Source organism: Protopterus annectens, chromosome 4.part0, assembly GCF_019279795.1.
Source record: "Protopterus annectens isolate FY-2018-M chromosome 4.part0, PAN1.0, whole genome shotgun sequence".
Classification (NCBI taxonomy): domain Eukaryota; kingdom Metazoa; phylum Chordata; order Ceratodontiformes; family Protopteridae; genus Protopterus; species Protopterus annectens.
The window spans coordinates 714,431,273-714,503,361 of record NC_056733.1 but is presented as its reverse complement, the minus strand read 5'-3'; the positions used below and the strand labels follow the sequence as shown (position 1 = coordinate 714,503,361).

At 38.8% G+C, this 72,089-nt stretch overlaps 1 pseudogene; it reads right to left on the bottom strand.

Annotated features, from left to right (window-relative positions):
• Positions 1–48,983: 48,983 nt before the first annotated feature.
• On the bottom strand, positions 48,984–50,267 carry LOC122800137 (annotated as a pseudogene).
• Positions 50,268–72,089: the final 21,822 nt, after the last annotated feature.

Below are 72,089 nucleotides of genomic sequence, written 5' to 3'. Positions count from 1 at the left end.
ACACACACACACACACACACACACACACACACACACACTTTTTATATAAACAATTACTACTGAATGATCGCAGTCTGTTGTTACTGTTCCTGAATACTGTATACTGTGACAGATACATTGTTTCTTACACTCGCATGCTCACATCTTTGGTGTCAGCCTTGCTCTCCTGTAGCCACATCACCACCATGTGGATGTGCTGATGACCGTGTCCTGCCCTTTGCACCTTTCTTTGTGACTTTGGATTGCCTATGAGTGATGCAGAGTGGATTGCCAATGCTTGCTTAGTCAGCTGCTTGTTTTCATCAAAAGTATTGCAAAAAATGTTTAATTGATAATTATATTTTCTTGCTCATTTGGAAATGATTTGTTATGTAATTTTTGACCCTCGTTGTATTTGTTGTATTATTATTTTTAATGCAGTCATAATAGATATTTACTAATTGCTTGCTGCTATGATGCTAGCACTGACCCGCTCATTGTTGTTTTACGTACACTGGTCAACTGAAATGCGTGCTGCACAGTATTGGGCAGAATTATATATGTATATTGCTTAAATCAGTCATGAGTTAATGCTGACATTATTGTAAGGTTGAGACACATATCATCTTAATTTGGAATTATTTGTTATGTATATATAGTAATAAGAGAAATAATTTCTATATATCTCTTTTTTAAAGATTCCACATTTATTGTTCATACTTATAGCTACAAGATGTGACTTTGGGGTTGACTCTGTCGAATACTGGCAGAACATAACCATTATAAGGTTAAGTAAAGGCTGAGGACTTTGGCAGGCATAAGCTTTATTATTTATATGTGCTTGTTTCTAGAATTTAAAGAATCCATGTGGCAATTTAGAGTGGATGCCACTAACCCGACCGGACTAAATGATGTAGTTTTCCTCTCCAGCTATTTAAAACTAAAAGCTGAACTTTATTTTTTGGGTGGGGGGGCACACATGCATATCTCTGTGGCAATACAGTACCATTTGCTTATTTTAAGTACATGATTTATTTTTGTGGAAATGTAATTTGGATTGCACTTTATTTTAATTTTGAGATGGGCGCTGATGGGCTATATGCAATATGTAAATAAAGAGGGTTCCTATCAGCATTTTGAATGTTGAAAAATGCCAAATTTAATTTAATCGAACTGAAATGTTCAAAATCTCAGAAGAGCGAACTGACGGAACATCGATTTCTTTCTCAGGGAAAGAAATCGGTGGGCCGTCATCGGAGTTTGCTATTTCCTCCACTGTGGTGTGGTCTTGGAGTTGGTATATTTAAGTAGGGAGGTGTGGTGGGCACAGCTCCCCACATTGGGGGGTGTGGGCGGCAAAGCCCCCCACTTCTGTCAGTGTTTAAAGTACTGAAAAATTTTTTTTCATGTAACACAGATTTCTTGTCCTGGGAAAGAAATCGATATTCCGTCAGTTCGTTCTTTTGAGATTTCGAACATTTCAGTTCGATTAAATTGCATTTGGCATTTTCAGCATTCGATATGCTGATACAGACCCAATAAAGACACATGATTTTAATGCATTTTATAAGGTAAAATTTAACTATGTATAATAACAACTAAAACAACAATGATTTTTAGGTGCATTTTGCTTTAATGACATGTGACTTAGCCTGGCTATAATAGTTAGTTATGTATGAATAATTCCTGTTGTTTTAATCTGAATACGTCAAGTGTAACAACAGGCGAAAGGGCTAATTAAACTTTGTATTCAGTTTCACAGGCCAGTGTTGATTTTCTTTACATTAATGGTTTTATCTGTGGTTGTTGGCTGAGTTTGTTGATGGAGAATGGTACACAAGTGAACAGAGATGCTGGGGGTTCCATTACAGAGCTGGTTAATGTCATTGGGAATCTTTCCGCCCTTATCGGAGGGCTGACACAACAACTAGTAGGGTTTGGTGCCAAACTAAACTCTACAACTGTGAACACTTTCAGGAGTGATGGTGATAATATTTCAGCTGAGGGGTCCCAACTATCACCCTCTTTAATCACCCCTAGACAATGGAGTCTTATTTTGAATAGCCAGGTGTCCATTAATCCAGAAGCAAGGCTCGGAAACAGTGGAAGGAATTGCCACAAGGATTCAACCAACCAGGTGCGTGAAACAAGGGTCACATGACTCATGGATTGGTTGAATAAGGTAAATGAACGGTTGTTTAATAGTACTGAACCATGCCATACATATAGCATGCTTGATCAACAACTTAAAGTTTTATAGGGTGAACTGTTCAAATTAAAAAAGTTACAAGTGGAAAACGCATATTTAAGGGAGTGCTTGGTGAGGGAACAAATACTCAAGAGTTTGCATTGCTGGAAGTTCCCCAATGGTTTAACAGAGGGCTCAGAGTTACACCAGGAGCTGGTTTCCATGTTCAACCACCACAGGTGCGAATTAATGGAAGCACTGGTAAGGGACAACAAAAGAAAGCTATGCCAGTGTAAAAAAACAGTTAATGGATTAAATGAACATATTTTGAGTGACTTGTGTTTCACTGCTAAGGAAAACAAATACCAAACGGTGTTTGTCAACGTGGATAGGCAAACTAATGCTGTGAGAGAGAGAAAGACCAAAAAATTGCAAGGGACAAAAATGAATACAAAACAGGTAGTGTTTTTCCGCTTCCCAATGTTTTTGCAGATAATAAGACTGAACCGTATGCAGATAGGGTAGGAAATGGCGAGCAAGTGCATAATTAAAATAATCTCAGTATTTGAGTGCTGAACAAGAAGAGGAGGCTGTCCTTTTAGAGGAACCCCCTAGGAGGTCCGAGAGGATCTGAAACCAAAGGCAACAGGTGTCCAACAGGGATTGGAACAACACCAGGAATGGTGGGAATCATTATGGACAGAGAACTGTGTATTCAGGGAGGGGGAGGATGCAGAGGAGGGAGAATGTATCAGTAAATGTTTTAAATCATAATGACAATGCAAAAGATGCTGTTTGCATTACTAACACCGATGATGCTGCTTGTACTATCATTGAAAATTACTACAAAGACTTTAGTATATACAATTACAGGAGTCAGGCTGTCACTAATGAATGGGCAACATTATTTAAAAAGGGTATTAATTATGTACCTATAACTAATGACAAGATTGGCAGATGCCTACTTGATTTGAAATTGTATACAAGAAAATTAAACCTAAGTTGTTATTTTGAAGGTAATGAATTACCTAACCTCCCCACGGAGCTGCAAAAGATGCAGTGTGTTTAACCCCCCCCCACCCCACCCCGCAGTTCAACTATTTGAAAATGTATGTAGTAATGACATCAGGTCAGTGTTATTAAAGACAAAAAGAACTAATATATTCAATTTAACAGAAGCAGAGACAAAGCTTTTGCACAGTATAACAACAAACAGGGCTATAAGGGTTATGAAACCCGACAAAGGTGGGGGGCTGGTGGTAGTGGACCAACGCATGTATATTGAGAAGATGCTGGGGATTCTATATGGTGATGGTTATGAAGAAGTGTCATTAAATGAGCTACATATAGCATACAAGAATGCTGATGTTATATTAAATGATTTAATATTTAATGTTTAAATAACAAGGGAGGAATATAATTATTTAATTCAGATGTATCCTAAAGTTCCAACCATATTTGGAATCCCCAAAATACACAAAAGCACCAGCAACCCACCTTTGAGACCTATTGTAGATGCAAAGGCATCAGAAACAACTACTTTTGCTAAGCTTATTGATTTTCACTTGAACACAATTTTATTAGAAGTTAAACATATATTGAAAGATTCCTGGAACTGTTTAAAGAAAATAAAACAAGATTTATATATGGAAAATTTGACTATGGCAACTATAGACGTTAAAGATTTGTATAGCGTTATACCGCATGAAGAAGGACTTGATATATTCTATTACTTTCCATGTAAACAAACCAACTTTAGTCATAGTAGAATATTTATGTTTAAGACACTTATGGAAACAGTGCACAATAACAACTTTATTTGTTGTTGTGTCTTTCGGCTTTTCCTGGTTAGGGGTCGCCACAGTGGAATTCCAGTCTGCTAATCATTGGCAGTAGATTTTTACGTGCCAAGTTGCCAGCCCTGACACACAACCTTCAACAAAGGTACGCCCATTCATGCATGTCTCCACACAGAAGACACTCTAGCTGGGAATTGAACCTGACAGCGTCTTACTGTGAAGCGATAACGCTACCGCAGCACCAGCACTGCGGCATTTTTGTGAATCAGATTTTTAAGCAAACTACAGGTGTAGTGATGGGGAACCTGTTTGCAAATATTGTACTTGCTCAATTGGAGCTGATGCAAGTGTTTACTTGACAATGGTTTAAAGAATGTTTGTTTTATGGAAGATTTCTTGATGACATACTTATTTTTGGGGAGGAAATGAGTTAGAGCTGAAGCAGTGTTTTTGAATATCTATATAGGAACACTTATTTTTTGAGCTTTACTATGGAACACCACAGTAATAGAATGGATTTTTTCGAAATCCTTATTACCAAAGATGATTCACTGAAAAAGTTTACTACCACCATTTACAGAAAGCCCACATATTCTAACACTCTCCTATATTTTGAAAGTGGTCACCCTGACTTTCAAAAAAGATCTTTGGTTAAGGGCCAATGTGTGCAGTTAGCATGGATGGTCAGTGACCTAGAAATGTACATCGAAGAAAGGGAAAAGTTAAGGGGCATGTTATTAAGGAGGGGATACCCAAATAGTTTAATTAAACCAGTTTTGTGTGAAGTTACAGAAAAGAGAGTTAAAGGACACTTTTTCCACTATTAGGCTCAGAGGAAAGGGACAACAGCAGTAATAAAAAGGTTGATGTGGGGTCAAGGAACACAAACAGGTTTAACAGGGCCTTTATTCTGACATACAACTTGCAGTTTTGTGACATAAAAGATATTTTAAAAATAATTGGTTTATATTTAAAAGTGACAGAGAGGTCCTTAAAAATGTTGGTGACAGACCATGTGTCATATACAAGAAACATGCATGTGTCAAAGATTTGTTGGAAAGAAATAAAGAGGAATAAAAACTATAAGAAAGGTAAGATGTTAAAATGTGGACACTGCAACCAATGTACCAATGTATTAGAAACAGAAGAAGGTTTTATTCCAAGGTATGGTAGAGTTCAGCTAAATTTCAGGTTGAACTGTAACAGTACCCACGTTGTATATGTCACCCTATGTCAAAGCTGTGAAAGTTTTTACATAGGGAAGACTAAGAAAGCATTTAAAGTTCATATTTACCAACATATCTATGACATCAGGAAGGGTAATTAAAAGAATGTATTGGCTGTACATACTATCTTGAACCCAGATCACAAGTTTAAATTTGTAGCCATTGATCAACTAGTACCTGATAGATAGTAGGGGGAGAACCGAAGGAATTGTTTCTAGAATTTAAAGAATTCATGTGGCAACTTAGAGTGGATGCCACTAAACTGCCCAGACTAAATGATGTAGTTTCCCTCTCCAGCTATTTAGAACTAAAAGCGGAACTTTATTTTTTTGGGGGGGGCACACGTATATTCCTGTGGCAACACAGTAACATTTGCTTATTTTAAGTACATGATTTACCTTTGTGGAAATGTATTTTGGATTGCACTTTATTTTAATTTTGAGATGGGGCTGATGGGCTATGTAAATAAAGAAGTATGGTTTTAATGCATTTTATAAGGTGAAATTTAGCTATGTATAATAACAACTAAAACAACAGTGATTTTTAGGTGCATTTTGCTTTAATGACATGTGACTTAGCCTGGCTATAAAAGGAAGTGATGCATGAATAATTCCTGTTTTAATCTGAAGAAGTCAAGTGTAACAACAGACGGAAATGCTAATTAAACTTTGTATCCAGTTTCACTGGCCAGTGTTCATTTTCTTTACATTACTGGTTTTATCTGTGGTTGTTGACACATTTCATCTTAGTTAGGAATTATTTATGTAAATAGTAATAAGAGAAATAATTTCTATATATCTCTTTTTTAAAGATTCCACACTTACCTTCTTCATACTTATAGCTACAAGATGTGACTTGGGGGTTGACACTGTCTGATACTGGCAGAACATAACCATTATATGGTTAAGTAAAGGCTGAGGACTTTGGCAGGCATAAGCTTTATTATTTATATGTGCTTAGAAGATTAGTTTTTCATTTAGGTAGCAATTTGTTGTGCTGTCCTTTGCCTTGTAGTCAGAGCCATGACATACTATGCATGCCTACATCTGCCAGCAACATTTGCAGCTGGTGGCGCTTCTTATCATCTGTATTTGCTGGATCTCTTGTCCTACCTGTGGTCCTAAGAAATGTAGTCCTGGGCATCGTCCTTGTTGAAGTTGTTTCCTGAGATTTATATTGTACAACATGTCACAGACTGTGTATGTTTTTGAGAGAGGTGGCTGGGTTGTACAGCAGGGCACCTCCTGATGTGTTTAGACACCTGAAAATTGATTTGAGCAATCAGAATATGCATTCTATTATTTTCCCAGTTTGAGCATAGAAATTATTGTATCCTTGCTCAGCGGGGTTGTGTGAGTTTCTCATGGGTGTCATGAGCCAAGGGTCCAGTCCATAATCTGCATCCACCCACTACATGCCTCTGTGGAAAGTCAGTCCTGGCAAATCCTGTGCACAGATCACAGGTGTGCCTTATGTGGGAATTGTGAAAACTGCCAGGATTATCTGCATATACATTGTAGATGATCCCTGACAGTTTATAGAGTGTATCCTTTTCTGCTGATGTACCTCCTTTCCTGTTCACCTGATGGGGCATTTATTTCTATGTGTGTGCAATCTGTGGCCCACAGAACTTCAGGTAAGTGTACTGTGGAATAGGATTGTTGCATGGTTGTTGCTTTCTCCTTTGGGGTGTGTGCGAACCAGATATGATCCCTTACATCTTGTAGCATTGCATTTAGAAATTGATGTAAGATTTTAGAAGCTGGGGCCTGTCACACCCCTAATATATATCCTGTGGGTCTCCCAAAGTACCTGTAGCTATGATATGTAATGTTACACATACCTTTTTTTCACTTGGATGAGTTCTCCGCAATTTTCCTGGGACCTCAGCTGAGGGCGATAGAGGTATCAAATTTCCTCCAGTTCATCCCTGTCTGCCATGTGTCACCCTACAATTTCTGTATCATGCAGTCCATGATATGTAAAATGTCTCCTTGACCAAGGTCTGCAGAAGCAGCAGCACCTTGTATTACAGCCTCTTGCACATACAGGTTAATGATGGCAGCTGCACCTTGCATTAAAGCCTGTTGTACATTCAGGTTAATGATGACAGAAGCTATCCCTAACATTTTTTCTAAGTATCTTTGTGGCTGTTTTCCAAAGAGTTTAGGATTTCATGGCAAAAGGGAGCACTAAGTAAACACTTTATACATTCCTAAATAGCTCCACCATGTGAGATTTGTTAATTAGCATGCACTTCAGTTACTTATGCCTTCATTAGCATATTATGTAACTCACTCTTGTTTAGAGGGCAGGAAAAAATACAAAGCTTATTAATGAATACCAAATAGTGTAGAGTTTACAGCTCTGGGTATACAGTTTGCACTCAGAAACTCCCAAAGTCTGAACTGGCATAGTATCAAACTCATATTCTTGTTCTAATAGCTGTTTGTAATACCCCCCTAATTGCACTGTCTGTGCTGGCACTATACCAAATTCATATTCTTGTACTAATGTCCGTATGTAATAACCACCTATTTGCACTGTAAATTTTTGTATAACAGCTATATCGACTATAAGGTTCTCACCTCAATTTGTATACATATTATATTAACCATATTGCATTTTTTCAAATGAGCTAGTAAAGTAATGTATTACACTGTTTCTAAATGTGCTATTTGGCTCTTAATGGAGCTTTTTCTCTCCTCAGTTTTTTAACATACTGCATTAATCATATTGGAGTATTTCAGATGAGGTAATAATGTAATGTATTGTACTGTTTCTAAATGTACTGTTTTGTAACTTAGTGGAGCTTTTCTTCCTTGGCCTCTGCTGAAAATGGGCTTCTTGCCCAGTCAGACTGTCCTGGTTAACAAATGTAAACTAAATAAATAAATAAATATATAAAATAACACTATATCACTCATGCAATAGCAGCACTTAGGGCAGACGTTCATGACTCTGCCCCCAAAGGCTTTTAAAGATACTTGGAAAAAACATATACTTGCTACAGATCAATTGGCTTGTTACACAGTCTTATGTACAGAGAAATTTTGAAGAGAGAATTAACAGTAAATACAAAGTTGTTTACAATGTTTACAGTGTATATACAAAAAGTCCAGTTCGAAATTTGAATTTCAACATTTCAGGGAGCAAAGAGAACAACATATAGGATAACACGTGAGGAAAGACTGTCATGCTGAATGTAACAGGCTTTTAGAATTCAGCATTTTATGATGAGTGTCTTGCAGGAGGTAGCTGGCTACCTGATAGCAAATGGTGATGTTAACCATTGTCCCTAAAGTACATACACTCAGTTTCCTTGTGCAGGTGTTCAGAGAAGGCCTTTCTGAACTCATTGAGAGATTCCAGGTCCCTTAATTCGGGTGAAAGTCAGTTCCATAGTGTAAAAGTGTGTGCTAATCAAAATAATCATAAAAAACAATTAAACAGACTATTCTTAGTTACATGTCAGCATATACAATATGTAGCTGACAAAATGCAGGCATAACATCTTAAAATCAGTACTCCTCTGGGTTCAACGTTTAAGGCACTGGGTTTGAATACAGCTGTATTTAATACTTTAATAACTTTCCTTTACCGTTGGTGTGTGTTGGTGCACGATGGTAATGCAGTAAAGAAAATAAATGGGGAAGATAAGACAATGGTGAAATGGGGATGCTAAAATCTAACAGTTAGTACTGAGTCTCTGGAAAACACCTGCTACTTAACTGGCTCTGTGGTGGCACCTGTTAATGCAGTAATACATTCCTTTTTGGAGTCAGATGGTACTGGGTCCTAATACAACTGAATCAAACACTTTTAAGTACTTTCATATCACCATTGCTGCACATGCAATAATGCATTAAAGAAAAGAAATGGGAAGACAGGACAGTGGTGAAATGGGGAGCAAGCAGAGGGAGGAACAAATGGGAAGCAATTCAAAAATGTGTGGGACAGAGGTAGGAAAGAACCATAGGTATCCGTTTCTACAACAGTAAAAACTAATAATATATGCAGAATATTAGCTGAATTTGGACTACCACCTCCAGAGAGAGGGGTGACCACAGCACAATCATGTTGTATAGCCAATTGGACCAAATCAGGTGTGTCAACAAGACACGTGTGAAATGGAGAGCTATGTATGGGATGATTTTTTTTTTGTTTGTGTGTGTGTGTGTGTGTGTGTATGTGTGGGGGGACAAGTGACGCCTTTTTTGTTTGTTCTGAGAGAGAAAGGAATGTTGGGTAAGGGACATAGGTATGTCTGGGTCTGGTAAGTTGGGTAGGTGAGGAAGCATTTACAGACAGACAAGACAAACAAGATAAGACACAGGAACGGTGATGGACACAAGAGGTCAGTGGACACCGTGGATAATGTCAGGATGGAGACATACAGAACACATAGATGTCAAGCTGATTGACAGTGAGTATTGAGTCCTTACCCATAGGACTGTCATCACTGTCACCTCTCTCCACCACTGACTGGCATGATCAATGTTTCCTTCTTCTCCTCCTGGCCCTACAGAAAATGAGGGAGAGCAACCCCTCCATCCAGCATAGGCATGCACCAAGAGTGCACCACACAGCCCTACCCACCATCCGTGGCAGTTCAGAGCAGGTGATAAACTCACCACCCTTGCCAATACTCCCAGAGGTAACCACTGGCCAATCCTCTGGGGTAGACCTACCTGAGGGGGCAGGTAGTGCAGGGTCAGCAGAGGTGGTGCTGCCAGATCGGCTCCTGGATGTGCCGGGCAATGGTTCCAGGACCGGTAGAGTGGGAGCAGGTGAATCCTGCAGCCTACCATGCTGTGCTGTGGAGAATGTCATGATGTGGTACACATGGATGACATGGCCACATTTTGATGACACATAATAAAATAAAATAACCAAAAAAAAGAGATATGGGATGGGGTGAGAGAAAAGAAAAGAGAGAAGATTAGTACCTTCATATGTAGAACACAATGCATTAATATAATTACTTGATTCTATTATCTTAACCTTTACTGTAAAACTACCACCCTAACAGATAACATATTACTTTTAAGTCTAGCAGCTCCTAGCAGGTGCACACTGTACTATAAACTGCAGCAAGTACTCTTTTGCATTTGCATATATTGCACGTTAGCATGTTCCAGTTATCCGGATTACAGTTTACAGCAGGGCATGTGTGCCACTGGTATAGACCTTCTACTTTAAACCTTTAAGTCACACATAATTGAAGAATTAGCAGTTATTGTATAGTTGGGAAGTGTGGTATTTGAACCCCCCACCTCTGACTGAAGTCTAATATTGTACTCTTGGTTTGTGCTACAGACTAATACATGCATACTTGCATTTACAATTGGAATATGCTTGTTCAGTTTGATACAACTGCACACAATACAAAACAAGCTATCTTTATTTGTGTTACAGACTAAATCATGCATACTTGCTTTTACAGCTGAGATATGCATGCTCAATTGGATACAACTGTATAAAACAACAATCAAACTATCTTTAACTTTAAATGCTGCAGTAACACTCTTCTGCTGCATACATACCACATGTATCTGTCATTTTGCAGAGCTTCCCAATATGCACCCTACCCGAGTTGTATTTCATATCCCTGATAGATGTCCTCTACATTATTCATGTAAGGATGCTTATCTCACACGGACATCCTCCCCACTTTATGTCACCTTGTGTGACAGTCACAGACTACACATTTTCACTGTACAGTCCATATTGTGTCATATAGATATGTGCTTGATGTTGCTGCTACAACCATCTTCCATTGACATGCCCTCCTCTGCTGCACATGTGGGAGTGTTACCTGTATTCTTTCCCTGTGTTCATTCTTACAATTCATCTCTGTGTCCTTATTCAATGCACACACTTACCCTGAGTGATCATTTTACATAGCAGTCCCATGTCCTGTTACAGATCATTTACACAGCTTCAGTACAGAATGCCAGGAATGGGATATCACAATACTCTGCACTGTAGCTACACTGTCCTGCACTAGCTTTGGACCATGTACTTCACATTCATGCCTCTCAACTGTCCATATATTCCCAGGATGTTCAGATGTTTTCCTTAACAAATGTGTGGCTTTCTGCCATATCACTAGGATGATCTCAGGACTGATGTGACTCAATATTACATGCATTTGAGTGCATCTCAACTGTCTTGATCTATGCAGTGTCCAGTTTTTAACTCATATTTGTGATGTTTTCCTCATAACATTTTTTTTCATGGCAAATAACTGGCATGTCATTGCAGAGGGCAGTCTGACAGGAACTGATGACTGACATTTGAGTTTCAAACTTCATACTCTTCAGAAAGTTCATGCTAATGTGCAACCTATATATTCTATCAACTTCCTAAGTTTGTCAGTACAATATTAAACATCTGTTCCTATTTCTGGCCCTTTATCCTCCCATTATTATGGTTTTGTCCATATTTGTTGCTCTAAGAGGTTGTGAGTGTTACATTCTAACACATTCTTATGTGACATCTATGCCAAATATGTCCCTATTACTTGTTATTTGTCCTCTCATTAAGTTGGCCTCTGTGCAGATGTGTTGCACTATCAGAATGACACCTATTTGTAAAAGCCCTGGTGATCATTGTGGCATTGCACACAAATCTGGAGACCATAGGTGCTCTCCCTTACACAGAATTGCTATCCACGTTCGATAACCAGGTTTCGCTGTGTGTAAAGTCCTGGTGATCATTGTGGCATTCCACACAAATCTGTATACTGTAGATGCTCTCCTTTACACGGAATTGCTATCTAAGTTCTTTTATATGGTTTTCTAGCCAGCAACACTGTTGCAAGCCACAAAGCATAGTTTAGGCATGCCACTCCTCATTAATATGCATTGTGCACTGGCACATACCATGCTCCATTGCTCATAGTCCACAGTTACTAGTTTTGGCAAATGGTCTCATCTTCCATGGCAAAATCATCAGATTAGAAAGTGATACCTTATTACTTGGTATCTACTGTAAGAAAAGAGACACGGAAAGATCTTTTCTTACAAGAGATAGTATTATTTTTATACAAAAGAGATGAAAATCGCTTAATTATGAAATTACATGATGAGTTTCAAGTTTCAACAGAATTTTGAACCCAATCCTTTAGAGAAGGGAAACATGAAATTGTTAATCTTAAAAAGCTAATAACTGTAATATACAATGTGTTATAGGAAGTAAGTCTAAACACAGTTTTCATAGAAAGACAAAATGAGAATAGTTTATTATAAATAAATGTATTGACCAAAGATGTTTAAAAATTATAAAAGCCATTTATGTCAGTCAGTAAGTTGGTAAGAAACAAATCCAGTCAATATAATTGTTTTTGAGATACACTATACTGTCAATAGATTATTTCTAAACAGATTCTACAGATTTTTATCACAGTTGGTGTGCATGTCCTCAAGTACATAAACTGTTGGAAAATTGGCCGAAAGAACAATCATATTTACACCTGGTGCGTTAAACATATTAGATGCACATTCTGAAATGAGTAATCAAAAAGCCTTTCGGCATCAGTGGCTACTAAACGGATGATATTAAGAGCTTGAAAAGCCTGTCCTATGCCTGAATGTAATTTACAATAATGTCGGAGCCTTTATCACAAATATTTATATTGTCACAAAGAGCATGCAGATATCTGAAAATGATGAACTGATCAACTGAGCTAATTAAATATTTACATGATTGCGTTTTTTGCAAGACTTTTTTTCTTCTCTTTCCTTTCCTCCTCTTCTTTTTTTATTTTTTTTTCAAGATTTTTATGTACGTATATATTTTTTTAAGAAAAATAAAATGTAAAAATTAGTACTTAGGAGAAAAGTAACATTTCAGTGATTTGAAGCCATTTTAGATATTGTAGGAGGTTGCAGCAGTGAGAACTGCTGTCAGCAAGGAGGGAACATGCAAAAAAATGTATTTTCTGTAATGTGAACTCTTCGAAAATGTTGTGCTAAGTAATAAGTAATCAGAGAAAGAATATATTCCAATTTGGGGAGAATAACATTTTTGACTAGGGAGAAATAGGCTGAAGGTAAGAGTAAATTAGAAATTCTATAAAAAAATTAAGTTGAAATAGTATTTTGTTAGCTATTTTGTCTATAGAATTAAAAAAAAAAGAAAAGGATCAAGTGTAAGTCCCAGGTATTGGTGTTCCGAAATGAGAGGAATGATGCAGTTATCTGTGATGTTAATAAAAGGAAAATGAGGGATTTTTTGATGCATAGAAAATAGCATCAGGTTATTTATTTATTAATGTATTTATTTATTTTTGTGGTTAATTAGACGCTAATTATAATCAGCCCAGTTGCACAAATCCGACAAAGGTTGTTGTAGTTTGTTCTGTAGATCAGAGGGACACTTATTGACTTGTGATAGAAAGATGACCTCAGCATACAGTATGATATCAAAACATAGGTCATCTGTAAGGTTATCAATAAATACTGAAAACAACATGCGGTCCGGAACTGAACAACATGCTGATATGAGGTTATTAATGTGGGCTAGGGAAGTTCTGTTTTCTAGATAACTTTTAACCACTTGATAGTGTTGAGAATGAAAACAGTTTGCTCAGTTTCATAAAAAATAATTTTGGTTAACAGATTTCAATGCTCTAGTCATATCTGCAGATATCCCAGCAGTGATAAGACCATCATTAATGTTTTAACAAATGGAGTCAGCTGTTGTGAGTAAGGCAGTGGTGATGAAGGCATTTCTAAAACCATATTATTTGCAGGATAATAAGCCATAGCTATTATTATTTTTCACTAGTTATTCGTACAGTTTTTCAAATATTTTTGCAAGTGGGCAGAGAGTGGAGATAGGTCTAAAATCCTTGATAGTTTTGTGAGAGGGTGTTTTAGACAGGGGAATAACAATGGAGTGCTTTAAGGCTTGAGGCCATATTCCTGTTGCAATGGAGAGATTATATATGTTGGCTAGGAGGTTGGCAATTTCATCTGCTGGTCTTTTCAAGAAGGGTTATGTGACTGGATAACATTGGTGGAAATTTTTTAAGATTTTTCAGGAGTGTGATGGTTTCTTTTACTGAGATTTCATAAACTGTAATGCTGTTGCATAATCAGCTAATGGGTACAGTGTTGGATGAGAGAAGTTTAATGGATTGTGTTGAGGTGGGCTAGAGGGATGAAAATAATTTGTGATTTCTTGTATAATAAGAGTGATGAAGTTTTTTTATTCTTCAATTTGGAGAAACTTGTTTTTTATTTTTTTTTAAGTTGTGGGAGAATATTAAGCTTTTATAGGTTCGTAGGTTAGCACTAAGCTAACTGCCCTTGCAAGCCATTTTAAGCCTAGCCAATTATTCCTTGTGAGACTCAAACCCTGCACCTTGTGTTTGTAAGGCAAACACCTAAACCATTAGGCCACCCTCCTAACTTGTCCTGTTAATTCCTTTATTTCCTTTCAAAATATTTTTGGATAACTAGTATCGGCTGTTTGCTTATTTCTTGAGTTTATGGATTTTACCATATTAGTTGTTCTTCTAGTCTGCTGTCATAGCGTTAGGTTTGGTGGGATTAGAATTATTTGGGTTTTGTTCCAGGCAGACTATACCGCATCCCTCTGTTTCATGAGAGTTTTAATTTCACTAGTGAGCCAATGGCATTTTGACTCCTCGGTAAACAGGAGAAGAATAAGTCTTGCATGGAGATGAGGTTATTGGTAAAGTTAGCCAGAGAATATATTGCGTTTTTATGAAATAAAAAGGGGAGCAATCAATAGTTTGATAGGAAATTTGCAACTTGGGAATGGCCAATCTATTGCAATTACTGGTGAGGTCATTGTCATTTTAAAAGACCAATAGGAGAGAACAGGGCAGCGGTCACTTTGTGAATTAGGAAAACTGTATGTGCTGGAACATCGGTATCCAATGTTAACAATAATAATATGTAGAGCAGTATGACTTCCCAAAAACTAGTTTCATAGCCAGTTTGCTAGTTTTAGGTACCAGTGAACCCTGCAGTTTCTGGGAGCCCCTAAACACAACATGTTATCTTATTTTGATATTTTATTATATGTTTGTCAAACCTACAAAAGCTAGTACAGCAGTCCTGTGTGCTTAATAAACTAGGTGGTTGGGATGAAGAACCCTAATGATTATCAATAATTCTTGTACTCAAAATTCTAAGATAGTTCTGGTTGTTGTTTCAGTGCTTTGTTGAGTAAGAGGCTTCATAATTTCATTGAATATTTTCCATCGACATAGTTCCCCTGACTTAGTTAAATCTGGATGGTGAGCATTCTCTCCTCTAAATCAAAAATCATAGCTAGCTTTAGGCACCAGCTAGACCTGTGGCTGAATGGGACTCCTCAATCATCATTGTCCGTGTGAGGGTCCCACAAAAGCTGCTGTTGGTTTGGGGGTTATGAGTAGAAAAATCATTCATTGTCCCATTATGTGCTTTAATTTAATAGGGTCGTGATAGGACCTTGTTAGAATGAAGTCAGTAATAAGTGAACTAACACAAGCAAGGTAAGTGTTAGAGGTCAGCAGTCCAGAGTGACTGGCCTCAGCTTATCTGGGGTTAGAGATCAGCAGTAGGTAAGTGTTAGAAATCAGCAGTCCAGAGTGACTGGCCTCAGCTTATCTGGGGTTAGAGATCAGCAGTCCAGAGTGACTGGCCTCACCTTATCTGGGGTTAGAGATCACCAGTCCAGAGTGACTGGCTCACCTTATCTGGGGTTAGAGATCAGCAGTCGGTAAGTGTTAGAGATCAGCAGTCCAGAGTGACTGGCCTCAGCTTATTTGGGGTTAGAGATCAGCAGTCCAGAGTGACTGGCCTCAGCTTATCTGGGGTTAGAGATCAGAAGTCCCGAGTGACTGGCCTCATGTTATCTGGGGTTAGAGATTAGCAGTCCAGAGTGACTGGCCTCACCTTATCTGGGGTTAGAGATCAGCAGTCCAGAGTGACTGGCCTCACCTTATCTGGGGTTTGAGATCAGCAGTCCAGAGTGACAGGCCTCAGCTTATCTGGGGTTAGAGATCAGCAGTCCAGAGTGACTGGCCTCAGCTTTTTGGGGTTAGAGATCAGCAGTCCAAAGTGACTGGCCTCAGCTTATTTGGGGTTAGAGATCAGCAGTCCAAAATGACTGGCCTCAGCTTATCTGGGGTTAGAGATCAGCAGTCCAAAGTGACTGGCCTCAACTTACCTGGGGTTAGAGATCAGCAGTCCAGAGTGACTGGCCTCAGCTTATTTGGAGTTAAAGATCAGCAGTCCAGAGTGACTGGCCTCAGCTTATTTGGGGTTAGATATCAGCAGTCCAGAGTGACTGGCCTCAGCTTATCTGGGGTTTGAGATCAGCAGTCCAGAGTGACAGGCCTCAGCTTATCTGGGGTTAAGAGATCAGCAGTCCAGAGTGACTGGCCTCAGCTTTTTGGGGTTAGAGATCAGCAGTCCAAAGTGGCTGGCCTCAGCTTATTTGGGGTTAGAGATCAGCAGTCCAAAATGACTGGCCTCAGCTTATTTGGGGTTAGATATCAGCAGTCCAGAGTGACTGGCCTCAGCTTATCTGGGGTTAGAGATCAGCAGTCCAGAGTGACTGGCCGCAGCTTTTTGGGGTTAGAGATTAGCAGTCCAAAGTGACTGGCCTCAGCTTATTTGGAGTTAGAGATCAGCAGTCCAAAGTGACTGGCCTCAGCTTATCTGGGGTTAGAGATCAGCAGTCCAAAGTGACTGGCCTCAACTTATCTGGGGTTAGAGATCAGCAGTCCAGAGTGACTGGCCTCTGCTTATCTGGAGTTAGAGATTAGCAGTCCAGAGTGACTGACCTCAGCTTATTTGGGGTTAGAGATCAGCAGTCCAAAGTGACTGGCCTCAGCTTTTTTGGGGTTAGTGATTAGCAGTCCAAAGTGACTGGCCTCAGCTTATCTGGGGTTAGAGATCAGCAGTCCAAAGTGACTGGCCTCAACTTATTTGGGGTTAGAGATCAGCAGTCCAGAGTGACTGGCCTCAGCTTATTTGGGGTTAGAGATCAGCAGTCCAGAGTGACTGGTCTCAGCTTATCTGGGGTTAGAGACCAGCAGTCCAGAGTGACTGTCCTCAGCTTATTTGGAGTTAGAGATCAGCAGTCCAGAGTGACTGGCCTCAGCTTATCTGGGGTTAGAGCTCAGCAGTCTAAAGTGACTGGCCTCAGCTTATCTGTGGTTTTGAGAAGACCAGATGCTTATGATCTTTAGGAAAGGCTTTCTCATTCAGGAAGTTTTTTTTAAGTGGCAGGACACCAGGTACTGCAATTTTTAAGTCCAATGAACAAAACCTCTGCTCGAACGGCAGGTGCAAAGGCTCAAGAAGTGAATTAGCAAAACAAAACAACAGCCAGCACCAAAATAAGGGAAAGAAGGATTTTAATAATCTCCACACTACAGACTAGTTTCGGCCAAAAGCCTTTATCAATGTACAAAAGACAAATGTAATCATTGGTCTATTTATAGACCATGCTATTGCTACCATATCCAATCAAAATGTGCCTAAAATACAAAATAAAAATAAAAAATAAAAAATACAATAATAAAATAAATATTATTTATAATATTATAAATGATCATTTAGGCCAGGAGGAAATAATCCCTCTAGTCTAACTATCCACACCTTCTCTTTCTTGTTAAGTATATCATGCCAACCAGCCTTGGAAAATTTGGAACCATAAACTTTGTCAATAATAATAAACTGAAACTTAGCAGTGACATGACTATTGGTGTGTTTGTATAGTGCATTGGTGAGAACCCTATTCTTAACATTGCTGAGGTGTTCTGAGATGCGCAACTTCATTGGTCTAAAAGTCTGTCCCACATAGAATGCTGAACAGGTGCATTTAGCCAGATACACAACCCAGTCGCTACTACAATTTACTAATGTATTTATCTGAAAGATCCGGGGTGTGTTTTTCCTGGCGAATTCTTTAGTTTTAACAATGTGTTTACAAAAAGTACATTGATTGCAGGCAAAACATCCCACCAATCTAGTACCATGTGTTAAATTCTGAATTGTATTAGTCGTATGGGGTAGATGCTTGTAGAAATTAAACTGGCCACCCAAAGTTGTCCCTCTGCGAAAAGAAAATAAACATCTATTTTACAAAATTTCACAGAACCGATCATCTGATAATAAAATATCCCAATGATGTTCTATCAAATTCATGAATCGGTGTGTATTCCTACCAAATGTGGTTACAAATCTCATTTTGGAATCGATATTGAGCCTATGATTGTAATACGTAAGTAATTCTTTCCTAGGTGTTTTGCTAACTTCATTACTGATTTTCAATAGATGTGTTGGCGAATAGTCATGTTCAGTAAACAGAGATGCCAGATCAGGATTAAAAAAGCTAAGATCTTGATTGCTAGAGCATATGTGCCAAATTCTCATATATTAAGGTTTTGGGATATTTTGAATGATGTGCTTTGGATGACAGCTGGATGCATGCAACAAGTTATTAGTATGATATAATTTACGAAAAACTGAAGTTGTCAGAGTACCATCTGTCTGTCTCTTCAACATCACATCTAGAAAGGAAATGGATTGTGTATCAAAGTTCACTGTAAAGTGAATACCCCATTTATTATTGTTAAGATATTGAACAAACTCCTGTAGATATGTGGTATCTGATTTCCAAATCATCCAGCAGTCATCCAAAAACCGCCTCCAAATATCAATTTCTTCGATGAATATATTGTGGCTGTTATCATAAATCATCATATGCTCAAAGTATCCCATGAATAAATTGGCGTAAATTGGTGTGAATGAAGCACCCATAGCTGTGCCCTTAAGCTGTAAGTAACAATTTCCATTGAAATAAAAAACATTCTTTGTGAGAACATGATCAGTCAGACATAGAAGAAAAGTATTGAACCCAGGACTATACAGTGATACTTCTCCCAACCAAAATTCCAAAGCCATAAGGCCGGCCCAATGGGGAATACTGGTATACAACAAAGTCACATCGAGAGTACACATCAACCATCCAGGTTACAGTTGAGTGTCCGATATGATGGTGAGAAATTCGGTTTTATCCTGTATTCTAGCCCTGACTGCTTTCAATAGAGGTTTCAAATATTTAGTCAAATAGACAGAAAGTGGCTCTGTCAGTAAACCCTTCCCTGAAACTATGGGTTGGCCTGGTGGATTACTGATGTTTTTGTGTATTTTGGGAAGGAGGTACAAATACTGTGGCAATGGATCTTTAACTTTAAGATGAAAACAAATTTTATCACAAATGATACCCTCACTTTCAGCGATGTCCAGAAATTCATCTTTTTCTATTTTGAATCTAGAGGTTGGATCAATAGACATTGCCACATAAAATCTACCATCCTGCAACTGCTTATTTGCTTCAGTAGCGTACATGGACCAGTCCATCACTACTGTAGACCCACCTTTAGCCGTTTGAATAATGACTAGATTGTTATCCCTGTGTAATTTATCTAACAACTGCATCTCTGCCTTAGTAAAATTATTTGGAAGGGGAAATCTTGTTTATTAAAACCAAAATGTAATTCCTTAAGAATACATTTTTGAAAGATGTCAACATATTTATTCATAGGAAGGATGAAAGTAGAAGGATGAAATTTAAATCCAGGTTCAATGGATTCGTCCTTGACTCTATTGTCAATATTGCTGAAAAATAATTTAAGATTAAGTAGTCTACAAAAGAACTGTAAATCATCAACAAAAGTACTTTCAGAAACAAAAAATGCAGGGATGAAATTTTAAACCTTTATTCATTAGCCCATATTCTGATTCAGATAGTACAGCAGATGAAATATTTATGACATTGTTGGTACTTATTTCGGTTCCAAAATTTGCAACATCGCCTCCGGGGTAAAGTTTGGATTGGGGTTTGTATTTATGTTTACAACCCCCCCTCCTTCTTCTACCCCTAAAGTGGTTTTGCTGCTACCTTGTTTACCTTGTTCCACAATATCCCCCACCCACCAGAGGATAAACTCCTCTTGTGGGATGATGAGGTTTGGGAAGTATCAATTTCTGTATCTGTATATGAAGAGGATTCTTCCCCCGAAGCATCACTGTTGAACTTTTTGAGAATCGATTTCTGAACTTTTTCTTTTTTTACCCAAATGAGAAGCCTCAGGTTTTGGCAAATTTAACACTTTTTACTTGTTCAAAAGGCCGACCTTGACTGTAATCCTTAAGGTCCCTATTAAATTTATGGAGCTTGCGCTCCTTTAACTCCTTCTCAAAATCTAGTAGGTCAGCACCTAGTTTTTGCAAACAATTCTTATATGTAAATGAACCCTCAAACTGTTTGGCTTCCTGACAAATAGTTGTAACTTCAGAAATTTGGGTTTCAAGTCTGCATTCATAGAATGCCTACAAAGTTTTAACAAACTCCATAGATGTGTTTTGTTGTATATTAGACCAAGCCGTGAGCAACAAATCATCAGGCTGCCCCACCAGATGCTTAATCCGAATAATTCTTAGGCCCCAAGGTGAGATACATTTTTGAATATATGCCCTAAAAAGCTTGACATGCCAAACACTGGATCTCAAAGTTTTCATATTCTTGTAAAATTTGTCAAAAATGAATATGCATCCATTATCTAGGGAGTGATTACTATTAATAACTTGCTCATTGTCATTGGATAAACCAAAGACTTGCATATCTTCTTTATCCGCCGACAAACCCCTCAAAATATTGATGAGATCCATGTGGTGTCTAAATAAAATACCTATGGTATTATTAGAAACTCATAAAGTCCTGAACCAAAACTGTATCAGCAAAATGACCCTGATCTATCTCCAGCAATGTAAAATATGTTGAGTATGCTGAGTATGCCAAAACAAACCACACCCTACCAAAATGTTACAGAACTAAATGATATATATATATATATATATATATATATATATATATATATATATATATATCCCAAAAACAGGTCAATAAAACCTGCTATATCTCAACATGTATACATATATGCACAGTTACAACATAAAACGGGTCTATATTATATTCTCAAAAGCCAACAATGTTGAATCTGACATTGTCAACACGAGAATAGCGAAAGTGCAGAACATCGAATGGGTAAACAGAAATCTCTGTAAGGGGAGATTTCCATTTACTTTAATGTAGTGCAGTCTCGGAGTTGGTATATTTAAGTAGTAGGGGGTGTGGGGGGTTCAGAGGGGCTTGACCCCTGCCTACACTGTTTATATTTTCTTTTTTTGTTTTTAATTTATTTTTAGGAACATTCTAAACTGTAATAGTTCGATCACTAAAGGTCGACCTTTAGTAATTTGAAAGTGTATCCAAAAGGTACTCAGCTTATTTGGGGTTAGAGATCAGCAGTCCAGAGTGACTGGCCTCAACTTATCTGGGGTTAGAGATCAGCAGTCCAGACTGACTGGCCTCAGCTTATTTGGGGTTAGAGATCAGCAGTCCAAAGTAGCTGGTCTCAGCTTATCTGGGGTTAGAGATCAGCAGTCCAGAGTGACTGGCCTCAGCTTATCTGGGGTTAGAGATCAGCAGTCCAGAGTGACTGGCCTCAGCTTATTTGGGGTTAGAGATCAGCAGTCAAGAGTGACTGGCCTCAGTTTATCTGGGGTTAGAGATCAGCTGTCCAGAGTGAATAGCCTCAGCTTATCTAGGGTTAGAGATCAGCAGTCTAAAGTGACTGGCCTCAGCTTATCTGTGGTTTTGAGAAGACCAGATGCTTATGATCTTCAGGAAAGGTTTTCAAGTTTTTAAAATTTGTGTAGAAACCAAACAGATTAGGAAAATTTTTAACAAAAATTGGAGGTTACTACAAGATGACATTAATGTTACTAGTAAAATAGGAGATAGACCAAGGTTAGTTTATAGGAAAGGTTTAAATTTTAAAAACTTGTTTGAGAGAAATAAAACGTCAATAAGTAAATTCCCTGGAATGATACAATGGGGTAACTGCCCTTATTGTAGATATGTTCAAATTGACGCTGCCATTACAATTAATGGTATTAAACTAGTAAGTAAGAAGAAATTTAATTGTAATTCTAAATCAGTTGTTTATGTGGCTAAATGTAAATTCTGTCCATCTTTCTACATTGGAAAGACTGATCATAAGTTACGTGACAGAATTTATGAGCATGTTTACAGTATTCAACGACAAATGGAAGAAAATGCGTTAGCCAAACATGTTAAAAGTTTCCCACATCATTCTTTTACATTTTGGGTAATACAACAAACTGAATATACTGATAGGGGTGGACCCATCAGTTTAGTTTTGGAAAAATTAGAACTGTACTGGCAAATTAGACTTTCCACATATTACCACCCAGGGCTTAACGATAAATGCTCTCTTATGTGTTTGTTGAAATTGAAAAGTTTACTTAGATGAAATTGATATATTGTCGAATATGTTTATTTTATATACAATTGCATATTTGTATATTTATGTGTATTTATTGATTTTATATATATATATATATATATATATATATATATATATATATATATTTTTTTTTTTAATATAGACTTTTTCTATTAATTAATGAGTTTTAATATAAATAAAATAGTAAAACACACAGTCAATGGCATAAACAGAATCAAAAGAAGATGGCGTTACGATCACCAAATAATCCACTTGCCACAAAATAAATTCATTTGTTGCAATGTTCTCCAAATAAATGCAGTATCAAATAATGTAGTCCATCAACGATCTGTAGACAATATTTATTAGAAGAGCAGCGCTTTCACCAACAGGCTTTATCAACTCACAAATAAATCTGTTCATTCAAATTCTTATATACAAGTAAAAGTGCATTCATTGGTCCACTCATTAATTAATCAACTCCCATTAATTAAAAACTAGTAAATTTTTAAAAACACAGTATATATTTAAAACAAAATTATATGAATAAATATTCAGTATTTACTATATACATATATATTCATAAGGCAATATACTAAAAACCATACATATGAAAATATAAACATAAATTTATAAAAAATATGTTTATTTAAAACATTTAATTCTAAAACAATATAGTTCATCTAACTTTACCCATTTTCTTAATTCTCCTTTTCTTTAGAATGGGTTTTATCTGAACTTTATCATTTAGCCCTGGTAATTGATGTGCTCTGAGACGAATAATCCATCTCAGTTCACATTCTAGGATGAAATTGTCAAAGTCACCTCCTCTAATACTGGGATGTACTTGTTGTATAACACGAAAAAGAAAATTATGTGTACTGCCTAGCTCATCATGATGTTTGGCAAGTGCATTGTGTTCAGAATGTTTATTTATATGTTTATTTATATGGTAGACATGCTCCCTGATCCTTTCCTTAAGGTGTCTGCTGGTTTTATTTTATGTAGGCAAAACCAGCAGACACCTTAAGGAAAGGATCAGGGAGCATGTCTACCATATAAATAAACATTCTGAACACAATGCACTTGCCAAACATCATGATGAGCTAGGCAGTACACATAATTTTCTTTTTCGTGTTATACAACAAGTACATCCCAGTATTAGAGGAGGTGACTTTGACAATTTCATCCTAGAATGTGAACTGAGATGGATTATTCGTCTCAGAGCACATCAATTACCAGGGCTAAATGATAAAGTTCAGATAAAACCCATTCTAAAGAAAAGGAGAATTAAGAAAATGGGTAAAGTTAGATGAACTATATTGTTTTAGAATTAAATGTTTTAAATAAACATATTTTTTATAAATTTATGTTTATATTTTCATATGTATGGTTTTTAGTATATTGCCTTATGAATATATATGTATATAGTAAATACTGAATATTTATTCATATAATTTTGTTTTAAATATATACTGTGTTTTTAAAAATTTACTAGTTTTTAATTAATGGGAGTTGATTAATTAATGAGTGGACCAATGAATGCACTTTTACTTGTATATAAGAATTTGAATGAACAGATGTATTTGTGAGTTGATAAAGCCTGTTGGTGAAAGCGCTACTCTTCTAATAAATATTGTCTACAGATCGTTGATGGACTACATTATTTGATACTGCATTTATTTGGAGAACATTGCAACAAATGAATTTATTTTGTGGCAAGTGGATTATTTGGTGATCGTAACGCCATCTTCTTTTGATTCTGTTTATGCCATTGACTGTGTGTTTTATAAATTTCGTTATTTTTGGCTACAGAATCTTTTTACAGTTGTTGATCGGTTTCCTGCTGTACTGTTTCATTTATTTAATTTCCGACCAACAACGGAGGATGGCGGTGACTGCGAATGTATCTGTGGAGCTACCCTACAACCCGGAAGGTGAAGGAATTGTGAACCGGAAGAAGAATCGCTTCCAGGAGTGTATTGAAGCATCCGAGAACATGCTTCTACTATGGGATTGTGAATCTGAACAAGGAGCTGAGTATAAGGAAGGTGACGAACTATTTGGACTGTCCGATGATTTGAACATCTTAGAAATGGACTTTCTCAAATTAAAGAAGCTGCAACTGCAAAGGCAGCACTTCGAGGCATGTCTTGAGAGGAAGGTGGTGCCTTGTGGTTTAAGGGTGCTTAAAATGCCGACATCAGGTACTTTTTACCCTGAATTACTTTATCAGTGGCAGCAACTAAATATTAACTTAAGCTTTGATTATATGAGACTATTAAATAACTTTCACAAGCAAGAGGAGGATATACTAAGGAATAAAGTAATGAATGGACATAAAAATATTTTAAAGAAATACAAATCATGTAAAACGGAGCTTCTTTTAGAGAGACTTTTGGATAATGTCTCTCTATATGAGAAGCGAGTTTTAGAACAAAAGAAAAGTAAATTATACAGAGATATCAAAGACTTTAAGAACAATCAGGTCTTTGTTTGGCCACGCTATAATGCAAGTAAAACACAGGAGTCAGTCTCTGTCAGCAATAATACGGAGAATACTTTGTTGAGTGATTTGAATGTTGTATCTCATGCTGTAACCACTGACCAAGTATCTTCTTTTTCTAAACAGGATGGTAATGGTTCAGTGGTGAGCAATTTTAATGAGGGCATCTCATTACATGTGAATAATGTGGAAGATGTGAATAATATGGATGCTTTAGTTAATAATATAACAACTAGTAAGAGCATACCCCTAACACCAGAAGTGGTTGTAAGGAGAAAAACTCAGACAAATAATTCAGGTGCACACATTAATAAATCAAATACCCCTTTCCCCATAGCTGTACATCAGTCTGTGGAAAGAAAGAGATCGATAAGCAGGGGAAGGCACAAGAGAAAAATGCAAGAAAACGAACATGTGGGTCCCACTTTAAAAAAGATGTGGGAGAAAATGTGAATTCATTAGTGGTAAATTTATCAGATAAAATATTAAGTGTAGAAGAAGAACAACTACTCAATAAAGGCCTTAGCTTTATTCCAGCTAGCAAAGGGGACATTACAGACATGGTTATAGATATAAAGAAGTTTGTACGTAATGTACAACTGAAATTAGAGTTTAATAATGTTAATAATGTTTATTCAACATCCTCTATTTTTCGACCATATAGTACATATATGCCTATATTACATCCACTACTCGACACTTTTTCTAAACTTGTGGAAAATGATTTATACAGATACTATAATAGTACTACCAATAGGAAATATTTTAGGGACAATTTGAACAAAGCTCAGCGTAATGCCATGATTTTTTTAAAGAAGGATGAAACAATAATAGTGAGACCAGCAGACAAGGGAGGACCTATTGTTCTCATGAATAGAATGGATTATGTTAAGAATATGGTTGATATGTTGAGTGATGATAGATTTTATGAGAATATAGATATGGCTAGTGTACAGGATAAGGTATACAAGGTTTATGCTATGCTCGATGAACTGTTGATAACAAATGATATACAAGTTGGATTGTACAATTATCTGAAAATAGAAAATCCACTGATTCCTATACTCAATGGGCTACCCAAAATACATAAAACACTTATTAACCTACCCATGAGACCTATAGTCTCAGGACAAGGGTGGGTCACTGAAGCACTTGCTGTATACTTGGAATATCATTCAGGGCCATTAGTTCGTGCTAAAGAATATGTTTTAATTGACAGTAAGCAATTTTTAATAGAACTATATACATATGTTAAGACTTTGGGTGATGAAGAACATTTTATTCTAGTGACTATGGATGTTGTTAGCCTATTTACGGTTATACCTAACAATGATGGCATTCATAAATTGCAAGAATATCTATTGATACATACGGATATGAGTAAGGAAAGGGTAGACCTTTTGGCTTTGTTTTTGGAGACTGTCCTTACTAATAACATCTTTTTGTTTGGGGACACTCTATACAAGCAAAAGGAGGGCGTAGCTATGGGCACAGCATGTGCCAATAGCTACGCCAACCTTGTTATGGCAAGATGGGAGGAAGAAACTATGTTTACATTGGACAATTTTAGAAAGTATGTAGGCTTTTACAGGAGGTTTGTGGACGACCTCTTTTTTATTTGGCGTGGGGATGAGGATACATTAAGAGAATTCTCCACACAAATAAATGAACTTTCGGATTATTTGAAATTTACCCTAGACTATTCATATACCAAGATTTCCTTCCTTGATGTGAATATAGATAGATTACCTAATGGCCTTTTAAATACATCGATACACAGGAAGGCCTGTTATAAAAATTCGCTCTTGCATAGAAGTAGTATGCACCCTAGGTTTGTTTTTAATAATGTAATGAAGGGGCAGATTGTAAGAGCATCTAGATTAAATCCCACCATAGAGGGACTTATAACAGAATTAGATCTACTCAGAAATAATTTTGTGGACAGAGGATATGATACAGAACAGTTTATTTTAACATCAGAGAGGGTATATGAACAGAGAGGGACCACAGCACAGCCCTATTTTTCTGAATATGATATGAGCACCAATATCAGTCAGGAGAACAAAGATTCAGGAGTAAGATTTATTACGAATTATACAACTGATTTCGGGATCCTAAGGGCAAGTGTGTTGAAATATTGGGACACACTTTTGCTAGAGGATCAATTAAGTGCTTTGGTTGGACAGAGGCCAGCATTCACATTTTGTAACAGGCCCAACCTTAAAAGAATTCTATGCTATCCTTCATTGTCCAGTGATAGTTCTAATGCCCATCACGTTAGATCAGAGGTTAATACTATTTCCTGTAGAAAATGTAACCAATGTATATACATAGAGGAGAATAATATATTTGTTCATCCAGTAACCCATAGACAATTTAAGTTCAATACAGGTACTAATTGTATGAGCAAAGGACTTGTATATCTGGCAACATGCACAGCCTGCACATCATTTTATGTAGGCAAAACCAGCAGACACCTTAAGGAAAGGATCAGGGAGCATGTCTACCATATAAATAAACATTCTGAACACAATGCACTTGCCAAACATCATGATGAGCTAGGCAGTACACATAATTTTCTTTTTCGTGTTATACAACAAGTACATCCCAGTATTAGAGGAGGTGACTTTGACAATTTCATCCTAGAATGTGAACTGAGATGGATTATTCGTCTCAGAGCACATCAATTACCAGGGCTAAATGATAAAGTTCAGATAAAACCCATTCTAAAGAAAAGGAGAATTAAGAAAATGGGTAAAGTTAGATGAACTATATTGTTTTAGAATTAAATGTTTTAAATAAACATATTTTTTATAAATTTATGTTTATATTTTCATATGTATGGTTTTTAGTATATTGCCTTATGAATATATATGTATATAGTAAATACTGAATATTTATTCATATAATTTTGTTTTAAATATATACTGTGTTTTTAAAAATTTACTAGTTTTTAATTAATGGGAGTTGATTAATTAATGAGTGGACCAATGAATGCACTTTTACTTGTATATAAGAATTTGAATGAACAGATGTATTTGTGAGTTGATAAAGCCTGTTGGTGAAAGCGCTACTCTTCTAATAAATATTGTCTACAGATCGTTGATGGACTACATTATTTGATACTGCATTTATTTGGAGAACATTGCAACAAATGAATTTATTTTGTGGCAAGTGGATTATTTGGTGATCGTAACGCCATCTTCTTTTGATTCTGTTTATGCCATGGACTGTGTGTTTTATAAATTTCGTTATTTTTGGCTACAGAATCTTTTTACAGTTGTTGATTGGTTTCCTGCTGTACTGTTTCATAAATAAAATAGTGACTGTAGGCTAGATGGACATAATATATGTGTTTAGTTGGTATTCACATGAAAATATTTAAGGTGTTATATGTTTTAGTGTATTCAGTATATGCCGCTCCACTTTAAACTGTTATCCTTTTTAAACTTTTTATATGGAATGACATGCTCTTTTAAATTCTGGGCTTTGTTTATCACATGGTTTTAATTGATGAGTTTATTTAAGTTTGAATTTCTTTGATGCTGTTTTGTCCGAAAAAGTCTAACTAATAGGTTAGACAAAAAGCGCTTCATTAAAATCAGTGTTTTGGTGTATTGCAGTTCTGTATACGGCTTTATTTGTTTCATTCATGAAGAAATAACGCTGTTCATTAATACAAAACCAATATATTAACCCAGTGTGATTAATAGGTGCACAAATATCACTTATAGACAACATAAAACAGATAAAGCACTTCAAGATATAAACCTTTGCATCCTGTTAACACCCCAGTATAAATATTGGAAATTGGTTCATTGGACCCAGTTCTATATCACTATAACTGTTAACTCTTTCACTCAAAAATTTTTGGCAAAGCCAAAAATAATGGCAGATTAAAGGCTCAAAGCCAGGGCATTTTTTAATATTCCTCTAATTTACGTAAAAACATAGTAGAATAACATGTTTTGCATCAACATGCATTTTTATGGGCAATAAGAAGTATGAAACTCATGTCTGGATTTATTGTCTGCCTGTAGTCCTGAATAATTTACTTCTTCCTCTTCTTTTGGCTTTTTCCCAGTTAAGGGTCGCCAGAGCGGATCACCTGTCCGCTCATGATTTACTACCAAATCAAAATATTTTTCAAGGGTCAGGGCAAAAATATGTGGCAAAATCAAAGGCATTCTGTGAAATCAGGGGCATTGACATATGCATTACTCTTGATAACTGATAAACAACAGGCACTGATCTAGTGTGACAGTACTAGTGCCACAAAATGTATTGCACTTTGCTTAGAGTGTAAAACTAGTATTGCTGTGGCTTATGCTTGTGTGTGTGTGTGTGTGTGTGTGTGTGTGTGTGTGTGTGTGTGTGTGTGTGTGTGTGTGTGTGTGTGTGTGTGCTCACTTTATTTCATAAACATCATCGGCACTGCCATTATGTGATTTGCTATAATTATGTCAAGTTAGAGGTGGTAGAGTCTTCATATGGTCGATGCACTTCTACGAGGGTCAGTATGCCAAATTCTGGTATACCGAACACAAACACTGAACCTCAAAACTCACTACCATTCTGGACTCAGGAACAAGCATTATCATGGGTCCAGAGGGAAGCCAAATTGGACAGTCTGTAATGGTGTTTGACAGTCCAATGTTCAGGATACAGAAATCGCACAGGTGGATTTGATCTCCTTTGACTCAACAACCCCATTATGCTTGTGTGTTGAGTTCTTGTCTGTGGCTTTTTCTGTGTGGAGTGTGTATGCCCTCCCTGTCTCTGAGTATGTCTATCCATGTATTCTGTTTTCATCCAGCACCTCAAAGACATACAGTAGTCGAATCAGCATTTCTCCAGTTTCCTTGAAGGTGAGCATGTAGTGTGTGTGTGTGTGTGTGTGTGTGTGTGTGTGTGTGTGTGTGTGTGTGTGTGTGTGTGTGTGTGTGTGTGTGTGTGTGTGTGTGTGTGTGTGTGTGTGTGTGTGTGTGTGTGTGTGTGTGTGTGTGTGTGTGTGTGTGTGTGTGTGTGTGTGTGTGTGTGTGTGTGTGTGTGTGTGTGTGTGTGTGTGTGTGTGTGTGTGTGTGTGTGTGTGTGTGTGTGTGTGTGTGTGTGTGTGTGTGTGTGTGTGTGTGTGTGTGTGTGTGTGTGTGTGTGTGAGTGTGTGTGTGTGTGTGTGTGTGTGTGAGTGTGTGTGTGTGTGTGTGTGTGTGTGTGTGTGTGTGTGTGTGTGTGTGTGTGTGTGTGTGTGTGTGTGTGTGTGTGTGTGTGTGTGTGTGTGTGTGTGAGTGTGTGTGCATGAGTGTGCATGCGTGAGTGTGTGTGTGTGCGTGAGTGTGTGTGTGTGTGAGTGTGTGTGAGAGCATATGTTTTTATACCACTTAACTTTTTCCAGTACACACAAAATAATTGTTGTATACATAACTCTTCTGGGCAGCAGCAAAAACTGCAGTTGATAAGTAATTATCTTTCAAAGATAAGACATAAAACACACTGCAGACCCTTCAGACCTTAAGAACTTCTACGAGTCTGGTAACCCCCACATCCCAGGCTGGCAAAATGGATTATGACTTTGACTTAATGGTGGTCTGTGCCCTCAACTGAACCTATTCTAAAACCTGTCTTGTTCAGAGGTGTGTTCGGTAGGTTTTTACAGCCTTTGGGTGAGGGCTGAGGATGGTGTAGTCATTTTTTATTTTATTTGTCTCACAATCAAACCCCAGAGGGGTGCACAGGTATTTTTAAGCTGTTTTTATAGACCTCAGAGATATGCAGAGAAAGTTACTATAGCTTGTACTGGGGTTCAGTACAGTGTAATCTGCTTTTTTATTTATTTTTTTTACTTTTTGCACAAATTTCAGAGGTGTGCAAAAAAGTTTACTATTGCTTATGTAGGGGCAGCACTGAACTATCTGGGAGTAACAGACTGGAATACATTATTGCGATCATTACTTTTATGGCTTCCCCCACTATCACATATCAGGCAGATATCCCTTTGGAGGGATAAGGTGATAAGTGAAGAGGCATGCTTTGTATATGTATGACAGCTATTACTCAAAATACATGACTGTTACCATTTGAATCTCTGTTTTTCCTCAATCTAACACCAGAACGGTGAACAGACAGTGATTGTCCTTTTTGGGGGGAGGTATACTCAGACGGGATTTATTTATCCTTTCAAAATTTGTCTTGATAGTTTAAAGTGATCTGCATTGTCAAACTTGAATATTAACCTTGGGCACAACTTATGTCTTCCTTGAAAGAAAAAAGTAACACCAAAACTCTTTTCCAGCTCATGATTTTTCTTCAGGTGACCACTGGATTAAAGGGTTGGGAAATGCTTTAAAATGCATCTAAGAGCATCTATATCCCTATGTCTTCTCAACGCCTTGAAGCCCACATGTCCTTGAGCTTAATTTAGTTATTTCCTACACAGTTGTTGTTATTATTCTGTCTTGGTCAGGTAAGGGATGTTGAAAGGATGGAAGGACAAAACTGAACTGCAACACTGAATTTCTTTCCTTAATCATCATTTTTGATCAAGCCATCATTGAATGGAAAGGTTTAAAAAAGATAAAATAAACTTCCAATAATTTAAAAAGGCATGGCTTCTTAAAAAAGTTGAAGGGGAAGCAAAATCTGAGAAAAAGAAGAAAAACGTAATGTGTATGGTGTGGAAAGCCGAAAATGGGGGGTGGCGGGGGACAGGTGGCTGCACTGCAGGATATGTGTATGTGTATGTGTAAAACAGTAGGTTCATTGGTTCATGGTTTAGTACTAGGCTAACTACCCCTGAGAGCCATTTCAAGCCTAGCCAGTTATCCCTTGTGAGACTCAAACCCTGAACCTTGTGTTTGTAAGGCAAACACCTTAGCCATTAAGTCACCCTCCCAACCCCCCCCCTGACCAATAGTTAGTGAGGGGCATGACAGAACCCTTTGTCTAGGGTACCATATTTTAACTTAGGCCAGCCCTTCACATAGAGTTTCTGTAATGTATCATCATTGCAACTAAATGTCTGCAACTATAAATGTCCTTTGTGAGATGTGGCAACATAGTGCAGTAAACAGGCATGTCGTAATGTAAGAGCAATGTAGCTACAATTCAGTCTGTGCAAAACACACCTAAAATGCTACAGCATGAACTAAAAGGTTGCTTAGGAACTGTGGCAGTTAAGGGGTGATACTTAGACTGGAAGTGTCCAGGGGCTCCCAACATGACACTTGCTGAGGGGCCCCAAAATGCTTACACTGCTCCTGGCTGGTTTGGTCTGGTAGGATTGTTTACTAGTTGTTTAAGTTCTTTTAACAATAGAAATGTTTTGAGTTGGGTAGATTCTGCACCTGTTGCATTTCTGCTGAACTTATCAGCCACAGTTTTGAGGTGTATCAAGTGTAACCCTGCAAAACATTGCAGTGGACACCATTATGGATGGTCTTTCACCTGTGTTCATGGAACCAGCATAGTGAGGACTGTGTTGGTGGAAGTATGTGCACCTGCCAATTATAATATCCTGTGGAAAGTCACCCCACATAAAACTCTATTTGGAAAATCTGTCAGATGTAAGAATCATTAGAACTGCCTGGGTGGTGCAAAAACACATTGTGTAAAACCTTGTGCACTGCAGAACACCTGGCATTTGATGGAGCAGAAGCCCCTGAAGCTCCTGAAGCTGATTTTTTGAGTTGTAAGTTGAGTAGATGAAGCCCTGATAGCTATGTGGATGCAGTCAATGTCTTCTGAACATTTGGAAAATGGGCTGTTTCATAGAATGCTCACATAGTGGTGGATTTCTTCACTGCCATCCATGGAAACCAAATATGCTTCGCCACATGCTGCAGCATCATGCCAGGGAAGGTTTTTAGGACTCATAAGGCCAATCTCTACAAAACTCCTAACATGTTCCCTGTCAGATGCTGAAGGTTAACTAATGCTATATAAACCTTCATATCCATTTGGATAATATTCATCACATCCCCCTTGACTCCTCTGAGGATAGAATATATAACTAGTAGCTCCAGTATGGTGCCTGTTTCATCAGACTAGTGGCTGACTTTTTCCTGGTCATAGAGATGCTGGTATGTTAGCTATGAAGACTATCCAGTAACATTGAGGGTAAGGATATGCAACAGTATGCAGACTGCCTCAGAAGGCAGCCTTGAACACATGCCACCCAGCTAATGCTTATGCTACTCCTAACACTGCAGCTCAAATAACCATCCTGCACTCCATAAAATCCTAGTGTGCAAATAGGCGATTGCTGTGGCATAGTGCACTAAATTTATGTATTGTTGAATCATGTTACCATGTTTGATTATGTCAGCAGCAAACACAATGGCTCTGATTAGCATGTTGGCACTCATTTGCATGTCATTATGGGTTTATTAGCATAGGGTAAATACTGCTCTTTTTTGGGGGGTGGGATAGTATGGTTGGACCATGTGTTTCTCTGGATCACCCCTTTCCAACTTTTATGCTTACCGCTGTGACTATTTGTGTCTGAAATGTTGCCCCTCCCCCGTATCTCATGGCTTTCTGACTGTGAAAACAAGTGTTCATTGGATTAACTGCAACCGCACCTCTCAAATGTACCTCAATCAGAGTCTTAAAATAGTCCATGTTCCTTCAGCCACATGACCAAACAGTGTAGATTTGCAACAAAAAGAAGGCCATGTTAGCAAAAATGAACATAGGGCCTTGGTCCCATGAGAAGACCTACTTAAATTTTAGCAATGCATTTGCTTGATACCTTCTAGAAGTTTAATGATCAAATCAGAAAACCTTAGAATGTCCCAGGGTGTTTTTCTTCAGCCATAAACAGGGTGTCCCTGCAGAGTTAAATCAGCTAGTATATGTCACATTTGCCCAAACCTCTCAACTGTTCAGATTTTCGCAGAATGTCCAGATTTTTGGCTCATATTTTGGGTCTGTTTCTCATAAAATGTGTGGTTTTCTGGCAAATCACTGAGGATTGAAGTCATTAAAAAAGGCAGAATATTAGGCTTCATAGCCTTCAGAAAATGCACACTAAAGCAAAACCTGTTATTTTAGCAAATTTCTAAGTTTATAAGAGGTATATTTAAAATCGGTCCCTATTTTGGGGCCTTTTTCTTCCCAATATTTTTGACACCTGGTTTCTTCTGCTAAGAGGATTAGAGGTGTGCATTTGCCTTATCTATTCCTTGCCAGCTCTTTCCAGTGGATATCTTTTCAAATGTTTCACATTGTGCCACATGCTAACCATTAAAAATAGTTTCCACCTGAATCCACATTCATCTTCTCCTGTGAAACAACCAGGTACTGGTCTTAGACTGTTCTACTAAGAAATTAGCATTATGTTTAGCATGATATCGCAGATTAGATCAACCTACAAGTTAGAAAGCCTTGGAGTTGGTCCTACGGAAATAGAAATGCAGACAATGCTCATAATAAGGATAATTGGTGCAGGAAATCAAAATATGACTGGGATAAAGCTGCAGACACATGCCCGTTCAAAGGCAAGATCTTTTCTTGCAGCTGTTCTCCAGGAAAACTGGGCTACAGTTCCACATGTTGACCCTTGGCAGGACCCCATCTATAAAGAAAGGGCAGACACTTGTCCTGCTCATTTTTTTTTGTAAGTAATGTGAATTATTGATCTGATAACCTTGTATTGTTTGTTGGTTACTTTTCCAGGCCTAAATCTTAGCAGTGATGAGTATTATAGCAAAATAAATTATTTTCTGTTTATATCCTAATATTATTTGAAAAGTGCTCTGTACAATTACATTTTCATCATGATTCTTTAGATAAAATTAGTAAAACTTCTCTTGTGGTCATCAGATTCCCCACAAAAGTCATCAACATAAACAATTAGTAATATGGAGTCAGTACTGATGTCACAGAGTGATAAAATATTTACTGTTGCCAAGGTGACCCAATCAAACCTAATGGCTCTAGTGCTTGATGGTACCAGTTTGGGAAGAAGGCACAACCCATCCTGAGGAGACAAATGAGATGACCTTAGAGTCTGCCATCCTGATGAAATGCATCAGTGGGGAGCAGAGGACAGGCAATACTGTATTGCAAGTACCTGTCACTATACAGTTTTTCTTCACTTTTGGGAAGTATTGTCAGTCTCCTCTAAAGATGTGTGCCTGATACTTGCAGGCCTTTCTGTCATATGTCATTGATATTTAAGGTGGGGCAATGTGAGGGATTATTAGGCGTAGACTGCATGGTGATGGAAAATATTATTAGTATCATATGTTGATGTATTTTTACTAGCTGTAGGTCTCTATGCAATATGCAACTGAAATTTATTGTGTGGAAATGTATGGAGATCAATGTATGGAAGGTGTGGAAGTCCATGTATGTGTGCCATTGGGTTAAATGGTGAATAGTCATGTGTTCTAGGGTAACATCACTGTGTATCTTTGTACTTATATAAAAGGGGCACACACTTGACTGCCAACTGGGCATCGGAGTAAAGGAACAAATGTGTAGGAGAATGTGTTGTGTAGGAGTACAGATTGTAAGGGGGGTGTGGGTGTAAGGGTGGACATTCTATATGAGACATAGGTATAAGTGTGTTGCTTTTATAAGGAACATAAGTGTAGCATCATGGGTTGTATATGGGATATAGGTGCATGGGTTTGGGTTATATAGGGAACACAAGTGAAGGTGTTTTAGTTGCATATGTTGTGTTGCGACTTTAGCATCTGCCTGTCACAGTTCACTGATGTGATCCTTTATTTTTCAGACAGATAAAATGACTCTCAACCTTGTGGTCTTCAACAGGAGACAGCAAAGGCTGGTTTAGGGCAGGGTTGGTATCATTAACATATGCTGTTCTATGGTGCATACCCACTGCAGTTACTGGACTAAAACCCTTATGGCACCATTCCCACTGTGTCTTCAGTGTGCATATCCATAAGAATAAGAGGTGAGCAGCCTGTACCCTGCTGAGGGTGTAGCCAGAGAGGGTGATGTGAATAGGAGTGCCTGACAGGAGGGGGTTGTTGACATCTATCCAGCAGGTAACCCAGCCACAGTGCCTGAAGTAGTCCATCCACAACTGCAACAGTTGGTAGACTCCATGGTAGAGTGGAAGGTGGGCACACAGTGTGGCCATGTATCTTGCACTTTCTGGAGGAAATAGAAGATTTCCTCACCCTATGATCTCACACATACCACTGGACACTGGTCCACTGCAGGTGATTGGGTAGTAGAGTTTCCTTCTGGGCTGGATAACCACTTACAGCTGTCCACACCCCACCATATCCTTAACCTAGTGTTAAACCATCTTGATTTGTGCAGATTCAGAGCTTGCGCATTATGGAACTCTCTCCATCACAATTTGCCCATCATGCATGGTTCCTTTCCATCTTGTCTCTGGAATTTCTCCCATTTTCAAGTGAGTGCTCATGCACCATTTGTCATCCATTATAAATGTGTCTGTTTACCCTCTTTCCTTGCCTTTTACCCCTTCCTCCATCTCTATATAAATAAAATAGTACACGACCCCTCAAAACGTGCTGCTCTGCCTTTCCCCATACAGCACACTTGTTTATGTTGTTATTTTTGTGTCCGTCTACTTACTGCCCATCCCCATTTCCTTCTTTCTTTTACAACCAGTTCAACATAGTTTTATAAATCATAACAGTACCAATGTATGTGGCCACCATAACACACTTCAAATGCCATTATGGTGTAGCTGTGTGTGTGTGTGTGTGTGTGTGTGTGTGTGTGTGTGTGTGTGTGTGTGTGTGTGTGTGTGTGTGTGTGTGTATGCATGAGTACATGCATGTCTGTGGATTCATATGTGTGTGTGTGTGTGTGTGTGTGTGTGTGTGTGTGTGTGTGTGTGTGTGTGTGTGTGTGTGTGTATGCATATCTGTGGATTTGTGTGTGTGTGTGTGTGCATGTGTGTGTATGCATGTTTGTCTGAGCACATGTATGTGCATGTTTGTGTATATGTGTATGTGTGTCTGTGTCTGTGTGTGTGTGTGTGTGTGTATGTGTGTCTGTGTGTGTGTGTCTGTGTGTGTGCATGTGTGTGCATGTGTGTGCATGTGTGCATGTGTGTGTGTGTGAGCAAATGTATGTGCTTATTTCTGTGTATGTGTGCATGTGTACATGTGCATGTGTTTGTGTTTTTTGTGTGTGTGTGAGTTTGTCTGCATGCATGTGTGTGGATGCATATCTGTGTATGTGTGTGTGTGTGTGTGTGTGTGTGTGTGTGTGTGTGTGTGTGTGTGTATGCATGCGTGTGGATGCATATCTGTGTGTGTGTGTGTGTGTGTGTGTGTGTGTGTGTGTATGCGTGAGTGCATGCCTGTCTGTAGTTTCATGTCTGTGTGTGTGTGTGTGTGTGTGTGTGTGCGTATGTGTGTGTGTGCGTGTGTGCGTGTGTGTGTGCGTGTGTGTGTGTGTGCATGCATATCTGTGTGTGTGTGTGTGTGTGTGTGTATGAGAGAGTATTTCCAGCATTACTTTCTGCCACAGCATGCACTATTAAGCATGCCGGTGCTGCCACAGCATGCACTATTAAGCATGCCGGTGCTCTTATGCAAACCATTACATGCTGTACTGCCTGGCTGAGTCAGTTACCAGCAGATGTTTGCTAGTAGTTAGGTATACAACATTTTATTGTGTGGACTTCACAATGAAGAATGCAGCTAAACCACTTTCTAATATGATATACATATCTTTCTCACTGCACTCAGAAATTGTTTCAATGCATTTGCTCACCTCAGCTATTTGCATGTGAGTAGATCTGTCCTCTCCAGAATACCTCACATCCCAGTCTGTACTGATAATCATTATCTTCACTGCTGTGCATCTCAGTACAATTATGCAACCTCTTTACAGCTGAACAGCACTTCTCTGTGAACCCTATCCATAGTATGGCACCGATTGTGCACCATATTTGTGCAAACCTGATACAGCTGGTATTAATTACGGTTCTGAATCACTACCATTTCTTCCGGGCAAGCATTTATATAGGAGGTCTACATAGTGCCTCCATTTGATCTGCACAGCAAACCAGTACTGTATACAAAATATACTATACATACACATTCTTTATTCTGTTCTCATCCTGTACATTGCATAAAACCAGTAATTTATGGCATGTACTGCAAACATAACTTAAAGCATACACATAACTTGTATTGTGAACACCACCTGCACAACACCTGCACACAAAACAAATACAAATGTTTTAAAGGTATAACACCAAGTTTTAGAATTCCCTATTTCTTTTGTATGGCTCACAGTTTGATTTTAAAAGTGTGGAGAATCTAAGCAGCTAGTCTGAAATTCTAAACAGAGCTGTGCATATTTACTTCCAAAACACATTTCTTGTGTGCAGTCTGTGGTTAGGTTACAATTTACAGAAGGCCAGACATTTTGCATTATCAAAATTTGCTGGCAACACTACATGGACAGAATCCACTACATAACCTTTACTCTATATATATAGTCCTGCACTATATATACAAGCTGCACAACTTCACAATCTGCACTGTGTATCTTCTCCTGTACTATATATATACAAGCTGCACTACTTTTACATGCTGCACTCTGTACCTAGTCATGCACAATACATACAGGCTGCACTACCTTCACATGATGGACTCTGTGCCTAATCTTGCACTATACATACAAACTGTACTATCTTCACATGCTGCATTCTGTATCTAGTCCTACAGTATACATACAGGCTGTGTTGCCTTCACATGCTGCCCCCTGTACCTAGTCCTGCACCATACATATAGGGTGTAATACCTTCACAGGCTGCACTCTGTATCTAGTCCTGCGCTATACAAACAGGCTGTACTACATTCACATGCTGCACTCTGTACCTAGTTCTTTACATACAGCCTGCACTGCATTCACATGCTAAACTCTGTACCTAGTCCTGCACTATACATACAGGCTGTACTACCTTCACAGGCTGCACCCTGTACCTAGTCCTGCACCATACATATAGGGTGTAATACCTTCACAGGCTGCACTCTGTATCTAGTCCTGCGCTATACAAACAGGCTGTACTACATTCACATGCTGCACTCTGTACCTAGTTCTTTACATACAGCCTGCACTGCATTCACATGCTAAACTCTGTACCTAGTCCTGCACTATACATACAGGCTGTACTACCTTCACAGGCTGCACCCTGTACCTAGTCCTGCACCATACATATAGGGTGTAATACCTTCACAGGCTGCACTCTGTATCTAGTCCTGCGCTATACAAACAGGCTGTACTACATTCACATGCTGCACTCTGTACCTAGTTCTTTACTATACATACAGGCTGCACCCTGTACCTGGTCCTCCAATATTTATACAGGCTGTACTACCTTCAAATGCTGCACCCTGTACCTAGTCCTGTACCATACATACAGGCTGTACCACCTTCACATGCTGCACTCTGTACCTAGTCCTACACTATTCATACAATATATACTACCTTCACATGCTGTATTCTGTACCTAGTCCTACACTATACATACAGGTTGTACTAACATTACATGCTGCACTCTGTAACTAGTCCTGCACTATACATATAAGCTGTACTACCTTCACATTCTGCACTCTGTGCCTATTCCTACACTATACATACAGGCTGTACTACCTTCACATGCTGCACCCTGTGCCTAGTTCTTCACTATACATACAGGCTGTACTACCTTCACATGCTGCACCCTCTACCTAGTCCTGCAGTATACATACAGGCTGTACTACCATCACATGCTGCACCCACTACCTAGTCCTGCACTATACATACAGGCTGTACTACCTTCACATGTTGCACTCTGTATCTAGTACTGTACTATACATACAGGCTGTACTACCATCACATGCTGCACCCACTACCTAGTCCTGCACTATACATACAGGCTGTACTACCTTCACATGTTGCACTCTGTATCTAGTACTGTACTATACATATAAGCTGTACTACCTTCACATGCTGCACTCTGTACCTATTCCTACACTATACATACAGGCTGTACTACCTTCACATGCTGCACCCTCTACCTAGTCCTGCAGTATACATACAGGCTGTACTACCTTCACATGCTGCACCCACTACCTAGTCCTGCACTATACATACAGGCTGTACTACCTTTATATGCTGCACCCTGTACCTAGTCTTACACTATACATGCAGGCTGTACTACTTTCACATGGTGCACCCTGTACCTAGTCCTTCACTATGCATACAATCTGTACTACCTTCACATGCTGCACTCTGTACCTAGTCTTGCACTATACATACAGGCTGAACTAACTTCACATGCTGCACTTTGTAACTAGTCCTGCACTATACTTATAAGCCATACTACCTTCACAGGCTGCACTCTGTACCTAGTCCTGCACAATACATACAGGCTGTACTAACTTCACATACTATACTCTGTATCTAGTCCTGTACTATACATACAGGCTGTATAACCTTCACATGCTGCACTCTGTACCAATTCCTACACTATACATACAGTCTGCACTATGTACCTAGTCCTGCACCATACATACAGGCTCACATGCTGCACTCTGTACCTAGTCCTACACTATTCATACAATATATACTACCTTCACATGCTGTACTCTGTACCTAGTCCTACACTATACATACAGGTTGTTCTAACATCACATGCTGCACTCTGTAACTAGTCCTGCACTATACATATAAGCTGTACTACCTTCACATGCTGCACTCTGTACCTATTCCTACACTATACATACAGGCTGTACTACCTTCACATGCTGCACCCTCTACCTAGTCCTGCAGTATACATACAGGCTGTACTACCTTCACATGCTGCACCCACTACCTAGTCCTGCACTATACATACAGGCTGTACTACCTTCACATGCTGCACCCTCTACCTAGTCCTGCACTATACATGCAGGCTGTACTACCTTTACATGCTGCACCCTGTACCTAGTCTTACACTATACATGCAGGCTGCACTACCTTCACATGGTGCACCCTGTACTTAGCTCTGTTCTTTACATGCAGGCTGTACTACCTTCACATGCTGCACTCTGTATCTAGTCCTGCACCATACATATAGGCTGTACTACCTTCACATGCTGCATTCTGTACCTAGTCCTGCACCATACATGCAGGCTCACATGCTGCACGCTGTACCTAGTCCTTCACTATACATACAATCTGTACTACCTTCATATGCTGCACTCTGTATCTAGTCCTACACTATACATACAGGCTGAACTAACTTCACATGCTGCACTTTGTAACTAGTCCTGCACTATACATATAAGCCATACTACCTTCACAGGCTGCACTCTGTACCTAGTCCTGCACAATGCATACAGGCTGTACTAACTTCACATTCTACACTCTGTATCTAGTCCTGTACTATACATACAGGTTGTACAGCCTTCACATGCTGCACTCTGTACCTATTCCTACACTATACATACAGGCTGTACTACCTTCACAGGCTGCACTCTGTATCTAGTCCTGCACAATACATACAGACTGTACTAACTTCACATGCTACACCCTGTACCTAGTCCTGCACTATACATACAGACTTTGGTGAGCTAGGGATAGTTTATTTAGGGTAAGTGTGTTTGGTAATTCTATCCAGGACAGTTTCTGAAAGACTTAACAATTGTGAGATCTGTAGGAAGAGTCAGTAGTAAATTTGGCTATCTTTATATAACAGATAGATAGTTTGTTTAGATTTCCTTTATTTAGGTTAAATAGAATGGGAGAAGCATAGAGTAATGTGGAGACTAGGTGGGTTTTTGCTATGGCAGTTTTACTATTAGAGGTCAGGTAGTTTTTTTACATCTGTAGAGAGTGCCTTGTTTTTTGTGCACTTTTGTTATGGTTTGACCTATGGGCTTGTTGAATTTCATGTTTTGTTCACTGATGACACCTAATGGCTTGGTGTGTGCAACTGGTGTGATATAGATGTTGTCAGAGGCAATAATTGGGTTCTATAGATTTGGAGGGATGACAGAGCATAAGTTGTTTTTTTGGGGGTTGATTATCAAGTGGGAGTCTGCTATCCAGGTTTGAATGGCCGTGAAAGATTCTTGGGTTACTTTCTGTAGAAGTTGTAGAGAGAGGGCAGAGCAGATTAGGGTAGAGTCATCAGAGTATTGGATTAGGCTTTCATGAAGTGTTGCTATATGAAGGTTGTTTGTGAATATTGTGAAGAGCAGAGTACTGAGTATAGATCCTTGAGGCACTCCTAGGGTGTTAGGGAGTAGAGGGTGTTAAAGTGCAGTTTAAAATATACATAAATAACATTAATTACCTTTTAGTCTTGAGTCAAGAATAACTCTTCAGGATGTGCAAAACATTTTCTCTTTATTTAAATCCACATACGTCAGCGCTGGGAGACTATCCTCACAGTTTAAAAATCAGTCTCACCAAGCAGCAAAAATGCACACTCTTTATTTAATTTTCTTATCAGTATCATGCATGCAGAATACTAATGTCGACAAATAGGATTTCTGCAGACCCTTGTGCTTCTAGCTTAGTGCTACATGTGAACACTTAACAATCATGTTTTTAGTAGCAATGTTTTAGAAAAACACAAGCCATCTGACTTGACAATCAGTCTTGACCTTGTATATTTCAGTACCAGTAACATTCTAACTCCCCAACATTCCTTGTAACTACCCATCCCAGCATGGGAATGTCAGAGTTTACATACAGTGTGCTCTTTCTTGCTTTCAGAAACCAGTCTTTATAACATCTGTTAATCCATTCAGCACTTTATCTTCAGTCATCTGTTACTATACTTGCAGCTTGATATTAGAATGAAGTTGTGAAACACTCAGAACTACAATAAGTATTTGTGGTTTGCATAACTATGCATCTATACTACATATAATTTTTAACATGAACAAATATTAAATAATTTATCAAACATATTTGTGAAGAAATTGTAAGTTAATATGCATTCTGTGTAAAATAATCATGAGAGATGCATTTTTTTCTCCAACAAGAGGATAGCGTATCTTGCCACTTAACTGCTTGTTGTTGATTAGAGAGATAGTCTTTAAACCATAGGAGTACAGAGTTGTTTATTTTAAGTTCTGCGAGAACAGTCAGTAGTTTGTTATGGGGACTAAATGAAATACTTTAGAGAGGTCTAAAAAGACAGTTGATACTACATTGTCTACATTTTGCTGTTGATTAATGTAGTTGGTGAAACTGATAAGGGCAGTGGTGTTGCTTTGGCCAGGTGGAAAACCATGTTGAATTTTGGCTAGGAAATTGTTAGAGAGAAGATATGTTAGTAACTGGGAATGTATGCCTTTCTAAAGGATTTGTGGGAGTGGGGATAGTATGACTATTGGTTGGTAGTTGGATAATTAAATCAAGTATCTCCCTTTGTGTAGAGGTATTATATGTGAGATTTTCCAGAGGCTTGGGACTTTTTGCTCAGAGATTGACCTATTTATGATTATAGACATAGGATATGAGATAGCTTGGCTGCAATTTAGAGGTATTCTGCTGGAGTTTATTAGCAACCAGGGTAGTGGATCTTAAGTTGGACAGGTAGCTGAGCATGGTACTGATTTGGACTGGTTAGAAGGAGAAATGATTTTGGTCAGATGGGGAGTTTGGTAGGTTTTGGTGGGGTGTGGGTGGATAATTTCTCGATAGTTTGAGAATGGAGTCGGTAAAATATTCATTGAATTGTGTTAAAATGTTGCTTATAGATGTGTCAATTTGGGGTTAGGGTACCAGTCTTACCAGGCTGGAGAATTTCATTTACAGCAGCCCAGAATTTGTGAGGGTTAGCTTTTTGCTTAGTTTGTATATTGGAATAATAGGTTTTTAATCCATTATTATTTGTTTTTTGCATTTCTTAATTCAAGAAATCATTATTTATTTGTATTAGTTTTGTTGTTATGTCCCTTTGTTTTAGTAGGAGCCGGGTACTTTTGGTGAGCTAGATTTGGACTTTGAATTATGGGGGCAAGTTGGTTAAGTATGTTAAAGAATGTGGAGGTAAAGTAGTCTACTGCTTTATCTAGGGGGAAGCTAAGTGGGGGGACCAGTTGCAGTAGCTTTGTGCTGTTATTAGGTCATCTGCTCTAAAGTTTTTTGCAGTGTATTTGTTTGAAGGAGCTATTTTTAGTGGGTTTGACTTGTTGTCTTAGCAGAAAAGTAGAGAGGTTATCACTTATGGTGTCAGGTAGTGTGCCAGAGTATTGTGTCATGGGTGAGTGCTTAGTAAGGATCCAGTCTAGGATGGATTCTTTTTGGTAGTTTTGTCAATTCTGGTTGGGGTTTGGATGATCTGAGTGAAGCCATGTAGACGTATATGAGTAGTGGGGGGAGGTGAATTTATTAATGTTCAGTCTATATTGAAATCACATAATATGAGTGTTTCATGGGGATGGGATTCTGATGCCCAGTGGATTATGTATTCTAGTGTATTTATACTGTCCATGGGAGGGATGTATAAGCCTAGTATGTTCAGTTGTTTGAGGGTTAATTTTACCTTTGTGAATAGGGTTTGAGTTGTTGAAAGCAGGGGGTATTTATGTTTATATGGTCAACCATAAGGTTATTCTTGAACATCATGGAAACATTCCCTCCTCTTTTGGATGTGCAATCCTTTCTGAGTAGGGTATAGCCTGTTGGAGTAATTCATTGTCTTTTTTATATAGCTTAAGCCATGTTTCAGTAATGAGCACAATATCAATAGAAGGATACAGCTACATGCAATTCATCAATTTTGTTAAGCGTACTTCTAATTTTCATATTGAGGATTAGGAGATTGTCAGGTTGTCTAAGGTGGGTTAGGTTAAGTTTGACCTGATTTATTCTACCAATTGGTTTGGTTAATGGACCAGGATTTGGATGTATGTCTACACTAAGTATCTGTTGTGAAACAACGTTCACAACTCTCTGGAGATATTTGATGATGAATAGATTATACTGTATGGAAGTGTGACTTTTTGATAAACTGTGTGGAATCCTATACTAAGATAGAGGGATTGTAGATTGTGGAAGAGCTGTGAAATGTTATTTGGGTAGGTGTGATGGAGTAGATATGGGTAGGTGGTTTATTCCAATGGTTGGGATTGAGGTTATATTGGTATGAGGTGAAGTGTGTTAGTAGTGAGAGAGTTATAATAGATAAGGCATATAAGGAGTGAATTTTGAACTTGTTGCTGCTGTTTAGTTGAGTGATGGGGAGTAAAGCAGAAAGCAGTTTATATTTGGTTGGGAGAGGGATATAGGTTTGAGTTAGACAAAGTAGCTGTACAGGAAATTGAGGGTGTCTATCCGATCTTTTGATTTTAGTAGGTTAGTGGTTGAGCATGTTGTTGTGGGTGTGGTATAATTCCTTTGCCTTCTGACTGGATGGTTTTAGTAGCGAGGTTAGGTATGGGTAGCTATAAAGTAAATGAAAGGGGAGATGGGTGGGAACGGAGGTAGGGTAGGGGAGTGGAGTGAGCCTGAGCATAGCAAGAGAGAATGGAGCGGGTGAGCTTCACAAGGAGAATTGTACTGAAAAAAATCTGTAAGTCCAGAGGTTTTGAGGTGAGTACTATGAAAGTGAGGGAAATGTAGAATGAGAAGTATTACTTTAATACTTTAAGTATTACTTAACTGGCTATGTCAATGTATTAAGCCTGGCTAACTCTCTCTAGAATGCGTAAAAATCTGTTAACCAGTTTACTGCATAATTTAATTTAATCCTGACTTGCGCTCAGGATTAACTCTAACCTGTGGAACTTGTTTAACTTGCTTACTTATGTAATCTCTGTAAATAGTCTGTTTGTAATATGTAATGTTGGTATTGTGTAATGCTGTATCTGCTTTCCCTTGGAGCTTTTCTCTCCGGGCCTCCGCTGAAAATGGACATGCATCCAGTCAGACTATCCCGGTTAACAAATGTAAAATAAAATAAAATAAAAAATAAATTACAATTTGCTGATATGGAGAAAAGACTTAACCAGCAGTGAGGTACATATGGAAGAATAGCATTTTTAATCAGCTGTGTCAGACAGGTAAATTTAGAATAAGGCTAAGTGTGGCAGTTAGAGAGAAGAAAAGTTGAGATTGGGCATAGGCAAAGCAGGGGTTATGTAGAAGTAAGAGGGGGGAGTATGAAGAGAGGCAAAGTGTGCACTCAAACACACTGTACACCTTAAGAGAAAATATATTTCTAATTTTCTTAAGTATTACTAATAAGGCAAGTTAGAACATACAATGAGTACTCCAATGTACTTTGCAGGTATTTTGGGTCACTTATTAGATTTGCTTTGCAGGTGAGTCTCCAACCAGGTTTCTCAAGGAGGAAGATGTAGGTGAGTATGTTCCTCAGTTGGGGTACACTTACAGGTGTGCACAATATATCTCGGGAATGCAGTGGAGTGAAGAACAATGTCAGCTGCAGGGTGCATGGATAGTACAGGAATGTTATGTCAGTGACACAAAATAATGGTACTGTTCATGATTGTGTGTGCTTCTGTCTACTGTTGTCCATGAGCCTATTGGTATGTATCCCACTTGGTTGAGACCTGTGCTGACATTACATTCATATTCAGGCAAGTAATTTTGCACAGCTTCACAATATGTACCTACTCTCTATTGATATATAATTCCTGATAAATATCCTCTACAGTGATCATGTCAAGATGCTTATATTACAAAAAATTCTTCTCCATCGATATGTTAACATGTGCGGTCTTCTTCTTCTTCTTTTGGCTGCTCCCGTCAGGGGTCGCCACAGCAGATCAACTGTTTCCACTTCTTCCTGTCCTCTGCATCTTGCTCTGTCACACCAACCACCTGCATGTCCTCTCTCACCACATCCATAAACCTTATCTTAGGCCTTCCTCTTTTCCTGTTACCTGGCAGCTTCATCATTAGCATCTTTTTCCAAATATACTCTGCATCCCTCCTCAGCACATGTCCAAACCAATGTAATCTTGCCTCTCTGGCTTTGTCTCCAAACCTTCCAACCTGGGCTGACCCTCTAATATACTTATTCCTAATCCTGTCCATCCTCATCACAGCCAGGGCAAATCTTAACATCTTCAACTCTGCCACGTCAAGCTCTGACTCCTTTTTGTCAATGCCACTGTCTCCAACCCATATAACATAGCTGATCTAACTACCCTCTTGTAGACCTTCCCTTTCACTCTTACTGGTACTTGTCTGTCACAAATCACTCCTGACACTCTTCTCCACCCACTCCATCCTGCCTGTTCTCTCTTCTTCACCTCTCTTCCACACTCACCATTACTCTGAACTGTTGATCCCAAGTATTTAACTATTTAGCTACTTTCCCGGTCAACAAATGATAAATAAATAAATAAAAAATAAAATTTAAACTCATCCATCTTCGCCACCTCTACTCCCTGCATACTCACCATTCCTCTATCCTCCCTCTCATCCACGCACATATATTTTGTCATAGTCCTGCTGACCTTCTTTCCTCTTCTCTCTAGAGCATATCTCTACCTCTCCAGGGTCTCCTCCACCTGTTCCCTACTCTCACTACAGATCACAATGTCATCTGCAAACATCATAGTCCACGGGGACTCCTGTCTGATCTTGTCTGTCAAGCTGTCCATCACCATTACAAATAAGAAAGGGCTCAGAGCTGAACCTTGATGTACACATAATACACAATAACTGCATGATGATATGAGTATACCTACACAGGAGGTGCAAATAGAAAATAGCAGTACATTCTGTATCATGTAGATATGTGATTACTGTTCATGTCACAACTGTCTTGTCTTTGTGGCATATATACATTGACATGCCCTCATCTGCTGTACATTGCTATGTTTCACCTCTCTTCTTTCCTTGTGTTCATTCCTGCAATTCATGTGTGTGTCCCTTTTCAATAAAAACACTTCCCATGGATTCATATTTTTCTGATCACTAGCAAAACTTTTATTCAGTATGCCTAAAACAGGTTTGCACACTACTCTGCACTGACTACTCTTTCATGTAATGTGCTATGCATTGCTTTATACTAAACTCTGGTAGTCGTTGTGGCTTTCTACACAATCCTGCAGACCTAGTTTCCCTGTAGATAAACAGGTTTACATGTCTGCAGGTGTCTGTGCTACTTTACACAGTTTCCTGGTCAGTAACACTGTTGCTGGCCATGAAACCTCCCTTGCATTCATGTGAGCATGATGTACGGCATGCATATGCAGTTATCACTGCTGCTCATCACGCTAACATGTAAACTCTGTGTAGGCTTTGCGCTAAGCCTACACGGAGTTTTTTAAATCCCCAGGATCGTTTATCCTGGTGTTGAGGAAGAACAGAATCAGCTTTTGGCTAGAAGTTTTTCAGCATGGTTTTAAAGGATGGATGGGACGAGGGTTTTATTTCCTTTTATTTTTAAGCTTTCATAATCAATGAATTGAGGAAGCAGTGATTGTCTTTTATGCTGTGGAAATTGTTTCCATTTCACATCTCTTCATTATTCTATGCACATTTTGTGCTGAAGTAATTAAAATAAGAGTCACTTACATTTTCGAGTAGCCCTCATTTCTGTTGAGAATGTCACTTTGCTGAATGTAGGTTTAAGTTTCTGACATGCTTTGCCAGTTTCCATTTATATTAAACAATTCTGCTGCCCAGTTCAACAAACATGGGCAAGCCAATAATTCAACACTTTGCTGTCTTATTTTGTGCTGTGGCAAACACTTTGCATGCAGAATAATATTATAGTGTAAGCACATAGAATGAGATACCAGCTTTAGTGACAAAAATTGTGACCTATAAATCACGTCCTTCACATTGATAAAATAAATTTGCTCATGTTGTTTTTTTTTTCAGTATTGGAGTAACTTTTAACAGCTATAGTAATCACTCTCTATGCAATATTCTTCAAACCTTCATGCTTTTATGTGAAAGATGTATACATGCACAAAACAATAAATAATTTACCACAGTTCTGTGTTGTTAAATGTCTGATGAAACCATGTTCTTGTAACATTTTTAAAGTATAGGCATATAGGCATTTAAATATACTAGATCTATAACACATTTGCTTCAATAGGGCAGACTCTGCAAGAAGTCCTGACTGAGGAACTAAACATTATGTGTCCTCTTAAAAATATCTGAGATTTTTTAAATGAAACATTTCTTGTATCTGTCTACTGCTAGAAATGAATTAGATTACCTATTTGTTTATTTTAGTGTCATTGAAATCCAGGTATTATAAGAAGGAGTTGTGATTATCATTGAGTTTGCTTGCAAACTATAAATCAAAATACATGAGAAAAGAGAAAAAGTATTAGACCAAGAGAGAAGACTGATAGAGCTTTAAATAACATAATTTCCACATAACCCATGTCATAAATGCAAATGTGTAATTCTTTTAACTTTGTGAGCTTACGTCAGAGAGCACCAAGTGTCTAAACAACACAAATCCAGAGCACTGACAGGGTTCTTGCTATACTTCACCTTAGGATTATACTGCTGTGTATTTGCTGCTGTAGCTGTCATCCCCATCAGCACAGTAATAATTAGCATCATCTTCTGCCTGGGCTCCAGAAATGGTTAAATAGAAACTGTTGCTTGAAGTATCCTTGGATCCCGTGAACCGGTTGGGGACCCCGGCACCCCTCTCAATACTGTTCTAGTAATACAAAATATACTGTAGAGCATTCCCGGGTTTCTGCTGGTACCAGGTTATGTCATTAATGCTTCCCCTAGTCATAGTACAGCTGAGGGTAGCAGTTTCATCCAGCGACACAGTCACCAAGCGAGGCTGATACAGGACAGGGTCTGCACTGCAACCTGAAAATACAATAAAACATAAAATGTACCTTGCATTCATTTTTTTTTAATCTTCGCATGAAATACTTCTATGTTAATCTGGGATTGTTTTAATTTCTCTTATGTTTAATTGTATTCAATGTTATTGTTAATCTGTACTTGTGTTCTCCCTGGACTTCCACTAAAAATGGGCTTTGGCCAGTAGACTTTCTTGGTAAATTGAGGAAAATAACTGACTAAATAAATAAATAATCAGAAATCAGCTTACAATAAGTACAGTTTTTTTTAAACTGGGAGGCTTGAGAATCCAAACATAATATTTGTTTTATTTACAGTAAACTCTATTTACAGACAGGTACAACAAAACGTATTCTATCTAACATAAGAAAGTATCTTACCTGGCCAGCAAGCTGTGAAAAAAGTGATTATGGGTTCCCAATACATTGTGCAAATGTTGTGAACTGCCGGAGGTTTATGAAGTTTGCATTCTTTTCTCCTTTAATACTGCTCTTAAGAATTACTGAAACACTGATAACTTCTTGAAATGTAAATGTGGCTTTGTTTTATTGGTCTTGTCTGTACCACAGAACTTCCTGAATGATTTCAATGGGAAAGTTTACAAATGCAAAGCTAAGTACTTGGCTATAGATTTTGTTTTCTTCGCTGTGGTTGTTTTGACGTTATTGTGGTTAAACCTCTGCATACCTCCCTTCCCCTTTCAAAGTCAAAGTCCACAAAAAAGTAAAAAAGAAAACTGCATCATACATTGACATAACAGACGCATTTACAACATCTGTAGACAAGGAGCAAATTGATACTATCCATACATAATACCTGCCTTAAAAGATTGCTTTCATTTATTGAATCTGTTCACCATTTAGCACCACTGAGATAAAGCCCCTTTAAAAAGAATACTGAAAAAATTCACAAACTTAGTGCAGCAGTTAAACAATTTCAAAATAATACCCATTTTTACAATCTAAAAAAAATTGTCTGCACAATGTTAGCTCCCAGAAATTCTTTGCCAAGTACCAAAATTCCATATTTACCTTCAGAGGAGCAACCCTGTCCTAACATGTTTCATTATTAGCCTGTGCCCAGATTTAAATCAGCCATTACCAAGTAACATTATATCTCATAGATACCAAACATCTGTACAAAAATACTTATTATTACTATTATCATTACTAGTAGTATTAGTAGTATCATTTGATGATGCCATCTTCACTTTAATCCTTTAGTGCCATCTCCTGAGTTATTTCTGCAGCACAAAGTAATGCAACTGTGCTTGATGCTGAAATAACAATTGCTATTAGTTTAAAAATATTTTAATGAAAAAAGTAATTATGTAACCTGCTTCATATTTGGACAGGCTGTTATTGCTCACTAGTATGTTAATGCACATAGGTTCATAGGTAAGTACTAGGAAATCAGTCTGCAGATCATTTCCAGGCTAGCCAAAAAACCCTCTTCAAGAGTTCCCTCTAGCCTCAAGGAAGGCAAGACAGGACAAACCAGGAAAGAGTTTGAATCTGCCCATCCAGTTGTCTATGTTTACCTTGAAGGTGGCAAGGATGCTATCCTGCTTGACTTGTAGTGGAAGTTTGTTTCAAAGTCAAAGTGAACGTTATTGTCATTTAGACTGCTCAATAGTGTAACTGAACGAAATTGCCTTAATTCGAACTCAACGTGCATACAACATATACTGATACTAGAATTAATACAACAATAACACATATGCTAATGCTAATCCAACAAGGGTTCCTATTATATAATCAAAGACACAATCCTTTGAATGCATCTTGATTGAACTTGAAAGCTCGAAACAGCAAAATAGAGAAATGGCATATAAGCGATTGGCCGCCTCTGTTACTTTGTCATTTTCCTCACTGTAGTGCGATCTCAGAGTTGGTACATTTAAGTAGGTGGGGTGTGGAGGTCACAGCCCCCCACTTTATGTAATGTTTTTAAGTTTTTATTTATTTTATTTTTTTTGGAGAAACAGCGATTTTTTTTCCTTGGGAAAAAAATCACTGTTCCGAGTGTTCAGGATTGTAAGCTTTCGCTTACATGGGGTTGATAAATCAGCATTTGCTGATTTAATATATACCCTCCAACAATAACAACAATAAGATATTTGTGTAGTGCAGTAACAAGTACAGTGACATGCACCAAGATTATTTTACTTACATGTCTTCTTCAGTACCCAAAACATTGTACAGATAATATATTGCACAGATCAGAATCAGACAGATTTCAAATTGCATGATATGCTAACTTGGCATATAGCACAGAATGTTAACTTGACATAATTAATATTGCACATAAGGTATATGATTGTACTTTCATAGAGTTAATGCACATGTCTGTGAATTAGTTCAGCACTGTAACTCCAGACTTCGATGACCACCATAGTGTATGCTATTACTGGAGTTCAGAAGTCTGAAGGCTTGTGGAAAACAGCTTCTGTTAATTCTGGTAGTTTTGCAACACAAGCTACGGTATCTCCTGCCTGAAGACAAACATGAGAACAGACCATAGGCAGGATGAGAGCAGTCTTTTAAGGCACCGAGCAGAGTGCAAGTCCTGAATAGATGGGATCATGGACCTGATAATTCTGTCCTCCACTTTCACCACCCTCTAGAGAGATTTGTGACCTGAAACTGTGCTGTTTCTATACCACACTGAGATATTACAAGTCAGGATGCTTTTGATGGTACCCCTGTAGAAGGTTGTGATAACTGAAGGTGGTAGTTTTGTTCTCCTCAACCTTCTTAGAAAGTGTAGACACTGTTACACCTTCTTGACAATGTGATTAGTGTTTATTGACCAAGACAAGTCTTCCATGATATGCACCCCTAGGAACTTGGTGCTCTTCACCCTTTCCACCATTTCTCCTTTGACTGTTAGTGGAGAATGAGCCTCCCGTCTCTTCCTGAAGTCTACTATTATCTTCTTTGTTTTATTCACATTGAGAGGCAGGTTGTTGTTACACCAGCTAATTAGTTGGTTCACCTCCTTTCTGTAGGATTTTTTGTCATCATTGCTGATGAGACTCTCCTTTGTAGTATTATCCACAAACTTAATAATGTGCTTTGTCTTGTACCTAGTGATGCAGTCATGTGTTAGCATGGTGAACAGGGGACTCACGACACATCCTTGAGGTACTCCAGTGTTCAGTGTGATGCTCATCAAGATGTTATTCCCTATGCATACCTTTTCGTCTGTCAATAATAAAGTCCAGAATCTAGTTGCATAAAGGAGTGCTAACACCCAGATGAACCAGTTTTTCAGTGAGATGTTGGGGGATGACCGTGTTGAAGGTGGAGCTGAAGTCAATAAATAACACGCAGAAATATTTTTTTTCTGTAGGTGTGCCGAGGATAAGTGAAGTATCAGTGAGATGACATCTGCCTTACAGCAATTGGATTTATATGCAAATTGGAGTGGGTCCTTGTTGCAGCAAGATGATGTTAAGTAGTCTTTAACCAATCTCTCAAAGTACTTCATTACAGTGAGATATATTATGTGGAGATTTCAGAGGTGAGGGATACTTTGAGATATGGATCTTTCTCACTAAGATGCCTTATTTATCTGCTGAAAAAGGTTTAGTTACTTTTACTATATGATGTACCATTAGTTCTGCAACGGAATAGGAGATCATATAGGGCTGCATCTTTCATAGCATGAAAGGATAGACTTAGGTCTCCATGGAGGAGTCTGCAATAGACTGAGTACAGAGAATGGTTTGCCAGTCTAGCCTGATAACTAAGATTTTTGAGGCCACTGATCTGTTTAGTTATGAATCTCTGATGTCTCTTAAGTTATGTGACAAGTTTAGATAAATATATGAAAAAGGGTATATTATATTCAATAAAGGGTCTGAAAAGATAAGTAAAGAAGAATTAAGACTTCTTTGGATCTAGTAGAGATGGCTTTGTAAATTAGATGGACCAAATAAAAGTCTTTTCTAATGACTGTGGAGACACGATTGTCAAATGATATCAACAAGTGTACTCAGATTGCTTACAACACTAATGAACTGTTTAGACTGAATAAGTGTAAAAATGACCTTAACCTGAATATAGTGATAGGGACTGTCCTGCTATTACTCTACATGCAGTCCATTTGCTTACTGTGTTGCATAAAAAAATGACATGGCCTCTATGTCATGTGACTGTGTGACTTAAGTACTGACGCTTTCAGTTTTTTCTAAAACGTCTGGGATTAATGTTCTCTGCATTTTCTCCCAGTTATACCTAGGAAAGTGATCTGAGCAGACCTATACAATGCTTGCAGGATGGTGTACTATGCTGACAGGGGGATTATCGCTTCAAGTAATCTGTGAGCAGCATATATGAGATGCACTGCCCACAAACGGATGCTTATATACACACACACGCGCATGCATCTTTTTTTACTAAAAAGGCCAGCAATCAAAATCGCATTTTTCATGTCTGGAGTTTGTAATTACTTAGACCTGCTATCTGTGAGCAAGTTCAGAATTTTCAATATTGTTTGGCATGATTTTGATGAGTTTATTTAAAAAAAAGAATAATTGCAATGAAACACTATTTGTTTAAAATATTTCACAAATTTACCTTTCATCAAACTACTATTTCTAGAAATAAGTAACTGGATAAAAAATGTGAATCAGTTCCTTTTCCAATTAGTTAAACCAAAAAGAAAAAGAGAGCTAACTTGTAGACATTGGTCCAAATTCCAAAAGACTTGCTCTCAGACTAAGTCACTTACTCAGGTGTATACACCAGAGTAAGTGACTTACTCTGAGAGGAATTCTTTTGGAATCTGGCTCGTGGTGTAAGCCTGTTTATAGATAGGCCTTACACAGAAATAAGTCACTTATACTATGAATAAGTGTTTTGGAATTAAGGCAGATATACAACCAGAGTAAGTCTCTTACAGTGAGAAGAAGTCTTTTGGAATTGGGCCCATTATTTGTCCAGATAGTGGAACTGTTAGGGAAAGGGTGTTTAATACCCTAATGTGTAGGTTTGAAGCTAGGGTCAGGTTGAAGTTATCACACATCGGGAAGGGTGTCCCTGACCCTGCCCCTAACACTAACTCTAGACATTAAGTTAATGAATACCCTTTCCTCAGCAGTGATACTAAACAAGTCACAGAAACATCTATCTCTTTCCCTAGTTATTAATCTTGCCATAACATACACACACACACACACACACACACACACACACACACACACACACACACACACACACACACACTCACATACACACACTTATAGACAATTTGCAGGATAACCAATTCACCTAAAGAAATATGAGAAGAAAACAGAGCACTCAGCAAAATATCAAGGCTGCAGAGGGCAGATGTGAGTCTTCATATAGCAGGAGCCTCAGCTTGGAGCCAAATCAGCAAACCAAATGTCAACTGCTTCACCACTGTGCCACCTGAAAGAGGAAAAAAGCAAAATGCAACAATTCCAGGCCAGATGTAAACAACAACAACAACAAAAAAAGAAATGTACTTAATGTAATGGTGTGGACTTTAAGTTGCTCTTCTTCTGGCATAAAAAGTTATAAATACTGTCTGAACATAAATACAGAAAAAACAACTTCTTCAATCATTCTTCATTACACACTTTATGCATTTCTTGTTCAAGGTGAACCAAACAGTATCCCACCGCTAAGTCTGTGCAAAACAGGAAAAATAATATAGAACAGGATGTCAGCCTACTGCAAGATGTATCCACATGCTTATTTATGTACGGCACACATACCCACAGACATGTTAAAAGATTACGCAGTAGAAACAACAAGTTTTGCATTGATATAATACTGCCTGTTGGTTTCCTTTTAAAAAACAAAACTATGGGGTCATTCAGAAAGAAGCATAATGCCCCATCTCAGTGGTAAATAGCACAGAGAATTTACAATAATGTGACCCAAAGTCTGCTGGGTATGAGTTCTGATCTAGCACTTTCATATTGGCACTAGGGCAGCTTATTAAAACTGTGTATCTGCAATAATGACATTAATTGAGCTACTGGAACGACCGCACTGTCTAGTCAAATGACCCAAGGAAAAGAGTCAGGTAAGTGTCATTTTCACATATGCATCAAAGTGTCCATAGCTGCAAAATGGCCTTAAACAGCAGCCCATTCAACATGTTGAGGTATTTTATCATATCAATGGGAAGGAAATGGAGTGATTTTACAAGTAAAATTGAGGCATAACAAACACAGAAACAGAATGACAACAAGAAGGGAAGACAGATGTGTGGGGAAGATGGGTGCACTTTTGGGGTACAGATTCCCTTGCCACATTTTACTAAACTGTGTAGGGGAGGAGGTAGCTAGTGGATAGTGTGGCTAGGAGTGTGGGTGTAGGAAAAGAACTAGAGGCAGAAAAAAACAAATGTGTAATGGAGGCAGCCATTGATGGGTAGATAGTGACACATAAGATGGGCCAAAAATGGTGAGACACAGCCTGATAATGTGTAGATAATTGGTGAATGATGGTTGGATTGTATACAGGGGACATGGGTTTGACAGAGATGGAGAACACAATAATAGAGGATAGGTGTACTAAAGAGCACTTGTATGTTAAGAAAAATGAATGAAGTGGAGTTTTCACTCTAACATGGATTCGCGCACAGAAGTTAAACTAACTAAACTAGCTGTTCTTGTTTTCTTATTGTTCACTGTTACAGGAGCGTGTGTGTGTGTGTGTGTGTGTGTGTGTGTGTGTGTGTGTGTGTGTGTGTGTGTGTGTGTGTGTGTGTGTGTGTGTGTGTGTGTATGTGTGTGTGTGTGTGTGTGTGTGTGTGTGTGTGTGTGTGTGTGTGTGTGTGTGTGTGTGTGTGTGTGTGTGTCTGTGTGTAAAAAGCCCCAGTTAGGTATACCTGGTGGTTAGTGCTACTCACGCTTAAACAACAGCCTGAATTCTCCACCCGTACCACCACTTGTGATTCAGGGAGTTGAGACCATAGCTCTCAACTGTCCAGATTTTCACAGAATATTTGGCTCATACGTTTGGTTTGTTCCTCTTAAAATTTGTATTTTTCTTGCAAATCAGTGAGAACTGAATTTACTAAAGAATGATAGCCCTTTAAGTTTCAGTCTTCCTATCTTTTAGGAAATACATGGTAACACATAACACTTTATTTTAGCACCTTTCTAAGATTATACAAGCAATATTTAAAATGTGCCCCTGGTTTTGGGTCTTTGCTCCCCGCCAAATAAATTTTTTCTTTTTCCATATTTCTTGTGATGCCAAGTTGAGAGATTTCATTGAGTGTCAAGTGGATTTTACAAGGAGATGTGAGCTTCAGTGGAAGAGAAGTTTAGTGCTACTTATACTAAGCTGTTTGCATTGTTAGTAGCACAACAGGTAGCATGCTTGTGTTCCCTGCCAAAAGCTGTGGGTTCTAATCCCGCAGTATGCAGATGAATCGCTTGTACTGTGTTGTACTTTAAAGGGAGTGGATGCTGCAGTCCCATGAATGTCTTCCTTTGGAGGAGTTACCTAGTAACTATGTTTCTGTTATCAGTTTGCCATCCTTTCCCCATTGCAAAATTACTAGCTGATCATTTTTTTTAATGTAGCATAGGCAATTTATTCTTCAAGGGCAACAGGTACTTTATTTGAAGATGAAACAATGAAATATAAAGTCGTTTCTTAACAGTGACTTCTTCATTAGTTAGAGATCCCTTTAATGTGGAATTATTTAGATGACTAACTTCTGCAGATATTTTGCATATTTGCTGATATTGGTGGATTGTAATGACAAAAGTTTGAGTGGCCTTTTATGACTGACATTTTCTGAAATGGGTAGTTTTGTCATTATTAGTTCATACATTTTGTTTCATTCCTTACTAGAAGACTGTTCCAAACTACAAATTTAAAACACATTCTAACAAGTGGTGCTGTATTATACAAGGAATATAATTTAATGCAATCAGGTTAATACAATCAGGAAGGTGAATCAAAGAATGCATACATGTATTCTTGCTCACAGGATGCAGGAGATCAAAATAGGGGAAGAGACCAGTCACCAGTGGAGTCACCCAGGGTTCGGTGCTGAGACTTTTTTCTGTTTGGCATATACATCTCAAAAGTAAAAGGAAATACCAAAGGGCTTTGGCAGACTAATTTTGAGATGACTGCAAGCTATGAGCAGTTATTGAATCCCCAAATGACTTAGCCACCATGCAGGAAGGTTTGTCCCAAACAATAACTGGTGCCAGAATCATGAATTGAAACAAAACTCCAAGAAATACATTATCAAAGCCTTTGGGAAGTCATCTACTCCAGAGAAATGCCAAATTGACAATGCCCTCTGAGAACTGACCCAGTCGTTTGTCATTTGGGAACTTGTGTGTACAGTGACCTAACTTTTGACCAATATGTGCCCAGAGTCATAAGAAAGTCTTTCTATATTGCACAGTTTATAAACAAATTGATTGTGACTAGATCTAGAGATGTTATTGTCCTCCTTTACAAAGCCCTTGTTAGGTCAATCATTTTGTATAATGCCCACTTTGGCATGTGTCTGTTCAGACCCATGCAACAATTGGAATACCCACAGAGATACCTTACTAAAAGGATACAAGTCCTAAACAATCGGTCTTGCATGGACCACCTCAAAGATTTATCACTATATTCAGTATCCTACAGAGTGCTTAGAGATGACATGTCTGGCATACAAGGCATCCTCTGACCTCATACAGATGGACCTACTGAACATCAGCAAGTCAAATAGCATCAGAAATGCTCAGTTTATTTATCTAAACTGAATGTTGTGGAGAGATGGATATATGTCACAGAGGCTACTACTGTTCCAGAACAGACTATCCATTCAAGTAAAACAAAGCTCGTCCCTGTCCATATTCAGATGCAACTTGGATCTAAGGAAGGGTAATAGTAAATGTACTCCAAGATTACCCCTCATGCCACTAATGAATAGAGGCAGTTCCTAAATTCTTCATACTTTACATTGGTCCACTCAAATTATCTGTGGTATGACCACAGATATTCTCACTAGGGCTAATATACAATTAACAGCCATGGGATATGTAAGGCCAATCAGGAAATGTTAATTCAAGCACCAAAAGAGAAATTGGCTAAGCTTAAAATGTCCTCCAAGTGAACCAATGTTGTGGTAGTAAATAGTTTTAAAAAATTGCCCTTTTCAGATCACCAAGTGCCCCTCTTACCCTTCGCCCCCCTCCAGTCTTCAACAGCTTCCGGCACCTCTGCTGTTGTAACTGCATTATTTTCTGCACTTGTTTTTCAACTGTACTTTACCCTAGATAGCATGGTCTAGATTAATATCTGCTGAATCTAGGCTTCTCTTGTTACAACTGAGTGCTAAACCAGCCATCTTACATTAAGATGGGCTCCCCTACACCCTTGTGGCAGAACAGTGTAGATCCAGCCTTGTCTGAGTTGAGGATTGCTGAAGGAAGGTTCATTGGGTGGTTTCCTATTGGTAGATTAGCTTAAAAGTGTTTACTTTCACCTGTATTTAAGGCTATTGTTTGTGCATTGCTGCATAACAGGGGTTAACAGTGCCCTGTATAGATGCAAACACCTTGAAACACAATTTTTCCCTAAACGTCTGTCAGTGGAACCCTCCCAAACTTCCCTGCTGCACAGCAGGCAAATCAGTTGTGCACTGAGCAGTGTTGCCACAGTTTCTCAGTCATAATCTTCAAGAAAATAAAACCCTTTGTTAATCCTAGAGCATAAACTGGTCTAACTTGGCCACTCCTTAATAGTACTTACTGTATAAACCTCATATAATGGATGGTCAGTTTCCCACCATTTCTTTAGCCAGCCTGACTGACACGGGCATCCTGAGGCAATGCAGTAATTGCCTCATGTATACTGACAACCACTTACTCCTAAAACAAACAAATACACTATGTGAAAGATGTAATTACACTATGAAATTGGAATCAGTCATCTCACATAACAACAAACAGGGCATAAATCAGGCTCTCAGCACAACAGCACACACACTTTACCTCTCACACAAGATAGGGTCACGACACATAAATCCACATATATGGAGGTACTCACTAGACGCCTACCAAAAGATCAGAGCCCTCCCAAATGCAAACCACTTGCACACACTTATGTGCATAGAAACCATTGCACATAACAACACACACACAAGTTTCTCAACAAATAAGCCACTAGGGCAAAACACCTCAAAACCAACTGTCTTGGTCATAGGTGACTCAATAGTGAGACACACAGATGTCACCCTCACCAGGTGAACAAGGAGAAGGTCACTGTCATCTGCCTTTTATGTGCCAAGATCCATCAAATCATACATGCACTCAAATCACTCAACAAGTACCATTATGACTCTGTCATAGTCCATGTTGAGGTGAATAACTTGAGATGTACCTCTCTGGACTATATGAACAGAGACATGAACGAGCTCTCAGATTGTGTCCCATGCAGGTATGACCCTTGCCCTAAGCAGCATTCTACCTTCAATGTAGACTAAAAATGATAGACTAAAACAATTGGCTTAGCTTCTGCTGTAAATCCAGGGGGATGCAGTACCTGTCAGCCTAGAAGGTCATGGTCGATAGACCATGCTGCTTTGCCAAAGATGGTCTTCACCTCTCTCTTCTAGGCTTTTAAATACTGGCAAAGGCTCTTGCTCCTCCATAGTGCCTTTTTAGGCAATGTCAAGGCAACAAAATTCCCAACGTAACAAAATCCACTCAAGATAAACTCAAGGTTATGCTGCTTAATGCTAGAGGCCTAAACAAGAAACTGCACTCCCTGGAAGTACTCCTCAGTCTGGAAGATGCTGATGTCTGTGCAGTCACAGAGACATGGTTCAAGGCCGCAGAGAGCACTGCAAGCCTGCGGGGCTACAATACCTTCCACACATTCAGACCACAAAATGAGCATGAAAGAACCAAAGGTGGAGGTGTATCATCTTCATTAAAGCTAAGTACACCTCAAGACTGATTAAACAGTTTAACTCTCTCTCAAGCTTCTACAGGTCCAACTAACTATAGGCAAAACACCCTACCACATCATTGTTAGCTATAGCATACCACCTACCTTGACTTACTGGAGTCACTAACCATACAGCCAAACACTTTAGTCATGGGAGACTTCAACTACTCTTCCATCAAATGGGAGACATACACGAGTGCAAACATGATTGCCCAGAGGTTCCTGGACTTTGTCAATACAAATGCCCTAACAGTCTGCATCCAAACAATGGACTCAAATGTCTTAGCTTTATTACTCACCAACATGGGGGGGGGGGGTCATTCTACCCCTCCCTGTGTAGTGCCTTCCCTGGTAAGGTTGGACCATAAATCGGTCTCATTCAAAGTAACTATCAGACCTGACATCCTCACAAGAGTAATTAAACTAAAAAAATGTTCCAAAGCTAACTATAGCTTACTAAGAGATGGTATAAAAAGTTTCAAACCCCCTGCAAACACAGTCAGTAATGAATGCTATGCAGAAGTGTACACAAATGCTCTGTATAAGCACCTAAACAACTGCATAGACTCAGCTGTACCTGACCAAATCAAAAACAGGTCCTCCCGAAAAAGACAATCCACCCTGGTGGATCTGAGTTATAAATAGGCTATATAATGAGAAAGAAACTGATGCCTAAGAACAAGAGGAACTGACTGAGTAGAGGAAGAATTCCCTCACAGCTTGAACAATCAAATCAGATATCTTGTAAAGCCCTCTAAAGCTAATTATAAAATAGCATCCCTGGCTAAGGATAACTATAAGGCATTCTTTAGCTACATCAGAAATCTAAAAGAGAATGCCCAGCTATGTGCCAAACTATTAGTGGATGGTACTACTCATCCTGTACCTGAGGAAATTGCCAACCTGCTAGCTGACAGATTTGGCACAAACTTCACCCCTTTCCCCACCAGCCAAAGTATTCCTGACACTAGTCCTTTGATTAGTATCTCTAGAGAGCAGGTCATATCTGCACTCTCCAGTGCCAAAAACATGGCCTCAGTGGGACCAGTCAACATCCTAGACAGCTTACTTAGCAATCTAAAACAAGACCTAGTGGAACCACTTGGCACTCCATTTAACCATAGCCTAAGAACTGGCTTTGTTCCAGCAGAGTGGAAAACAGCAATAGTAACCCCCTTATATAAAGAGGACCCATCAACCGACCCTGGTAACTACCGATCCATAAATCTAAGCATCCTCATTTGGAAGACCATTGAAAGAATCATCATGTCCAGTGTCAACAAGGACATAGGCAACCTTCAAACTTTTAACCCAACCCAGTCTGGCTTCATTAAGTGTAGATCATGTTTGTTAAACCTGGTAGATCTCTTTGAGAATATCACTAAAGCCCTGGATGAAGATTAATCAGTGAATACTGCTTCCTATCTTGACCTAGCCAAGGCTTTTGACACAACAACCCACTCAAGTATCATTGATAAACTCTCCCAGTAGGGACTGCAGTGATGGCGAACCTGTGACACACTTGTCAAAGATGATACACCCCACGACGTTTTGGGTGACATGTCAGTGATCACCAACACCCAAGTTACCAAAGATACTGCTTTTGCATTCATTGCTCACATGAAATGCACTGAATTAACTTGGGTTTGTTGTGTCAAAAGCTCCTGGCACACAAGGTTTGCCATCACTGGGGGTCTGAATGGAGAGATGAAAAGTCAGCAATTAAAGGAGAGCAGAAGTGCTGAAATTGAATTAATCTTCAAATCTTGGTGAGTACCATTACCAGGTGCACCCTGATATTCCCAAAATCTCACCAAGACGACATTGATCTATAGACTTATTTATATGCATATATCATGGGCAGAAGTAGATCAACAACTAAAAAAGATAGCTGGGTGTACAAGACCCAGGGTAAAAAAGTGCCCAGTCCTGGTAGGTGCACTGGTGCCAGAAATGGAAAAAATGACAGTGTAGAATCCTCAAAATACAGAAACATTCCTACAATGGGGCAAAACCAGGCACAGGGGGAAGATGGACCCCCTGTGGTAGAAGGAAGTAGCAGTCCACAGAAATCACAAAAATTGATTGGCCAAAGAAGAGCCATAAAGATGATAGAGTGGACCATTGAGGATAAGGAAGAAATTAATTATTGTTACTATTATGTAAAAAGCCCAGAATATCCTGACACAAGATATACAAAAAGATTAAGACATAATTTAGAGGAAAGAAAAATAATTCTGCTAGAAAAACTGTCAGAAGCTTCAAATAAAAAGTTTGGGTCATTAATACAACAGATTTTTGAAAAACAGTATATAGATCAAGAAACTTTGATCTGTTTGGAAAAAGTAGCATCTAAATAAGTACAAAAATGTAAACAACAAAACCTCGATATTTTGAAAAGCATAAAAAAGAAATATGGACATGGGAAAGATGGAGAATTTTGATATTGTGCAATATTTATGCAAAGGTGAAAGCCAAATTAATCCGCATAACGGTCAAGGGAATTCTTTCCCTGCATTAAGTTGGCCGTTCGTGGTTTTTTTTGCTTTCACTATTACCAGATCGACGTTTAGGTATTCAGTAACCTAAACCTTCAATCAGGTAATATGAACCCTGAAATGGGATGAATTAACAATCAGAGAGATTGAAACAAAGTTAAGAAAAACCTCTAACTGGAAAACCCCAGGCCCACATGCAGTACCTAACTTCTGGTTAAAAGTATTAACATCTTTGCAGGAAGATTTAGCCATGAGTTAGAATTATTTATATGAGCACCCCGAAGAGACATTGTCAAAGGAAAAATATACTTTAAAAATGATCAAAACACGGTAGGTTCAGGTTAAGGCACTTTAATCTTGCAGCAAGGAGACAAAAACGTGCTATTACAGAGTTTGTCTAACTAGAAACAGGAAATACTTTCATTTTTATACATTCTCTAACTAGACATGGCCTACCAAGCTGACATAACAGATTACCACCTTTTTCATCATCATCTGTTGACCATCATTCCCATGAATTTCTGCTGATTTATCAATTTTTATGTGAAACTTCCTGAGGAAAACAACATGGCCTTGGTCACTACCAGTTAGATACATGTTATGTTACCATTCAAGGTACTATGGCTAATTCAAACACAATGCTAACAGTTCATTTCTCTAATAATCCTTTGTCTACTTTATCTCTAAGCTACTGCAGCTGCACATGTTCTCATGCTTCGAACAGAGCTGATTGTTTAAAAGCATTACATTAACAGATTGTAGTATTGTTCATTCATTCGTTCCTGACCTAGCAGATAAACACCTGCTTCTCAAGTACATTTCCAAAAGGCATAAACATGAATATTGCTGTGCTAGCAATTACTAGGTCAGAGGGCATCTTGCAAGTTTCAGAAAGCATACTGCAGTTTTCAAAAAGCATCTTTTTCAGTCTCATATGAAACTCAATTTATATATAACACAGTGCATGAAAAATAGAATGAAAAGTGTATTAAATCACTTGGTTATTAATTGGTATTAAGCATACACACATTAATACATATTTTTCTAACAGACATCAACCTGGCTAACAACAGGAAAAGCAATGCTCCTACTTAAGGCTGAATCTGAAAACTACTGTAAAAAATTATAGACCAATAACTTGCCTTTTGACGACATATAAACTATACACTGGAATTGATGCCGACAGAGTTTATAGTCATTTAGAAGAAAACTCAGTTATGGCAACAGAACAAAAGGGCAATAAAAGAAAGTCATACGGAACAAAGGATCATTTGTTGTTAAATAAAGTCATAGTGGACAACTGTAAAAAGCAGAATTTAAGTACGGCCTGGATTGACTACAAAAAAGCATTTGATAGTATCCCACATTCATCATGGAGTGCTTAAAAATGTATAAGATACACCCTACACTGATCGATTACAGTGACCATGAAGCAGTGGCATACCACTTTGCAATTAAGCCATAATAAAGGACAACTTATTATTCCATGGATAAAAATCAAAACTTTTTCAGATGATATAAGAATGTCATTTGGTCTTGATAAATGTGCAAAAGCAACCTCTAAAGCAGGAAAACTGCCGCATCAAGAAAACATCAGTTTGGGACAAGAATGTGATATAAAAAAATTGAGCATGAGGGAATGTATAAATATTTGGGAAATTATGAAGGATCAACAATAAAACATAAACAAGTGCAAATAAAATTTAGTAAGGAGTACTTCAGAAGCCTTAAATTAATCCTGAAAACAGCTTTGATAATTAATCATGAAAACAGCTTTGACATCTAAGAACAAAATCAAAGCTATAAACCAGTTTGCTCTTCCTGTCCTAACTTACAGTTGTGGAGTGATTGACTGCCCCCTAAACATGCTGGATAGATTATATAGGAAAATTAGAAGGATGCTTCATGCTCACCAAATGATTTATAAAAATCAGTGCATACCAAGATTATATATTCCCTGTTCTGAAGTAGGGATGAGTCTCCTTGAAAATGATTACATGTATAGATCTGCAATTGTGGGACTCCACACATATCTGCTGACCTCACAAGACCCAAACACAGTGAAAGTTTTGAAACATAAGGAGAATAAATCTAAGATGACTTCCCTGCTTAGGCTAGTAGAAGCATATCGGCATCAAGCAGGAATAAAAATCAAACCACAAATAGATAAAAAATCAGGCAGCAAATGAATGTGTCAAAAACAAAAGAAAGAATACAAGATGATGGACCTAATGAGAAGGCAAGAAATGTGGATAAAGCATAAATATAGTTGCAAGTATAGCAAACGTCTGGAATAACCTCATTTTGATCAGGAGTGAATGCAGGAATGCTTAAGGAGAGGTGAATTTAAACCAAGAGATGAAAGGTTAATATCGGTGGCCCAAGATAGTGGGCTATGTACACGTTGGTTTACAAAGTCCATTGAACATGTCGGAGAAACAGACAAATATAGGTTTTGTAAAACAGAATTGAAAACAGTTGCACACCTCTTTGCTGGTTGCGACATACTAATGGCAGAAGGACTGTATACTGAAAGGCATAACAATGAAATTGTTGCACTGAGGATTGTGCAAACATTATGGTACTGAAGTGGCTGAAAAATACTGTAATTATGAGCCACAAAGCATCACAGAAAATTATAAAGTCCACATCACATGGGCTCATCCATTACCAGCAGCTCAAAAGATAGTCACTAGAAAACCAGATATAGTGGTCCAGGAAAAGAAGACAAAAGTAGCATTGATTATTGAAATTGCCACACCCAGTGACTACAGTGTCCTGTGTACAGAGAGAGAACAAAGTCATAAAATATCAGGATTTGCAAGCAGAAATGAGAGCAATGTGGAAGAAAGATACACAGACAGTTCCAATAGTAGTAGGAGCAACGGGTCTTATAAAAAAGAGTCTACAACCCTATTTAAATATGCTACCAATGCATGCAAGTCCATACGAATTGCAGAATAAGTCATTACTGTGCACATTGTGGGTGCTGTGAAGAGCACTTTGGCTGACATCAAAGAGTGAAACAATACTAATTTCATGAACTTTAATTGTACTTTGACTTAGGAATGGGGTCCATTACCAACATGGTATTAGAAACCCAAAAGATTTGGAGAAATTAAAAATAGAGATTAACCCTTACATCACTAGATGGATAACCAACTGGTTCACTGACAGAACACACAGCATCAAAATCAGGGACTCCACCTATACCAATAGGCCAGTCACAAGTGGCATACCACAAGAATCTGTGCTGGGCCCTCCTCTGTTTGGAATCTACTTCTTGGAAGTCCAGGCTAAAGTAGATGGTCTGTGGCTTACCAAGTTAATTGATGATTGCAAATTGGCCACAGTCATTGAGTTCACCAGTGATGTTAACATATTTCAGAAGGGGCTAACACAGACAAACAGTTGGTGCCAAAGCCATTTACTAAAACCAAATGCAATAAAGTGCATTATTATCCCCTTTGGCAAAAAGGAATGCCCTGCTAATTACAGTACTGACAGCACCCCCTGAGCTCAAACCCAGTGGTTTGAGATTTGGGAATTCAGGTTGATAGCTGTCTAAACTTCGATCATCATGTTTCCAGAGTGGTAAGAAAAGCCTTCTGCATTGTCCATCTCATAAGTAAGGGTATCGCATCCAGATCTAAGGATGTTATAATTCCATTGTACTTGACCCTCATTAGACCAGTAATAGAGTACAATGTTTGTTTTGGCATGTACCTCATCAAACATGCAGCAGCTGGAGACCATAGAGGTTTCTCACCAGGAAAAGTCTAAGCCTCCAAACCTTGACTTACATGGATAGACTGAAAAGCCCTGTCACTGTAGTCTGTATCTTATAGGCTGTTGAGAGGCAACTTCTGTCTAGCCTACAGGGCATTATCCAACCCCACCTTAATGGAAATGTTGGACATCCACAAGAGTCACTCACTCCACGGATCTTAACCTAGCCTGAGACAGTAACAGAACATGCCAGAGAGACAGATATAGTTCACAGAGACTGCCACTCTGGAATAGACTTCCAATTCACATAAAGCAGAGCTTCTCACTGACCCTATTCAAGTGCAACCTGGACAATTGGATGGGAGACTGCAAATTCACCCCACAGGTGACACCCATGTCCCTCATGGACAGGGGCAGTCAGTGCTGATCATAAATTGACTCTGTGAATAATGCCTCTCTAACCAACCTCAAGTAGCATAACTCAGGTATAACATGGCTAAGCTGGTAAGGCTAACGTGGGTATAACTTGGCTAGGCTTGCAAGGGCTCGAGGGCCATTAGCCTATTAACCACCTATGAACCTATCTAAATATGACTGTAAATAGCATACCATATGCACACAGCTTGCATGACATGTACAGGAATATCCAGCAGAGACTGGCCTGTTGGTACTGACCTGATGGGCAGCAGTCATGCAGATATACTCATATACTATACTCATATGTAACCCAAAGATTTACATATCTTGTAATGGGCATGAAGGAGTAGCAATGGCGGTAAAAGTTCACTGACCCTGAGATTGATGTGCTACTACAGGCCCTATATGGCATGTACATCCTTGAGAAGGGCAAAACAAACAAGGCCTTTTGGGACCAGGTGTGGCAAGGACCAGTGCAAGAGATCAATGCCTCAATGGACTATAATAGGACATTAATACAGGTGCATCTCCACTCACCAATATGTAATTGCTTGTCAGACAATTGCACAGAAAATTGCCTGAGACAGACTGACTGCTTAGGGTGATATCCAGCACAGAGGCATCTCACAGTGGTGAAGCAATTCCTCTCACTGTGGGAGGAGACCGAACTTTCACACCTATCTGTGGTTGGGATGTATGAGTTGGACTACAGATGACTGTCCAACATATCTCTCAACTGTTTAGAATTTTGCAGAATGTCCAGAATGTTTTTCATATTTTTGATCTGTTCTTCATAAAATTTGTGATTTTTGGCAAACCATTGAAGACTGCAATCAGTAAATATTGACAGACATTTGAGTTTCAGACTTTGTATTATTCCAGCTACTTTCCGTGAGTGTAAGAGCAATATTTCAAAAACTGACCCTGATTTTGTCCCTTTTCCTTAGTTATTTTTCACTTTGACTAGAATTCTTGAACAAAGAAGTCAAGAGATATGGTGCCTGAGTGTCTGTGGGCGATACGTCAGGTTATTACTTTAGGTCACTGACTTGCAGCTGGGAATAGTTTACTAAAACATATGCATATCGATCATCCAGGGAGACTGAGGCTACAATAGTGATAACCTGTACTGCAAGGTATGAATGGATCATAGGCTATCTATATGACTCACATATAGTAGTCACATGGTGGTGGCAGTCACAAATCCGATCCAGCATTACCACAGTTAAGTTATGTACATGCATTCATGGTTCAGAGGCAGAGAAGCCAACACAAGAGGCTGGAACAAACTTGATATAAACAGGTCACGGGTGGTTGAAGAACATGGCACAAACACATAGTACAGTCAAACTGAACAGTGGATGATATGCCCACATCACCCACATATGAAATGATAGCGGAGGGGCAATATAAATATTCTGCATCATTTGTGTTTCACTCTGGATGTCCTGTCCATGTCAGCCCACCCAAGTTACACAGGTGTCACCACCAGAGGACTGCACTAGCATAGAGGTGTACACAATAGAGAGGCATGGAGCTTCCATGCCATTGTCTGGCTTAAATATCTCCCTTGGCATCAGTCAATGGATGTGCAGTTCACTGATCCAGGTGCAGATGGCCACTACTAGCACCATGTTAGACATGAGTTGAGTGGCCCATGTGAAGAACTGCAACTACTTAAGAAGTGTGGGGCAACCTGCAATGTATAGTGTGGTATAGTATATCAGGACCCAGAGAAGGCTCACCTGCTGAGGGCAGTTGTGACATAGCTGGCAGTCACTGGTGCAGTTTTGTGAATGTAGTTAACTGGCCACTGTGGCTGTGTTATGGAATGGATGCACATTGCACAAGTGCATACTAAGCTTAAACGGATGGCACATAGCATCCCAGAGTTAGATTCACTGTCGACACTGTCTATGGCTACCTCCAACCTAGGTGTGAACAGTACCATGGCTATGAAAACAATATTCCTTTTTCACTGAGGGCACAACCCACTGTACTATCCACTCACAATTCTACAGTGTTATGTCATCGCAATCCCATTTGACACTACCACGAACAGCAGCTACCCATGTTAATTCATGGGGTCATGGATACTGACTTCCTATCGGAACACAGCATGAGGGCACTAAAGATTTCCTGTACATGCTGCTGATGTGGTACATCTTGCCTTGGAGAGAATGCCTCCAGTCCTGATACTGCTGGGCCAGCGGTGAACCAGGCCAGTTATTTTGTGGTGATGTGATTCCCACCTCCTGCAGCCTCCTAGCATGTTTGTGGTTACTGCTTCCACCACCCTTGATCATTCCTCATATGCAAGCATTGCTGTTCCTTTTCTCTTGTCACTGTGCCCCATCTCACCAATACAAATGCTGATGATAACTGTACATTGCGCACCCTGCTGACCTGTGTTGGTATAACAGTGTCAGATGAACAATGTGGCCAATCAGTGCACTGTACTGTATAGCTCAAATGTGTTACTGCATGCATCAGGTTTATTCTGTCATGTCCTTGTCTCAGTCCATAGTTGTGGACATGACTCTACCTATCTGCCAGCTGCACAACTTATTGAGCCCACATCTGTTTTACGCAGGGTACTACTAATGGCCAGTCCCTCCTAAAACTTCTCACCTGACATCATCTTCCACTGCTGCCACAGGTATGTCTCGTAGTGCTATGGTATCACCACACCTTAACTACTATTGTAACACCAAAGTATCTAGCATGGCACAGACCATAAATAAATTGGTGCAGGTCTTACAATGCACTGCAGTATCCTGTCTGATATATCCCAGAAGCAAAAAAGTCTTTGAAACTCTGAACACATTTGATGACGTTTCATGTCTGTGATAATGCAGTGTTATATGCTCTCTTCTCCATAGTCTGGGTTCTGGGGGGGTCATCAACTGTAGTTCCAACATATATCCAGCATCAACAATAACACACCACAGTGGACACCACTATGGGTGGTCTGCTCCCTACATTTATGAAACAGCATATGGAGGACTGGGTAAATGTCAATATGTACACATGCCAGCTTGATCATCCTATGGAAAGCCACCTGCATGAAGCACTGTTATCGTTAGTACATGTGCCAGATATAGAAATCATGGGAACTGCCTGAATGGTACATAGACACATTGCATGTGACAACGGAAACCTCCAAACACTGGAGCCTACCCAGTTCGGCTTTGTTAAGGGCAGATCATGCCTTCTAAACCTGGTAGACTTCTTTGAGACAGTTACCAAGGCTATAAATGAGGGAAAGGTGGTCCACACAGCCTACCTAGGCCTCTCAAAGGCCTTCGACACCATTCCCCACTCAGGTATTATAGACAAGCTCACCAGCCTGAACATAAACCCCTATGTCATGAGATGGGTTGCCAACTGGCTCACAGACAGAACCCATGTGGTAAGAGTTGCGGGAGCTAGGTCTGACTCTAAACTGTTTACAAGTGTCATTCCACAGGGCTCAATCATAGGACCCCTCCTGTTCACCATATACTTCTCAGAAGTACAGGCAAGCACAGGAGGACTATGGGTGACCAAGTTTGCAGATGACTGTAAACTAGGGGCTATAATTGACTCTCCAGCTGACTCAGACATCCTCCAAAAGGGTCTCACTGAGACAGATACCTGGTGTCAAAACCATGGCCTCAAGCTAAATGCCAAAAAGTGCATAGTCATCCCCTTTGGAAAAAACAAAGTACCCACAAACTATCACATAGGTGGTAGCCCCCTAAATACATAAGGCATAATAAGGGATCTGGGGACCCAAGTAGATAGTAACCTCTCCTTTGATAATCACATTGCCAAAGTGGTTGGAAAATCCTTCTATGTGGCCCACCTAATCACAAAAGGGTTTGCATCCAGATCAAAAGAGGTCATTGGGCCCCTCTACGCATCACTCATCAGACCCATCATAGAGTACAATACCCCATTTGGGATGTACCTTACAAGACACCTGCAGCAACTGGAAAGACCACAGAAGTACCTCACCAAGAGGATCACTGGCCTCAAGCAGATGCCCTATGCAGCTCGACTGAAGAAACTCTAGCTATACTCTGTTGCATACCGCCTACTCAGAGGTGATCTCTGCCTGACATACAAGGCCATGTCCAACCCAGAATTGATGGACATGCTCCACCTAAAGAAAACCATATCCTCTCGAGCCACACACTCCAGGGATCTAAAGCCAAAGTGTGTCTCAGCCTGGCTATACTTGCATCTGAAACATTACAAGGACACATGTAGATGCTTTGTGAGTTTCACAGACAGCTGACAGTCATATTCTAGCAAAATTCCTGAAGCAGTGTGCAGCAAGATGGATGACTACATACACTTCTCTTCCAACCCCATACAGTGCAGAAATGTAATGCACAAGTTCTACAACATAGCAAACTTTTTCCATGTACTCAGTATAATAGATTGCCCACATATACCAATCAAGACACCAGTACATCCAGAAACAGACTGATACAAAGACAGAAAGGAAATACCATACATTAGTTGCCAGGTTGTGTGTGCAGCAGATGGCAACATAACAAACATCATAATGATGCACTCTGGGAGTGTCCATGATGCTGCCATTTGGAGGGAAAGTGGACTCAGGGCTGCATTCCAGCAAGGGGAAATACCTGAGGGACGGATATTGGGTACGTACAGGAG